This window comes from Phragmites australis, chromosome 10 (assembly GCF_958298935.1).
Source record: "Phragmites australis chromosome 10, lpPhrAust1.1, whole genome shotgun sequence".
Lineage (NCBI taxonomy): Eukaryota > Viridiplantae > Streptophyta > Magnoliopsida > Poales > Poaceae > Phragmites > Phragmites australis.
In genome coordinates, this window is record NC_084930.1 from 31,008,081 (window position 1) to 31,079,116 (window position 71,036).

Genomic DNA, 71,036 nt, shown 5'->3' on the forward strand with positions numbered 1-71,036 from the left:
GCACGTCATTTTCTTCATCTTCTAGGAATTGTGAATTTAAGATTCATAGATCTTCTAATACTTTATTCTATCAATTGAGAAAAGGTCATGGAGAGCCTAGAGCATGCAAGGAAACGTGATGCACCGATAATCGCGGAGTATTTAGGAGGTGCTGTGAACTGTGATGCTTACCATATGACTGACCCAAGATCCGATGGTCTTGGTGTTTCATCATGCATTAAGCAAAGTCTTGAAGATGCTGGTGTGGCGCCAGAGGAGGTAATACAAATTTTTAACTCTTTTCTGTATTTTGTAGTGTGGCAGTTATTTGTGATCCTTAAATAAGTTGTGATCTGGCTATTTTTGAATTGGCATTGACATCTTTTTAATGCAATTATAATTTTCACTCTCCACAGCTGCCGCCTATAACTGTACATTGTTAATGCCAATTCCTGACATATTTTCACAGTTTACTGTTTTACTTGATATAAGTTGTCTTTTTATGCTATAGGGTTATGTGATAGAATTAATCTTTTAACAGTAAGCTCAGATTGCATTTTCATTTTGGTGTACAAGTACAATTATGGCTTGTAAGTGCTGCTTTTGACTCCGCAAATGCTTTGAAGAAGATCCAAATGCACGAAAAAATCACATACTATCTGCAGGTCAATTACATCAATGCTCATGCCACGTCCACCCTTGCTGGTGATCTGGCAGAGGTGAATGCCATCAAGCAAGTCTTTAAGGACCCATCTGGGATAAAAATAAATGCAACCAAGGTACTTTATGCTAACTATTTTACTTCAGAGATTGATTCATGACCCTTCCTAATGTGATCTTCCATTTGCAGTCCATGATAGGACATTGCCTTGGTGCATCAGGCGGTTTGGAAGCCATTGCTACTATTAAAGCGATAACTACTGGATGGGTGCATCCGAGCATAAACCAATTTGTAAGTATTGGTTTACCATTAAACTAGTAGAATCGAGAGGTACATTGTCACTATAAAAACTGAGCTACATTATCTGTTAATTGCAGAACCCAGAAGAAGCGGTTGAATTTGACACAGTACCGAACGTAAAAAAACAGCATGAAGTGAATGTTGGTGGGTACCAATTTCTATTAGCATTTTTTCTTGTTTGGCAAACATTCTATTGAGCAATCAACCCCACTCCCCTTCTTTTTGTGTTCACCTCCAGCTCTTCCTGACCTTATATTGGTTTGCTGTTCTGCAGGTATCTCTAATTCCTTTGGATTCGGAGGACACAATTCGGTGGTAGTTTTTGCACCATTTAAGCCCTAATGTGTTACTTGCTTCACAAATCTTGGTCGGAACAGCGAAGGTCTTTCCAGAAATTTCTGCGTTCATTTTTCATGTGTTTTCTTCTGCGGGAGGCAACTTCTGATTTAGCCGGCGACGTCACAAATGAACTGAGAACTGAGATCCATTGCATTTTAGATAAATCCATGTTCAGTTAGATTCAAAGAGACCGTATAACGTTGTTTTGCATCATTTGTAATTGGTTGTACTTTTTTTATGTAATGAAAGAGGCGGGAATTTCTAGAATTGTTCTGTAGATGGACATTTGGACCAAGTTCAGTACCATGCAAATGCATTGGAGGCCTTGAATTGTCTGTACCACTGGATCTGGGAAATTCTATACTATCACAATTTTTTGTTGTTTCCAGTGCGCTGATGCTACAATAGCAAAAAATGATAATTGTTTTTGAGCTGTTAATTTCATGGATGCGTACATACATCAATTGAGAATTTGAGATAATATCCATTTGAATAACCTGTACATCCATTCAGACAGAGATGCGATCTGAGATGAGAACAATATTTAAGTCAGTTATGAAATCTGTGATTTGGTACAACCTTCAGCTAATCAGCCAATTAGGCTCGAGAGGAGCTGAAGGGACAACTTGACCTTGTGACCGAATTATTAATTTTTTATTGATCTGGAGCCATTTTGAATTTGATGTACAAGTATAGAAGAGGCAATTAAAACGTTCAGAGCAAGATTTAAAAAAAAACAGAATTGGATGTACAGACCTCAAATTCATTTACTACTCTGTTTTGTGCAGAGGAAGCCACTCAGCACATGTCCACACCAAAACAGAAACCAAAATTACGAGCAAATGACCAAACCAATTTGAGGCACCAAACTTTAATTCTTATACTGAAACACGGTAGTTCTGATGTATATAGGCAATATCCTATCATCACTGAAACACAGGAACTGATCATACCCTGTGCTTAGGATTGTGTACTTTAGTATTATTTCATGCTTAATTAGCTTTGAGAAATATGTGAAACTGGGTGTTTTGGTGTTGTGTGAGTATCAGGTTGGGAAGACTTATCGGATATTGATAACAATAGGGACACAGTTAGAGTTGGGGTAAATCAGGTTTCCCACAGGGAATACCTTAGAGTTTAAGTGATGCATATATAGCAGGCTTAGTGTGAAGATATTTATCTTGGCTCGGTTAAGGATCGAGATGGTGTGATATTCTACCTAGTCTTTATAGTACAACCACTCGATATTGTATGTGGCATGACTTTGTATGAACCCCGTCAGCTAGTCTACTGGTAGTCCGAAGACAGGAGTGCAACAGTAGGTCATAGAGTAGGTACAAGTAGGTGCAGACTTATCTACCCAGTTGGAGGCCTAGTACAGGTTAGAAACCCTTGTTTAGCTCCCGTAGGGGGCTAGAGGAATGATGCTGTGATGGGTTATGGCTTTATTGAGTCATATTGCCACGACGGTGGTTGTTTTCAAGCTTAACTTATAGATAAATGTACCACTTTATAGAGGTAAAACTATTCGAATAGCCGTGTCCACGGTTACAGACAAACTATAGCCCGGTCACAACAACTAGCATATGTTGTGTACGTTTTCTGGAAGTGTGAGTGGGTAGGGTGCGCCTATTTTCGAAAATAGATTTGCCATGGGTTGATGTGGGCTGAGTGTCCGATAACATTAAAACTTAGGCTCTGGCGACTTTCCACCAGGGTCGAACCCCCTTCATTTAATATGATGATATTGTGTTTTCACAAAACCCGCCTTATGAAAATGAACCCATGTATTTGTAAACTTAGCTTTTCCAAAAAAAAGTTAAACTTATAGTGTTACTCTTATTAATATTGTATGCATATATTTATACCTCTTAATGTAGGATAAAAGTTGGGACTTGATGAATACGTTTGTACTCACTATTCCTTATGATTTTAGAGAAAGATCCAAACTTTATCGATGCGGACGGTGAGACTGATGAATAAGTCTTGGTTGCGTCCGCACTCGAGTTGTCCGTGGATTGGTATGTTCTGCATGTTGGCCTTGCTGTGCTATTTGATATCGTGGACTGTGTTTCTCGTAGATCTTAGCATAATTCTTTATGTACTATTAGCTTGGTGGAATTATTTCACCACTCAATTTATTATATGATTATGAAATCAGCTATTGTAAGACTTATATTTACCAGGAACTGATTCAGAGATGATAAAAATAAAATATTACCATGTGACAGTAGCTACGTCATCTCTCCACATGGTAATTCTTCTGGCCTTTCTGGAAGTCACAGAAGCCTTGTGCATGTCAGAATATCAGGTTCAGATGCTATTTGTCTGAACAAGTGAACATCTTTGGACGGTAACTGAATAATTTCTGTGCTTAAACATCACTGAGTAACTGAATATAAGAATTACAAGTTTTAAAGAAGTTTTATTCTGTGCATCAATAAACATCCTAATCACCATGGCATATAAAACCAGCCTGTGATTTTTTCCTTTCCATTTTACAATCTTCTGCAACAAGAAACAAGGAATGCGGGTGTTTGTTTGAAACTAGGAACATGGAGATTGTGATGCTCCCATCTGTCAGCTTTGTGGTTACCAACATCAACATGCTTATGAATTGTGATGTGTGAAGTTCGGTCCTTGCAAAGCTTTGTGCCATCTTACCCTGCAAATCCTGAACTGAATGAAGCAGTTCCGCACGCCAAATCCCCAAGAGGTTCTGCTGACACCAAAAATCTGACATACATCAATCTTATGTTCGTGAACAGAGCCTGCACCTTCGTTCTTTTCAGCAGCGATTTCATTTATGCTCTGCTGTTTTGTGATTGCAGTACACCGATCGTTCTTCTCGTTCCCACCTGTTCAAGTCCAGAGCGAGCTGATGCAGAACACGCAGTTTCTGCGCGTTTCAGATTCGAGGGTCCGCTGCGGCACGTTTCGTGTTCTAAACTTCTTGATTCACCTGATACGACAGTTAGCGATGGACGGATTCGCTTGGATTATAGCGCTGCAAATGACAGAATATTTGGTCTTCTCCACTGAACTCCCGGACAACGCGAATATATATATATATATATATATATATATATATATATATATATATATATATATATATATATGACAAAACTCAGTCCATGCTTATGCTATTCAGAATGATAAAATACAATTTGAAATAGACCACGTCCAAACGGCTTATATTTTAGATGAGACGGAGTCCATGATGCACCTTGAATTTTGTTGCAGGGAAGTACTAGTAATCAAAGTGCCAATTAGTTTGGACGGCCGGCCGGGATTGACGCCACCTCGTCGACTCGTTTGGACGCGTACTCCCACGTAGAGCCCATCGCCGTGGCCGTCCTCCACTTCGTGATCTTGAAACCGTAGATTCTCATGTGGCCGTCGTCTCCCCGCCTCGGGCCGCGCAGCAATGACTCATCGCTTTGCACGAACCGCGTGGTGGTGACTCTGGGCGGCTCCGGCTCCGGCGGCTCCCCGAGGTACTCCCTGTCGCGAGCCCTTTCGTACTCCCTGGCGTGCTTCCTGGCGTCGGTTCCCAACGAGCTCCATTCTATTAGAAACGGAGTCGGCGAGTCCCACTCTGGCTCAGGCAACAGCGATCGATGCGTGGTACCTGGTCCCGACGAGGGGCAGCCAGATGCTCCCGGGCTCGGCGGCGGCGGCGGCGGCATCGGTGGGTTCAACGCGACCTTGATAAAACTCGGGATGAGGTATGAGATCTCGGGCCGGAGATCGAGAGGGGGAACCGCCTCGCAGTAGGGCCCGAATGGCCCCTCCGGCAGCGGCGCGCGGAGCGCGGCCGCGGCCGAGGCGGCAGACCGGAAGACGACCACCGCCTGGTCGCAGAGCGCGACCGCCTCGATGGCGCCGAAGCGCGAGAACGCGGCGCACACGTCCGCGGTCTCAGCCAACAGCGGGAGGCGGCTGACCAGGATGCAGCGGCGGTGGAGGCCGGCGCCGTCGTTGCGGAGCTGGTCCAGCACGGGGGCGAGGTGGTTGCGCGCCATGATGGCCCTGGCCGCGTCCTCGCCGAACAGGCGTGGCAGCAGCACCTCAGGCGGGCTCATGGCTGCTGATGATTTCTTTCTTCAGGATTTCCTTTTCTCTCTCTCAAGATGTGAAGCAGGAAAAGGCGATCAGAAGATCGGTGGCGAGAAGAGCGAGATGCGCGCGGATATATAGGATCTCGTACCTCTCATGCACCGATGCGGATTCAAGGTCTCGTACCAGTATCCAGGTACGTATCGATTCGGATACGGCTACGTCCTGAGTACGGCTCCGGTACGTATCGCAGATATTTGCAAATCCCCGCGTCTTCGGCCGCGCAGATCTATACCAGTATTCAGGACGGCACGCATTGTCGTCCGTTCATTTTTTAGATCGATGGCTCAGATCGACTGCCACAGTATTGCACAGTTCTCTATAGTAACCTGTCTGTGCGCCGGCGACCGCTTAGCGTGTAGTCGCTGTACAGAAACTCGGTCACAGTATTCACCGTCGGCTACCCCGCCCGGGATCCTCTACAGTTGCAACTGTTAAAAATATATTGGTAAAATGCATTAGGGTTCTTTCTTAACCGTCAGATAAAAATAATACTACAGTGCGCCCGGTTGACAGCCGTCGGGCATCCTAGTTCTTGCGTATTAGTTTGGGTATATGAACAGGGAATCTGCATTTGCTATTTTGCCATATGCCCGCATGCGTTTGATTTCGATTTGTGACTCATGCATACTCCAAATTAACCAGATTAGGCATTACCATTTTGGACATACTATTCTATCATGCGTAGATGGGTTTTAAGTACATTTGTCCCTAATTATTTTTATGGTTCAATGGTTAATATTGTTCCATGCTTCGTATAGCAGTACTTTAATGATGCGAAAAGCAGCCTTGAAAACTATGTTTTGAAACATGTAGCAGCTACAGTACTATGCAATATAATGAACGATTTTATATGGTATTTCTGCAACAGCAGGCATATAGAAAGTTCACTTTCATGTTTTTAATGATGTGGGCATGGACATTTAGTTGGTAAAGTATAAATTCATGAATTGTGACTTCTAGTCGCGCAATTGTACCTGCAATTTGGCTAGGTTAGTTAAAATGTGCGACATATGGTGACTGTAGTCTGTAACTTGAAGAGTGAAAACAACCCGTTTGCCTTGATTCTTGACTACTGAGAGTGGGAAGGGCTGAAGACATGTTTCATTCAACCTATATGATGTAGCACATAATTTACCTTCCACCTCTTACTATTATGTACCAGCACAGACACTGCATCAGCTGCATGCAGAATCACCTCTGACTTCTGATTTCTTCTAATTTCAGTTTCTGAGCAAGTGCAAGCTTTTTTTGGCAGCACAATGGTCTGCCGATCAAATACAGAGCATGTTTCAGAGGATTGTTACATTATTTTCTAGTACCAATGTTTCATCAATCTGTTATGAATAGCACTTGTATTCATCATAGAAAGGTACTAGAAAGAAACTGGTGAAGGGCTCTAGAAAGGTACTCCCCAGCAGAGTTAGCACGAAAAATCTTAATGGCAGTGTCAAACTGAGTACGAACCATGGTGGCAAATGTCTTATAGATCGATAAAGCCTCACTACGATGTGTCATGAAATAAACCCATGTGTGGCGAGAAAAATCATCTATAAAAAGTATATAGTACCGATGGCCCCCTTTCGAAACGAAGGGAGTCGAACCCCATACATCAGAATGAACAAGATCAAAAGGACACTTCGACACTGACTCACTAGAATGATAGGGAAGCTGAATCTGCTTACCTAACCTACATCCCTGACACTGATCCAACGATACATCACCAGAGACAGATCCCAAAAGACCACGATGAACTAATGTAGACAGACGCGAACCACAAAGATGGCCCAAACGATGATGCCACTGAGCAAAGGACGATGAAGATGAAATAGCAGAAGCAGAGCCCACGAGACTGGCAGAGGCAGCGGAAGGAAGACGAAGCCAGTCAAGCTCCCAAAGGCGCTGAGAATCACGTCGACGAGGGCCAGTACCAACCAGGAGATCCGTGCTGCGATCCTGAACACAACAAGAGTCAGAGTCGAGAATGACACAACAACCATGATCAGTGAGCTGGCCAGCTGAGATAAGCTGCATGGTCAGTTTGGGAACATAAGAAACAACAGGGACATGAAAAGAGTCAGACAAAAGAGTGCCTCGTCCTGCAACAGAAAGGGGTGATCCATCTGCGGTATGAACAGTGATAGGGATAGATGGAGTACTAATGGAAGAAAGATTGGTACAATCATGAGTCATATGAAAAGATGCACCAGAATCAAGAATCCATGGAAAAAATACCTGGAGCGGAAGTGGAAAGTGGTCCCTCAGTGGAAGACTGAGAAGCAGCAGCAGCATGATTTGACAGTGCAGAGGCCGGAGTAACAGAACCAGCAGCTCCAGGAGGTGCAGAGGTAGCAAGGCGACGAAGCAACATGAGGATCTCCTGTGTCTCAGAACCAGTAGAACCCCTCTGAGAACCTCCAGTACCAGGACTACTAGCACTACTGCCACCCTGTGAAGTACGACCACCACGACGACCCTGAGCCTTCTTCTTCCTGTAACAATAATCCTCCACATGTCCATCCTTATCACAATACTTGCAATGAAGACCGCCACTCCCTCCAGCCCTAGAAGAGGGCGCCACTGAAGAAGGCGCCGCGGGCGGAGGAGTAGGCAAACGAACAGCCAAGGCAGAAGGAGACTATAGCAGGCCTGCAGTACAAAGACGCGTCTCTTCATTACGAATAGCAGCAAGAGCATCCATCAGAGACACACAAGGCTGACGAGCAAGCAGCTGAGCACGAAGCGGCTCAAACTCAGCATGAAGATGGGTCAAGAAGTCATATGTACGCCGTACCAACAAAGCATTCTTTTGACCCCTGCAGGACTCACAAGTGGCAACTGACAACTGAGGACTAAGAGAATCAAGCTGACGCCACACAACAGACATCTGTGCATAGAACTCCTCAACTGTGGCATCACCCTGCTGTAACAGCTGCTCCTTGCGTAAAGCATCAATATACAATGACTGACCAGATGGCTCATAAAGATCACGAAGAGAAGTCCACATCTGATGTGAAAAATCAAAGTAAACAATGTCTGCAGCAAGACGCTCTTCCATACTGGCAACAAGAATAGAGGCAGCACGAGCATCCTCATCCAACCAAGTCCTGTATGCAACAAAATCTGTATCATAAGCTGACAGATTATCATCATAAGAGGCAAGCAGCCGCGCCTTATCATCCTCTGAAGCATTCTCGGGAATCACTGGCTAAATAGGGCATACAGGCTTGGGTGGACATGGCAGATCACCAGTAAGAAAATCCCAAAGACGAAGACCCTTCATGTGCCACGTCATCCGTGGCACCCAGTCACGATAATTAGTGCCATTGAAAAGCACCGGACATCGCGGAACCTGGAGACCACCTGACGAAGGAGCTGAGGACGACATCCTGAAGCAAAACACCTGTCGACGGCAAGAGCGCAAGTGAAAAGCGGCGGGCGACGGCAACAGTTTTTTTTTTACACTACCTTTCCAGAGCCAAGCAAGATAAGCTGGCGAAGACTGTAGCAGCAGAGAGCTACGTACAGCCAAAACAGGAGAGAAAGGTAGGTCCTTTTTTTTTTTTTGGCTCACGGCACTTCCCTTTTCTGGGTGCTCACGGCTCTGTTGAACAGAGCAAAGCAGAGGCACGGAGAGAGGCACCGAGAGAGAGAGCGGAGCAGAGGCACGGCGCGGTCCCGACGGCAGGGGAGGCGGGTCTCCGGCGCGGTCCCGACGGCGGTGGAGGTGGTTTCCGGCGTCCTAGCGGCGGGGGGCGAGACCCTGGCGGCGGACCCCGAAGTCCGACGGAGCCCGACGCGGTGGGTCCCAACGGGGGCGAGGCGAGGTCGGCGGCGGGGGACCACGTCGGCGGGGCGAGGTCCAGCAGCGTCGCGAATCCGGCGGCGGCAAGACTGTGGAGTCTGGCGGCGGCGCGAATGCGGTAGCGGCGGGACGGGGCGAGGCGAGGTCGGCGGCGGGACGGACAGCAACGCGAATCCGGCAGCGGCGGGACTCCAAGATCCAGCAGTGACGCGAATCCGGCGGCGGCGGGACAGTTGAGTCTGGCGGCGGCGCAAATTCGGTGGCAGCAGGACGGACTTCGACGGCGACGGCTCGGCGAGCGGATTCGGCGGAACAGTAACGGATCCCTCTGTTCAGAATGAAGAACAGACGGTGATGGTGGTGGGCACGCAAGTGCAACGTGCGGTGGAAAAAATCGGCCAGGGAGAGAGAGAATAAACCCTAACCTTAGTTTTTGGCTCTAATACCATGTTATGAATAACACTTGTATTCATCATAGGGGCTCTAGGCCCAAATATATACATGTATAGGTGGGGGGAAATATGCAGAAAACCCCTTATACAATGGGGAAAATACAAATACACATATACATCTAACACAATCAACGTCTGATACTCTGGTGGCACAGTCAGGATTTTTTGCTTTGCGATAATCCGTATGTCATCGACCCAAGTCAAGTGCTGAAGGATTCTCTGGTTTTCTGTTAGTTTTGTTGGTAGTGATGGTGTGGGATATGTCCTCCCTTGAAACTGTTGGCAGTGGGCTGCGTCCCCACGGTAATTTTGTTTTTCTGTTGTCTTGCATTGCAAGAGTGGTTGTGTAATTTGTTTTTGAGCTTTAAGGGAACAGGGCGGACGTAGTTTCTGCCTCCTCGCCCGAAAAAGTTGTACGCGCACAATCTTTTTCATGCTTATAATCAGATTTACGAATTATGCCTTGCAAGTTTGGCTTGGTCGTCATCTAAATGTCAGGGCCAGTTCCAGCTTATCACCTGGTCGCAGTCAATATCCTCTTTGTATGATTGCACCATTACAGTCAGATTTACGCAGCTACAATCTACACCAGAAAGCAAAAGAATGTGCAGAAACAAAAGAACATGACCAAAGGAGTAGAAATTATAGCCTAAACACAGGTGCACTCATAGTTTCAACTCGGGACTGTTCTTTACAAGAGTTTCAGAACTGTGAACGTGCAGTAATCTCATGGAAGATCGCTCACATCACCTTCAAGCAGCTCTAGAATCCTGACACAAGTTTCACGCTGCTCTTGCCCGTCCGCCCAGCGCCTGCTCAAGTATGCCCAATCTATGATCTGAAGGCGCCGACAAAGCACTTTTTCTGCAATCTCGCTGGCCTCCTCCGCTCCCGGTGCTGGCAGACACTCATTGAAGCCAGTTCCAACCCATCTCGCCATGGGCTCGCTAAGCACTCTTGCCGCCAAACTTGCATCCCTGAATATTACCAAAGCTACGCCTTTGTCGGGGTACAGACGACACTCATCAAATGGTCCAATGGGGAACATCGCAGCCCTCAATTGTGACTTGGTGATGGTACCAGCTACTCCCACCAGAAGAACAGCACGGTCAGCGAAGCCCCCAAACCTTGTCGCCCTGATTATGTGCGGCTTGGACATGGCAATCTCGGCGATCAGGCCGATCACAATGCCTTTGGTGTCGTCGGCAGCGGCGCACCTTCTGAGATAAGACTGTATCCACTTCCCCATAGTATCCTTAGCCTCGTTAAGAACGTCTGGGTGGGGTACGAACTCCGGCGCCAATGCCCTGAGCTTGGTGGGGAACTGTCCGGCATCGATCTGCCCGCAGGAAATCACCTGACCGAAGGCATGTACCCAGCTCTCTTCTGGCTCCTGGATAAGGGCCAGAGCCTCGTCTCTGCTCCCTAGTACAGCCACGACCAACCCGTCAGCACGATGAATCAATAGAGCCTGAAGCCGGTGGAAACTCTCCATGTATCGCTGCACTCCCTCGGTGATCACGCCGGCGTCACGGTGCCGGTCCATGGTGTCGAAACCTTTGAAGATCACCACGCGTCCCCTGTAGTCACCATGGTGGCAGAACGCCGGCAGCAGCCGCAACATAGGTCCTCCTCGATCAACACCTTCTGAGCCAGCGCAAATCGGAAATAACGATGAGTCGTAGACGCCAATCCCGCTCTGAAACAGGCGGGAGGACGTCCTGGACACGCACTCCGTGTCAGCTGCGTCGTCGAACACCACCGTCGCCACACCAGTGCGCTCACACATGATGACGGCGCTGACATCCCCAGTAGCAGACAGAACGTCGCGGACGACGTAGTAAGCATAGAGTGCACCGTCCTCCTGGATGCAAATCTCTTGACCATGTAGAGCGAAATGAGTCGCCGTTACCTTGAGGAATATGCATCTTAGGTGAAAGTCATCCTCAGCATGCCCATCGAAGTAGCTCGGCGGCAGCGTCGACTCAAGCCGCTTGGCGATCGGACGCCTCAAGTGAAGATCGCGGATAGATTGCTCCACTAAGTCTGGATCAAAACAAATAGAAGAAGCCTACAGAAGCAAGTTTCAAGAAATTGAGAGATGGCAAAGAAAAGTAGAAAGCCAAGAAACAAGAAAAAAAAGCATGTCCCAAGAAAGCAGAGTTCCGATGGAAAGAAGGCCAAGAGTGGCAAGATGAGCGAGAAACGAAGTCACGGGGTATTCTGGTACCTGAAGGAGCCTCCGGTAACATCCCGGAAGAGTCGGTGCGCTGGTGGCTGCGGAACAGCCGATGGAGTCGGAGAAGACGACCAGCCCAACGCGCTCACCGGTGCCGCCGTCACGGACATGAACGCCGGCCTCCATGTCTCCAAACGGACCAAAGAGATCCCTCAGATTAGGGGAGCTGAAGCAGAGGCCCTCTGCAATCATAGTCCTGTCCAAGAAACGCTCGCCGACGACGATGTCGGGGTGCTGCGCGAACAGGACTCCGAGAAGATTTCGGACGTTGCTGCTCGTCGCCATTGCAGCAGCGCCGGAGTTCTTTGATAGAGATAGGGGAGAGGAGGCAGAGGAGAGAAGAGGTTGGTGGGGGAATTTGGGGATGTTTTCTGGTGTTGGCGTTGTGAAGGATCGAGCGGGAGGAAGAAGACGACATCGTCGGCCACTGAATTTATGAATCGCAGGTAACTGGGCCTATAACCCGAACAAGGCCAGCGCGGCCCAGTTCTCTTTTGGGCTTCAATACAACTGCGATACAATTAGCTTTGCTGCTCATATGTATTACAATGAACCTTTTTACAAGCGAACGTGCCTTCGGCACGGTGGTAAGGCCAGAGGATTGAGCCGAGCCCACCCGGGCTTCAAGTCCCGTGACGCACGGGAGGACCTGATTTATTTCGGATTTCTCCGGTTTCTTCAGCGTGACGTTACAGAAGGGATTACGACGTGCTCGTCGTCTTCGGGATTCTCGCTGCGTCCTGGTGATCTTTGATGGACGCTTTCTTCAAGCTGTGTGTAGTTGTAGGGCTAGCATGTGCGTGTGTTAGGTGTGTGTGGAGTGAGTGCGTGTGTGTGGTGTGAGTGCGCGCGTTCATGTTCAGATACTGCAGCTGTATTCAGTGGTGAAGAGTAAAAAAAAAAGAACCTTTTTACAAACCAAAGTGACCAACGCTCAAGAGTTACTCATGCTTATTGGGTAATAGACATCTGTTCGAGAGGGATGCCTTCTGAACGGATATGAACACAATTATTCACCATGTGTAAATACCTACATCTATCAATAAGAAAACCAACCATTGAATCTATTCTTGTTCTCTCTACTTTACATTGCAATTCTAGTTTTAATACGCTATCAGCCACTTTTGTTCACTGCATCGCTAATCGGCCACACCACCGAAGGGAAACACACAACGCAGAAGAACACCAGAGGCACGAAGGCCTCTACATAAAAGGACGAGCGTGAGGAAGAACACGAAAGAATTCAGCACAACATAGGAGTCAACGAACAGAATAGAAGAACACCAAAGGTCCCAATATCTTGGTTTCTTCATCAATCGGTGATGTTTATACCTTTTTGATGAGGCTCGACGGTGCTATCCTCCATGTTCTTCCATCTCCCTGATCTCGTTTTCATGGACATATACGTTGTGGCGGCCGCCTCTGCGGACTACCAATTGCCACATGTGTTGTTTTCCACGATGGCAGCTCTTCCTATATCCAACGGCGGTTGACGTCACACCATTGCCCTCCGTTGGTGCTCCACCCTCCAGTGATGTGCTCCATTTGACGGCGACAGCCCTCGGTAGCCTGCCCACAGGCAGCCTGCCTAAGCTAGCTACGCTCGACAAAGAGATCCGCCCAAGCCAGTCACTGCCCGGCGATGGCGGCTTGGCCTCCTTTTTGCGGCCTGCCCACATCCAGCCATGACCCGGTGGCTACGGCTTGTTTGCATCCTACCAAAGGCCGGCGGCTCCTCACCCTCCCAACCGGGGCGCACCAAGCGGTCGGCGGCCTTTCGGATGTGCACTGCTGGTGGAGCTTCCCATCCATATGCTAGAGGCTTCTCACCCTCCTAATGGCGGCACCCATAGCGCCAAAGGCCGCATGCACCTCCCTCCGTCATCCACACCCTCAGGCATAAGGCGGTAGGCAGCTTGGCGTGTCGGTGGCCCCATGCGGGCCTGGCAACGGTGGCATGCCCGTGCCCGAGCCGACCTTTTGTGGTGCCCTTCGCTGGCTACAACCCGACGGCAGCCTGGCCTATAGGCGGTGGCGGCTGCCCTACAGGCAGTGCCTAAGCCCAGCTACGTCGGCATTGGCCTGTTAGGCGACAGCCTCGGCCTGCCCAGGAGGCGGCAGGTCAGGCAGCCGGACGGCCAATGCGGGCTTCACCAGCCAAACGCGATGGCGTCGCCCTGCCGGGCCTGCTCGACGGGGCAGCCATGCCCGATGATTGCTGCGGGGTGAGGGCGGCAGCCCTAACCCCTCATCGATTTTATATGGCTCGCTTCCCCTGCCAGGCCGAATGGGCCCAAAGAACGACCAGGCCTCAACCCAAGTTGGCTTGGCCCATTCGGCCAGGTGCATGAGGCAAATGCCAATTTTATAGAAAGACCCCAGTGTTTCTATTTATTCGCACCAATCCATATAGTGCATATTATTTTTTATATTTAAACCCTCGGGTTTTAAATGTACTACACTATATTATATTTGCATCATGTAAATATATATTCCATACCCTATTTTTTTTTCTGAAATATTGTGCAATGTTCATTGTGTTTGTCTCATGCATCTCTATAACATGCAATTATGTTAACGACCATGTTAATTTTGCAATTGAGATTATTTTCTTGCAAAATTATATATTAGTTCACCTTAATTAAGCCCAAATAGCTCTTATGCCCACAAGTGCTTAATTCAAGCAGTACAATGAAAATTAAATTAAGTGATTATCTCAAATTAATATTTGAGAAATATAAGGTAATGGAACTATGGAATCTACTGCGTATTTGCAGATTATCCATCATTACAGTGAGGTCTACATTTGTCACCTTGACTTAATGACTACCTTCAATGTGTTCTTCCAAATATTCTACTTAGCATAACATAAGGTAATACGAATATAGGAATCTACTGACAAATGTCAGATTATGCCTCCTCCTACTACGAGATCTACACCACATTTGGTGATTATCTTCAACGTTTTAGCTACATAATTTGAGGTCTACACTATGTACTTTAAGTATCAACTTGATTTTACAATTTTGCATCATTATTACAACATTACATGATGATTTTTAATTTACCTACAGTAAATTAATCAGATATATGGTTTAAATCCATGTAGGTTAAGATGGCCGGCAAAGGGTTTGATGCACTCGCACTCGATAATCACAACTACCCAACATGGGCTACGTACATTAAGGTTAGCCTTGCGTCCCGTGGAATTTTAGCGGTACTCCAACCTCCCCAAGAGGGAGATCCACCGCTACCAGATCAAGTTAAATATGGTGCATTATACATAATAAGACACCATATACATCCGGATCTCAAATCTGAGTGTCTGATGGAACAGAATCCAAGCACTCTATGGCTAGCTCTTAAAACTAGATATGAAAAACAGAAGACAAGTCATGAATAGACACATCTCCGACTCCAGGATTTCAAATACGTCAAAGATTACAATCATGATGTTCATCAAATATGGTTCAAGTTGCATTTTTGCGAAAAAGAACATACAAATGCGGAAAAGATATAGAAAACTTTATCTACTATGCTTCCTACATATAGGATCTTACAGTAATAATATCATGCAAAAGAATACCAAGTTTATTCTAACTTAATACATGCATTACTTCAGACCGAAAAGCATGATAAACTCATTCTAAAGAATCATCATCAACATCCAATCAATGCTGCTCCTTTACCTGGAGTACATGCTAATGTCCAGAATAACAACAAGTTCAATTGCTCTTTTAGACTCCAACCAACGAACTTTAAAGGTAAACACTAACACAACAGGAAGTAGAAGTCATGTGCACCGAAGTAGGGGAAAGATATTTCTAAACCCAAACTTGACAAATCCAATGTTTATCATAAGTGTGAACTACAAGCACACCATTAAGAAATGCCACACCCCAAGATATTTAATTGATCTGTATTTACAATACGTGGGACGTAACCGACCTGCTCAAGGACAAAGGTACGAAGTACACTTCAATATTTAAACTGACTCCGCCAAGGAGACTAGTTGTTCACAATAAGTTCCACAAGAACTAAGTAACAAACAGACTTTTCAGCAGACAGAAAATTCCATAAGCATGGAAAACATAATTGTTGAATTTGCTTCACACGACATGTTTGGAGACCTTATCTCGTCTTCAAATTCCTTAGATACCAAGTTATCGACGTCTATTAGTTGTCATCATTATATTTTATGTCACAATATTATATAAGCACTTATGATACTAAATAAAGTTCATATGCATTCTATATATCTGATAAAGAATTTCATATTAAATTCTTTATTTCTATATATAGATTTCTATGGGAGTCAATCCGATGGAGGAAGAAATATGCCTAGTGGACAGCTACACCACAAATTCTATACTTAGGGAAACAAAATATTTCCATACTCTTACTATGAGATAATAAAATGTTTTGACAATCGTTGGATGCGATACAGTAATTGTTGGCCCCAGTCGTGCTATAATTAATCTCACTATGGATACACAAGTCATAATCGATGATACTCTATTGTATCCCGATTGAACCCGTACTTTACTAAGTTATAGAGATATCCGTCAGAATGGTTTCCATATTGAAACCCATGATGACAACAAAGAGGAAAGAGGAATATCTTCTCTTAATCAAAATAACGGATATGATAAGCTTTCCTATATACAATCTGAATTATACTATACATACATTAAACCCGTATCACATATTACATACAAAATAATTTTTCTATCTTGATCAAATCAAGACTTGACATAATTGTCTTGACCATTCTATCTTAGGGATGATGAGAAAAATTATTAACAATTCTATTGTTCAAAACATCAATTCCCAAAATTCTCAGATTTAAGTGCACCGCATGTATCATAGCGAATTTAATTTTAAGGCACTCTTATCTTAAATTCATAATGTGCCACCTAATTTCTTGAACACATTCAAGAACATAAATGTGGCTCTATTCAGTAATTTTATCGACCATCTATGTACTCTACAATGCTGATTGATGCATCTACAAAATAGTCACAGATGTAATTTTATGAATCATCTAAATGCTCTACAATGACGTATGATTGTGTTCCTTATACATAAATCACCACACTTATGCTAAACTCATTGCTCAAATAATTAAACATTTGAGCAAATTATCCTGGACGTAGGATCAAATCCATTCATATGGATAATGCTGTTCCTTAACGTGGATTCAATTATTGTTTAACTTCGGACACTACTGCATTAAGTACCCTATATGCACATTCATAATAGTCTAGATGAATCTCTCATCAAGAGAATCAAATTATTTGCATGACCAACCATAGGATTTCAATTTTCCAACATTTTGTTGATGACATGCGTCTTTACGCACCGCATCATTAGACCAAATTTATCTAACTGCAATCATACGGCTCCCTCTGTAGCAGTTAGTATATGGAAATTTGGCCATAGCCAAGTATTTCCCACATGCGAATTGGTTACGTTTTGCACGTACTGATATCACCACCCTACACCATATATCAAAGAGCATTGGAGATCCATATGAAGTGTAATTATCTGTCAATCATATAATACCTCGAGTCCCTCACAAGGAACTTATTCATTGCCCGTATGCTCATAACATTTTGCGGACAATTTTCAGCATTAGGGGGAGATTAATACCACAAAAATGCTAGGAATCAGAAGAGAATGTTACACACATTCATATTTAGTCCTCATATCCACGCACCAGAGATCTGAACTCTTATTCAGAACATCTTGTATTTGCAATATATTACAAATAATCTACCAGATGCATTTACTCATCATAAAGGTGTCATCAAATCCGATTCTCGCTATTAATGTGCTAGAAAGAGTGGAGTTACCTAACAAAACCACTCAACTCACAAATCAAAAATAAGAAGGGTAGAAATATGGTCACAGGGGATACAACTTCTTGCAATCATTCTTAAAAACAGGGGGAGAACATCCTCCAAGACAGTAAATACAAATTAACATCAAGTTGATAGACACCTTATGGATATTTATTATTCAAATGCTTATGGATGTTCAGCATCCAAATGCCAAGCACAAATGCGAACACAAATTCAGGTGTTGGGTTATTAGAACACCCTAACTTCATTGTTTTGTGAAATACACGGAGTTAAACAGGATAATACTTTCACAAACTACGTTGATTCCATACAATCAATTAATACAAAGACTATAAAATATCGACATATATTTCTCCTCAAAATTGCCGTACACGTTCAACTAGATCCAGACCAAAAGTCCTAGGCAGAGTGTTTCAGCACTCAAATTTGGTCAAACTAAAGGTGGTAATTAAGGAGAATTGCTTTCGCTCAACAACACAATGTCTTTCCCATGGAAGAAAAATGGATTTTCATTTCATAAGGTGGTGAAATAGCGAGGCTTGTAGCACAAGGGTTCACACAGAGACTCGGCATCAATTACGATACTACATACCCCATGGTATGTGTGAAAATTACGTTCCCATATTCAATATCATTGACATATCAAATGAATTGGATAGATTCGGACATATAAGTCCCTATTAGACTTCGTATTCTGAATCTAAATACAAATGTCAATATATATTATGTACAACTTAAGTCACTACACAACTTCAAGCAATTAAATTAATTGTGGTACAACTGACTAAATGAATTCCTTCCATAGAAGAGTTACTCCAACAACGATTGCATATGTGTTCATAATGAAACCCTAATTGGATTTTGTATCATCTCCAAACCACACATGACAAATTATATAATCATCTTAAGATGGAATTTGAGATGAATGTAGTAAAACCAAATTTCGCTTAAGTCTACAACTTGAGCATATTCCTTCAAGAATATTTATCCATCAATCCACCAATATCCAAATGATATTGGATAATCATATCCATCATGGTAATTCAATCCCTAAATATGAATCAAGATCTATTCATATCTTGGGTTGACAATGAAAAGAGATTGAACCCAAAGTTCTATATCTTAGTGCCATCAAAGAACTCATATATCTTACAAATCGCAACATGCCTAATACTCCATTTGCAGATAACTTGCTAGCTCAAATAGCGCTTATGTATCTTACAAATCACAACAACCATGATATTGCATTTGCAGATAACTTACTAGCTCAATTAGCGCAACTCTAACAACGCCATTAGACGGGAGTTAAGGAGGATATCCACGGATATCTTTATGACACCAAATATCTAGGTTTATTCTATCGGAAAAATCAAGATATGATCATAGTGGGATATCCAGATTCTGGATATATAACTGATCCCCATAACGTCAAATCACAGACTGATTTCATAGTGATATAGCCTTCTCATATGGGTCATCAAAACAGATTCCAATGGCTACTTCCATCTATCATTCTGAAACATCACATACATGTGTATGGCTTCGCAGAATGATCAACCATATAAAAGTCATGTGATATTGGTTTCATTGAATCACCTACCATTATCTACGAAGATAATACTGCTTGTGTTGCTCAGATGCAAACAGATTACATAAAGAACAATATCACTAAGCATATTGCCTCGAAATTATTTTATCCTCGTAAGTTACAACAAAATGGAGAGATATTTAATATCTTGCAAACTAAATTTTGTGATAACCTCGCAGATTTATTCACAAAGTCCCTTACCAACTTCGACATTCTAAAAATATGTTCCTGGTATTGGTATGCGACGACTTCGAGATTTGCAAGGATCAGGTGGAGTTTCCTTCTGAATTTTTAACATGTATATACATCATATTGTACTCTTTTCCTTTATGAGTTTTACTTACGAAGTTTCTCATAAATAGTTTTTAATGAGACAATATCTACACAAGATTATATGTTGTATCTACTATTTTCCGTACTGGGGTTTTTAAAGGAGATATACAAGATATATCTATTGTTCTCTAAAGTCGATTATGGATTTTTCCTTTTAAAAGGTTTTTCTCGTATGAGTTAACGAGACAATAATCAATATATGATGTACCATTTTTTCTTTATTTTCTCACTGGATTTTAAAGAAGTTTTAATAACACATTATTACTATTCTCATCATATTTTTTCCATAGAATTTTTGAAGGAGTTCTCAAGATGATATATATATAGAATGATATTGATTAAGGGGGAGTGTTACAAACCAAAGTGACCAACGCCAGCAGTTACTCATACCCATTGGACACTAGACACCTGTTCGGGAGGGATGCCTCCCAAACGGACACGAACATAACTGTTCACCATGTATAAATACCTACATCTATCAATAAGAAAACCAACTATTAAATCTATTCTTGTTATCTCTACTTTACATTGCAATTCTAGTTTTAATAAACCTCTCCTAGTCCGAATCCCAAATCTTTTCTAATTTTCCCCCTTGATTTTTAATCACTGACAAGATGGCCCTACATCTGCAGTTGTGGCAAAAACACATGGGAACCATGCTTCAGATGATTAAGCAACTACTATCTACAGGAGGAAATACCCGATGACTGAACATGTTGTTACCCCGGTTTGGTGCATGCTGCATAAACAAATTGAAACGGCAACTATCTACGCGCTGCAGTCGTTTCCCGACTGCAGAATCCACTGCACACATCTTGCTGCGCTGTGATCTAGCATCTCAAGTTTGGGCCAAGCTCCATCTGCAACATAGGGCCAACCTTGCTACGTCCATCCTGCTATTTGTCGAGGAAGTGAGGCTGGAACTCGATGCGCTGCGCCATCACACCTGGCCGATTTGTTTTGCACCTTGCGCATATATAGGAGCTATGGCTCGCACGTAATCTGCGAGTGTTCGACGGCGGCTATCTGCCAAACTCTGAGATCTTCTTCAACATCAGAGGAACACTGACGCTACGGAAATGCAGAGCCAAGGACCAGGGCTGCACCGCTTTGCTTACGTGGGCGCAAAAACTAGCTTAACCAAGTCACCTCACGGCTCAGCCAGTTCCTGTTCTGTTTTCGGTTTTGCTGCAGTGCTTTGCCGCTGCTTGTTGTCCCTTTTCGTTTTTGGATCAGGCCTTCGTTTCGGATTGCTTCAATTTCTTTCGTTTCTTCTGTCTTTTTCTGTTTCGTGTTTTCCTTTTGCTTATTTGCCTTTTTTTTTGTGTAACGGCCTTCGATCGCTTTGCGATTATGAATGGAAATGTAAGGTAGAGAGTCCTATACCTTTTGCTTCAAAAAAAGATCGAACTCACAACGTGAGGTCCTAAATCTAATCCATTGCCACTAGGTATGTCAATGTCATTTTAAAATAATGACCAATTATTGACTTATCTTAAATTTTAAGTCTAAATTTATATATCCAATGCCTTTTCCGATGAACACTTTTTTCTTAAAAAAAAGAAGGGCATTCAAATCCCTAAAACTGTAGGTTGTTCGTACTCCGTTCTTCAATCTTCGTCTTGCACTTTCATATTTGCTTGTAGTTGCATGTAGAGCATCAAACAACCTTTTGGTAGCTCGCGCGCTTGCACGGGCAACTTCTGTACAATATATATTTTTTTCTGGAATCATTAGAAGCTATTTGGTTTTTATGTAAAGTAATACAAAATTCCTGCATCTTACAACGACGTAAATTGTTTCCAAAGCCCATCACTGATATGAACTTCTCTCTTTCCTAAATCGGTGATGGCCAACCTGATTATTTAGACTGATCATCAATTAATACTTCAAAAAAGAAAAGGGGGTGTCTAGCTATCTGGCGACATCTTTTTTTTTCCTAACCACTCGGAAGCTGCCACGTTGCTTTGACTTAATTTTTGGCAGAAACAGCCCAATGATATTTGTCAACAGATTTGTAACAAATTGGGTATGCAGAAAATTATCCAAAACCCGATAAAAAAAGTCCACTTATTATAAAACGAACATAACGTGAAAAGAACTAAAAAAGCCTAAACCAATAAGTTGGCCAATATGTAGCCCAATATGTTAACTTGTTAGCTGACAAACACAAACCAATATGGATCAACTTGGACAAGAAGATAGATCTAATAAAAAGACCAGGAAAAAATTAAGAAAGAAGAACATCTGCCGGCTGCGGAGAAATGGGAGAGGAGGCGAATGGGGGAGGCGGTGAAGAAATAACATCTGCTGGTGGCGTGATGGAGAATCGAGAGAGGAGGCGAATGGGGAAGCGGTGAAGAAATAACATCTGCTGGTGGCGTGATGGAGAAACATGGAATTCACTTACCGCCACCGGAGTAATTTTCCCTAGGCATAAAACAAACTTCTGCTTCCCCTCATGAATCTGATGCTTCTATCCTTGCTCACAAGCTGGAATTTCATATGAATTCTTGAATACTGGACATGACACAATGTCAATAATAAACAAAACTGCATTTTTTTTAACAAATGCATGTAGTTTAACATGACAATCCGCACATGCAAAAGCATTCACATATGTGCTCTTGCATTAAAACAATAAACTGTTCAATTCAAGAATCGAGATAAAAAAGGAGTGGAGCACAAACCGCATGACCATCCATCAGAAAACTAGTTCACACTGCACATGATTGCATTGGCGCATTCAGTGGGCGTGCAGAGAGCAGATTGGAAAAAAGTGATGCATACCATGTGTTTGATTCATATAAGTATTGATTCACGCTTAACTTCATAACAAAACCTACAATCTGCCATGATTGAAAAGATGATGCAAACGAAGATGAAAAATGGATGCAGAATGCAACTGAACATACAGGCATGCAGATACCGATTGTATCAAAATAGAAAATATCAACAACACATGTAAGGAATTTTAACACTTAAAATTTGGTTGAAGCACATAGTATTGATAGAAAAAAAATTAACATCAATATGTTTATTTTGCATGCACAACTAATCGGCTACAAAGCAACACAAGATAGCATCATGTTGCCAAAATAAAATTGCATGGTTGAGAATTTAGGAAGATGAATTAATTTTGCAGAATAGCATATTTGTGACCATAAGCAGAACAATGGAAGGCCCCGGCTCCTTGCCTCAACAAATTTATCAGGTAACATATATATTTTCATACTAAAAAAAACAAAAATATCCAGACAATATTAATGAATTTTGATACCATGCAGCAATCAAATTCAGAGCATGGCATTTACAATGAAGTAGTCAAGATATATTCATAAAATAACAACCGCCACGAGATATGGGTATATTACTCAACAACTTTGTAGCAAAAAACATATATCTAAGTTATTAGCTAACCATTATATGCACAGAATCAAACATCACAAGCAGAATCAGCACCAGAAGAAGAAGATGAACACTGCAACATCAACCTCTTCAGAGAAATTAATTAAAGTCATGTGAGTAGAAAATAAACCATACAAGGAAACATGCATGAGTGGGAAAAAACAGAGATAGAAAAAGAGAGGACACACGCACAGAGAGAGAATACAAATTCATATATATATATATATATATAGAAAGAAAGAAATCGAGACAGAAGAGAGAAAGAGAGAGAAGGAAAGTAGAGAAATAAATGCAAAGATAGAAATAAGCAGAGATAGAGATACAAAGAGAGAGAAACAAAGAGAGATAGTGGTAGAGACATAGAGGGGGATACATAGAGAGAGAGAGAGAGAGAGAGAGAGAGAGAGAGAGAGAGAAATACAGAGAGAGGGAGAGAGATCAATAGAGACCTACACATAAATAGTTAGTTAGAGACATAGATAGAGAAAGGTAGAGACAGAGAGATATAGAGAATATAGAGAAACGTAAAGAAAGAGGAAGAGAGAGAAATAAATGGAGAGCTACACATAAACAAAGAGTTAGAGATAGAGGCATAGATAGAGGTAGAGAGAGGACAGATGAAGAGAGATACATAGAGAAAGAGGGATGTAGAGAAAAAGATACAGAGAGAGCCTAAATATACATACATATATATGTAGAGAGAGAGAGATAGATAGAGAGAGAGAGAGAGAGAGAGAGAGAATGTACAGAAAGACAAAGAGGAATAAAGAGAGGCATGTCTTCTCTCTCGGTCTCTTAAAAATGATAGCCAAATGCAGCTATCTGCTCCAATCCTTAATTTTGAACTAGAGCAAGCATGACACCTTGTTGAGTCGCTGTGAGTTGTGATCATGTCAAGTGAATCTTCTCTCTTTATCCTATTTGTTGAGTTTTTCTCATCCTGATTTTGAAACAATATTTACTTAGAAATCTCAATCTCTCTCTCTCTCTAAAATAAGTTAGCGTGAGTATGACTTGAGGAGTGGTGGCCACTCAATAATCTATGAACAGTATTGAATACTAGTCGAGTGTCCCGCTACTTCAATCATAACATAAATAGTTGGATGCTCAAAATCAAAATGCAAGCCATCACTTGTATATGCACTTGCACTCTCGCTCGCTTGCACATACAGATGCATCATGGTGGTTGGGGTTGGATGTGTCCATGAATTGAGCTGTGCCACAAGTTCTCTCCCAATACCAATAGTCCTATGCACAAATTTCCCCTGTCCACCCCCTACTATTTCTTTCTTTGTTGCTTTTACTCGTCAAGCAGATTCCTCGGTTAACTCATGCAATTTCTCTCATCGAGAAATAGATCAAACAAAAAAACCAGGAATATATCACAAACTATATTAAATCGAACCAAACTCATCGGGCAATAAGTTCTGGAGGCTTATCTATTCCTGTAGCGGGCTCCCTGCTCCAACACGTCCCCCCTAAACCAACAACATAATCAACAAAAACGCAGCAAAAATCATCAATAGATCACACGAAAGAAGCATTTGTACATATCGGACTACAGAAAAACCAACCTTGATCCTTCTCCTCAAGGCCTTGATCCCCAATCGTAGTTCAAACCCTAACATAGAGGAACACCAAAAATAGACATCAGAAATGGATGCCTTGGTTCCACGTAATAGTGCAAGACAACGCGAATCGAATCAAACAAACCTTCAATCGCCGAAGAAAACTAGAGATCAGAAGGGGATCAGAGCGTGATGGGGGATATTGGGAGTGGGGACTGAAGGGATAGAGATGAGGAGTACGGGAGAGGAGGAGATAAATGTGTCAGTTACAGAGAGAGTGGGGAGAGAAATAAAAACTAAGAGAGCGGGTTGCAGACGCGGATATGGACACCCGTTTCTCGATAATGCAAACAGTCCATTAGATCTTAATCAAAGGTAGCACAAATTTCAATGCAGATGAGAGGGTCATAAATTAGACAGATATTGCGTCAAGAAATCTATCAACAGATAAATAACGAAATTCAAAAGAAAAACTAAAATTATAGAATGGGTATTGTGTTCCAGGAGATGTGACCCTAGTACATCAACACATTTCTTCTTAACACTGTGCATAATTTGTCCTGTTCCTTGAAAAGTTACATTATCACGCCACTCTACTATTTTTATGGGTGTCCCTTATCTCCACAATATCTCCTAGAAAATTCAAATAAATATTATAGTACTTTTCCTATGTTTTCAAATATAGTGCTCTCTTCCATCTAACTTAAATAATTGTTTATATTATAAAAAAACTATTAAAAAATAAGAAATAAAAACTGAGAAATAGCTCGGTTAGTAGAGTCTCCTACTAAGAGTCCACCCCTGAGCTCAAACCCGGATGCTCACATGTCGTATGAGTATTTCCCTAAAAGATTTGATACTCTCCTCTCGTAAGACAAAGGCAGGGGGCATCTTCTTCTCATGCTCGTGTTTTTTTCTCTAATAAATACGAAGTATCAAAGAATACATCATTATCTGAACTTTTTGTTTCTGCCACAACTTTTTTTTTTTTTGCTTTTCTGGCTAGCAACTTTTCTTGGTTTCCTCTTTGTTCCTTTGTCATAAGATCAGAGTAATACTCTTCCAGTAAAAACGAAAGCTAGTTAACAACATTCAAAACTATGACAGTTACAAAACAAAACTATTTCTTTGTTGCAAACTAATATGCATAGCAGTACATGCACATTAACTGTGAAAAAATTTTGTATGAGTATACCTCTTCGGCCTTTTCATCTAGACATATTCCGTCCCAAGCTTATCAATAGGTACAAAGGTGCACTTCACTTTCAAATTCGTTGAGTTCCTCCATTATTCTTACAGATTTATTATGCTTCAATCAACTGAAATCAGAGCTTTGTTTCACTCGACGCATTGTCAGTCAGATCATTCGATTGTGCATCTATCCTTTGATCTGTACTTAATCAGAGATTTTTATCTGTCGTACATCAGAAAATTGTATATATCTTTACTATAGAAAAATATTGTTCACTTGTGAATCAATTTTTTTTTGTCAACCGTTAGATCTTCATCCAACGGTTGTTGTTATGGAGTAAAATATACCCTTATTTTCACTCGATTGAAAATTAACAACTTCCTTATTCTTATTAAGCATACATGCTTGAGATAGACTTGCTACGTACTGAACAACTTTTCAGCTTCCATGTAGAATATGGTACATTACATCATATGAAAACCATCACTGCACAACTAATGAGAGCATGTTCACCATTGTTCTGGATATTGACCATGGATATCAATTTGATTGAAAATGGTCAATAAAGCTAAAACAACTCACCTTGGAATTCGCTGACCAGATTGAGGTGACTGTAACACCAGGGAAAAAAAGAGAGGATAAGGTCACAGGGGATCGGTCAACACCCGACACCATCCAGACCGCCCCTAACTCTTCACGTCTTCGATCGTCCAAACCCTAAACGCTGCCTCCGTGCTGTCACTGGTTGAGCACGCCACCACCCCATGCAACCTACGTCGTGCTGTCGCCCAGCCATCGCCAGAGCGTGAAAGAATGAAATGGTCCAAGAGGGAAGGTGAATTGGGTTATTACAAAATTTTCTTCTACTGAATTCTAGAACAAGTAGCAACATTAAACAGGATGAATTGAAATACGACTACATGATCAAACTCGATGGAAGCATGAAAAACTATAACTGTGCCAGCTGTCATTAGCCGCTACTGCTGATAATAGTCCAGTACAGCCATCCGATGAGCACACCTTTAGCACCGGACCATCCGATCAGTTAACCTACAATTTTAAACAGCTACAATCTTCTCTGCAAAAATTGCTCCGATGCTCATTTTGTCCGTCAGCAGACCATCCGGTGAACTGAGCAACTTTAAATTGTCCGAAGCAATTTCTCTGCAAAAATTAGTCGGTTGGTCTCTTTTTTTCATCACTAGATAATCTGGTGAGTTTAGCTTCAATTTCTCTGAAAAATTTCGCTTATGTTAAAATTAGTCTGGTGCTACCACCATACTATCACCGTACTATCAGGTGCAACACTTCTAAAAAATTTGCCCACGTGTCACTGAGAAAAGGTTCGGTGAATTCTATACTTATACACCGGATCATCATGTGCATTCAATGTCTTATGTTCTAGATCAAGGGACAACGATCCAGTGAGAACAGAAAAACGCAACATCGGACTATCCGGTGGGGCTAAATTCACTGAGCTCGTCCAATTCAGTCTTTTCTTGAGCTCTAACTTCATGACATCTCAACCATGAGCTTCTATGAGCTACCTAGTGCTAGAATTTTACAAGCGTGTATCAAACTAAATTTAGACTCAACTAGGTCAAGCTACTACTATTAGCCCATCTTTATAGTACGGTTAAAAAGACTAAAAAAGAAGACATATACTACTCTAAGTGGTATTCACCTCCTTTGTGATACCTAGAACTAGAAGATCATTAATCTTGATGCACACGTCCTTCAATCATCCATATAATCAACTTAGGGACCAAGAATACTCAATCATCATTGTGAACTAAATTTTTTAATACCCTTTAAAATAAATTTGTTAGTCACAATGATATGGTTGTCATTAATCACTGAAACAATTACCACTTATTTAGAGGCCTAGATGCTATAGAGCTATGCTAGCCGGCGATGGCAGAAGGGGCCAAGGCCAGGGGAGGCCAAACCAGGAAGAAGAAGAAAGAAAGAAAGAAAGAAAGAAAGGAGGAGGAGGAGGAGGAGGAAGAAGAAGAAGAAGAAGAAGAAGAAGAAGAAGAAGAAGAAGAAGAAGAAGAAGAGAAAAGGAAGAAGAGGAAGAAGAAAGGGAGAAGGGAGGAAGAAGAAGAAGAAGGAAAGAGATGGGGAATTGTGGGACTTTCACCGATTTGTCACAAAATCGCAATCCACCGTTCAAGGGTAATCCCTATGTAGCCTCTATGTTGGACCAAGAATGATGACTAGATAGGAGTGACTAGATGCATTACCAAAACTTTTTCGAATTGGATGGTCTTCTCCTTCATTTCACTCAACGTACCTCAAAAACTTAGGTGGAAGCAAAATCTGGAGAGAAACAAGTTGCAATCAAGAACACAAAGAAAATCATAGCTCTCATGGTTGTATGTGAACTCTAGGTTCCAATAAAACTCAATCAACAAGTCATCTCCACAAAAAGATTGCAACATGATGAGAAAACTCTTCGATCCAAAGAAGATCACTCGAAGAAGAAATTCTCCAATTTAATGATTTAGAGGCAACAGAATTCAAGACCCACTTGTATACATTTGTATGTGAATTTTATGCCTCTAGCAACAAGAAGAACAACTTCACATGGAGAAAAAGTTTCAGTCCAAAAACCAAAACAAAAATCTCATCCAAAAAGAAAAAACTCGCAACAAATCAACAGAGCCAATAGAAGGAGACTAGAAGGAGATGAACACTAGCATTGAAGGAAATATGAACTTCATTTCTTCAAGAGATCAGCCCTATTTTAGTCAGATTATAAAGTATTTTCCTCACAAAAACTCTCACCTATTACAAAGGCTAAGCTCTCATCTCTCCCTCTCCAAAAACTCAACCACACAACTCTCTAATGGCTGATTCAAGCCACCCATATAGCCCTATTTATAGGTCTAGGAAGGTAGCTTAGCCCTTAAGTTTCCTTATTCCCAAAATACCCATCATTTCCAATGCCCTCCTACCTACCACCGGGGCATTTTGGTCCATTTTTTGCTCCATCCATCAAACAATCATGGCGCCTTCATGACTTAGCTTCGCATCGACGCAAGCTTTGCGATGATGCCATGTGCACTCCTTTCTTCCACAATTTTGAGGCCAAATAGCGAAACCACCTCACACACTTCTCAAAGCATGACTCACTGCCACCTGCTTTCACCTCCAACAAACATCCCAATGTTGACACATGTACTCTGTCTTGTGATCTTAAACGCTGGTAAGTCTCTCCCGCTTTCGATCCCTCAGGCCACCTTGTCACTTGCACCGCCATCCTCTTCGTTTGACTTTGTCAACATGTCGTCTTTATCCATTTTTTCTTGATTTGCTTGACCTCCACGTGTATAGCTAGGATCACTCTTAACTCCTCTCAGCTCCCTCAATTGTCCGGTGTGATAGCCCAAATGGCTTGAGCATGTCATTAAGAATCATTAGCATCATGTTTAATTATTTTGAGCAATTATTAACTTGCAATTTCAATTAAACATAAATTGTAAAAATCAATGTTAATTGGTGCATTGTTAATCAACTCACAATATTGCTATGAAATATAAGGTTGGAAACAATTTTAGAAATTAGTCCATTTAAATGAGGAATATTAGTGATTTTTCCCAAATTTTTGGGGATGGTTTTGAAGGCATAAAAATTACCACAAGTTAGAAAATGTTGCATGTTTGGAGAATTTTAGTTTGAAATTGCCTCAGGTATTATGGGTCAAACAAGTTAAAATAGGTTGCACATGAATTATAGTTTTGCACAAAATTTGTCCTGTGAATTTTGGATCATGAAAAGATCTTCAATTGGATGGATAAAGTGGTGGGGATGAATTCGGCTGGTGGATCACTGTTCATGTGCCATTCCCCTTTTTCCCGCTCTCTACTGCTCTCTTGGCCGGCTTTGTTGACTTCCGCAGCCGGCCACATCGCTGGACAAGCCAATCACGGCACCGAGGCTTCCAGGGCGTTCGATCATCGCCCTTATCCTCCCCTTGCCCTCCTCCCTCACGTCTCACCGCTCTCTCTGCCTCACTCGCTTGGCTGGCCGTCCAAGCAGAGCACAGAGCGCAGCACAGGTGCGCCGTCGGCAAAAATCCGACGAGCTGAGCTCGATTTGACCAGGCCCAAGCCACGAGGATCTAAGGAAAGGGTCGTGCGACACTCCACGGACATAATCCTATCGGATTCCCCTTCTGCGACCGAAATCGGGCGCAGGCGCCTTCTTCCCCATTTCCGGTGGCCTTCGTCGCCACATCTCCGTCGAGCCACCGCACCGTTGCTTCTCTAGACGAATTGGTCCCGTGGTGAGCTTCCCCACGATCTTTTGAACCCTTTGCACATGTAGTTTTCCCTTTTGCCTATCGCCAGCGCGCTTCTCCGCGTGAGCCGCTCGCCGCCACCACCTCGGCACACGCTGCCGGCTGGGCCACCGTTGGGCCCGTCGGAAACTAGCCATGCCGTTGAATCCACATGCCTACATAGATGTTGTACGATGCTCGTCCGGCTTGATTGCGTCGTCGTTTAGCCGCCGGTGAGCCGAACCGACCCGTCGTCGTGTTGTTCCGCCGTGCGCCGTCGTTGCCATCCTCCGGTCATCGCCGTTGGCCACGTGTGTGTCAGTCAGGACCGCGTGCATGTGCTGGTGCCACTAGTGCCCTTAGCTGGTCATGCTACGCTGCCGCTCGCCACCGGCGATACCAGGCCGTGCCACCGGCACTGTGCTGCCCCGCCCTCGTCAATTTTGACCCGTGGTCAAACCAGCTGGGCCCGCGGTCAGCCTCTGTAGCTAACTAGAGCCTGGGTAGAAAAAGTTTTCGGCCCATTTAATATTCGGATTTAATTGGTAAATGCAAATTAGATTATTAGTTGCATTGTTAAATTGGCTGAAACCTTCTAAAATACATAGAAAATGGAATATTGCTCCAGAAATAGTGAAACCAATTTTGTTAGATCTGTATGAGCATAATATAAATGTTAAAAATACCGGGAGCTATGAAATATGTATTTAAATTTCATGGGTTAATAAAATGGGTTTGATCTTCATTAATCCATAATTAATTATTGGTAGCTCCAAAATTGATGAAATCAATTTTGTAAATCTTATTGATTGGTTCCTACTCATTAAAAATACACGCACTCATGCTAAGCATATTAATTTTCTAATTAGTGCTAAGCTTTGTTTTGAGCTTAATTAATCCAGAAAATATTAAATGTTTAACCATAAGTAAAGTTAAGGAAATCGTTAATGTTTTAAACTCATGTCATGAAGCATTGCACCTCCTTCATGCTCATCATTGCATGTGTTCTTCTTTAAGCGAGTGAAGGTCCGGAGCATGACGCGAGTGTGATCGAGGGTGACACCGAGGCAAACCACTTCTGCGAGTTCTGTTCGGGAAGTATCGGGCAAACCCCAGAGCAAAAAGGCAAACATCTAAGCATATTGCACCCTTTGTTCAAATTAAATGGAGTCTAAATTGATAAATTATGCTTTATGTATGTTTGCATGTGTTGAGTCCAGTGTCAGGCTGATATGGGTAGAACCTATGTTGATGCATTATCTCTACCTTGACTTACTGATGAATCCTTATCCTTGTAGCCTTGATGATATAGTTGTTGTCTGCTTTAAGGTTTATTCGAAATGCTTAGCAATGCTTAGGTCCTCGATAGAAGTTGAGCGACGGTGCTGCCGTTGTTCTCGAGCCTAGGGCTTAATCACTATTCATAGATACAAAGATGAGGTTGAGATGAATAGTTGAGATGTGAGATTGAGGCGAGATGTGGGCGGTGTTAGGGGTATCTTCTACCCAAGAGGAGTCCTCTGGGTGGTTCGGAAGAGGAGCTCGGATGCCATAGACCGCTTGCATCGTTTAAGACCGTCCGTCGGTACAGTTGGCTCTAGCACTTTTTGTACTAACCACATGCTGATCTAATGGTAAGGTAAGCCGATTATCATATGCCGTGCCAACATTTGCCTTGCGGCTCTATGACACGTAAGAGAAAAAGAAAAGGGGAAGCAAGGTGGCGGGGAGCCGAAGGTGTCTGGAATATGCTCGCGGTAACCTCGGTGCCATAGGGTATGAGAAAGGTTGACTCGAGTACCCTTGTGTGTACTTTCGTGACTAGCACAAGCCGAATGGTCCTCGAGTCATGTGGGTAAATTTGTACCCACTGCAAGGTGTAAGAACAATTCGAATTGCCGCGCTCTCAGTCATGAGCATGCTATTGTTTCATTTGTATCGGTCGTAGAGTTTACGAATATGGGATAAGGTTATGGTGTGATGGAATTGGTTGGTAGTTGTTGTTGTGATATTATGGTTCCTATATATACATGTTTAAGTTATGGTTTACAAGGTAGAAAGGTAGTTATTTTTTAGTTAAGTATATATGCTCACACATATGTGTCTAGGTTCTTACCGCATATGTTTTACTTAACCTTGTGGCCTACTCTTGCTAACAGCTCAATGCATAATCCTTGGAGTCGATCTATGTATATGTGCTCTATATGGTTTAAGTCTTGCGAGTACCTTCGTACTCATGCCTACACTTTCAGGTTCTACTGGTGAGGGTGAGATGGTGTTTGGCTACTTCGTGCCCGCCGATGCAAGTGGTGGGCAAGAGTAGTGCATCCTACTCTGGTGAGGCGTAGCTTTTGAGGTGGAGTCTAAGGGCATATGACTCCACTCTCCTTTTGTTGTTGTTAAGGTTTTAATCTTCCGCTGCGTAGTTTCTCTTCATGTAAACTGTTGCAAATGGTTGCATGCTTAAGAACTTGTAATATAACTTTAATTACTCGCTCTTTCTTAAGCTATGTTGTAATGTACATATTGGAAAGGCATGTGTTCCGATCTTAGGCACAAAACACGTGCCGAGACTACTGAGATGGTATTCTGGTTAATCATTAAGGTTGTATTTATGAATAATGATCCTCCTGATGATTAATTAGAATACTATTTGGACGGTTCCTCACATCCGGCACTAAGCTCCCCGCTTAGCACTGATCTTCCCACCGTCGACAACCAAGTTGCATCCATCACCTACACATCATGAGACAAGCGAACATATATCCCGAATCCATCTCTAGTTAGGTCGAAATTGAAATCCTCAGTTCAAAGCACATCTTAAAAAAATGTGCACGTCGGATGATATGGTGTACACCCCTCCTGAGTGTCGGACCATCCGGTGTGTGCAACTCAGCAGACCAGCCCGTCCTAAATCATCTCTGTAAGAAATAATTCGGTGTGCCTTCATGCCCATCGATGGACCATCCGGCGTGTTCACCTTTGCCAGAATCCATTTTGCACCCTCTCTGGAAAAATTCCTCCAGCGAAGCATCCGGTGTGTACATCTTCAATCGCCGGAACATCCGTGAATACAATTCCACTGAATCATCCTTCTGCAACCTCTCTGCAGCAAAAGGTCATTCAAAGCATCCGGTGTTCATCCCTTTAAACGCTGGACCATCTGGCGCATGTAAGTCCATCGAAGCTGATTTGCATCCGCTCTACAAGAAATGCTTCAGCGTTCGCTATGCCCAACGTTGGACCATCCGGCGTGTACTTCAATTTTTGCTTCTTCATTAAAATGCTTTGTCGTGTACTGCATATGAATGCCAAACCATCCGACGAGTTCATTTTCTTCAGCGCCAGATCATCCGGCATGTATAATTTTCTTGGACTCAGTCAAAAAATGCCAACTCTATTTTTTCTACAACTTTGGTTAGTCATGATCATAATTAAAGTACATATACATGCTCATTCAATCCAAAAATCATCAAACCAAATCAACACTCTTGTTAATCACTTATCACATATAAATCAATATACATTTCAATTTGGTTTCTCACCCTAGATGATTGTAGATTAAATTAGATGGAAGTTTTAGCGCCGAGGTTCGAGATTTGGTTGATCCAATTGGTGTGTAGCACCTTAAATTGAAGTTAAGTTTTAATAGGAGTTGAGTTCGTCCAAAAGCTTAAAATGAAAGTCATGGTCTCGTTGATATATTTTCGATGGTACTGGTCTTATTCGTGTTGGATGAGCGAATATGAGTAATTGATAATAGATTTTGATAATACATTTATATTTGTACATAAAATGTAATATATTCAAAAAAAAGTGCAAACCACCTAAAAAAGTATACATACCACTTAGATGATCTTATATACTCACATGCTTCATGTACATGCCATTTATCACATGAAGATACTCCCTATATTATGAGATACGTATGTGGGAGTACATAGTCCTGAGAGTACCAAATATGCTTTCTCGTGTTGCAATTATGTACTTTTGGTCGTGCGGTTGTACCTGGTCTACCTAGTTGATCGTAACTAACAGTTTTTTTAGTTGTAACTGTGGGTATGAGCGGTGATTAACTATAGTGCGCCTAGGCGCAGAATAGACTCGTCATATATATATATAGGCCAACCGCTAACTACTGATTGAGATAATATGCCTAATCGATAACTCCCAAAACCTAATAACAAGTATACAACATTAAGCCATTAACTATCCTAGCCAACTAAGTTAGTGTAGTAAAAAAAAACTATGTGACTTTCTTATGTTCCTTTCAAGTCGATCGTCATCATATTTGGCCGTTCCCCTCCCAAAACAATGATGTCACCTACTCCTCATGCTTCCCAAGAATCAAATCCAAAAACTTTGATGGAACTGATGACAGAAGAAGTTCTATTAGATAAGAATGATTTGAAAGTTAATGACATTTTAGTTATCTTTGACATGGCAAATACTTCATTGAAAAATAGATATAAGGAAGTCATAGTGTTCAAAAGTACAACTGAACTAAGCTTGAAGTAGTCACTGATAAAAAAAATGTCTTTGTTATGGATCTATAAATGCACTAAGCATTTACTTTATGCTCATGTTTAGCTGAGGGCCTCCACTTATATTTTGCACTAGGGCCTTCGATATGTTAGGACCGATCCTGTGTGAGGAAGGATGTGATTATCATAGGATGGAAGTCAGATCTGTGGGTTCAGGTCCCCACAGGTTCTGCACCCGACGGGCACGAGTTCGAGTTCTAAATCCCACCCACGGGTCTGGCGGGTCGAGTACCAGATTTATAACAGGTGCATGCGCGTGTTTGGTATTTTCCTGTGGGTGACCGTGGGCACCCGAGAGAATGCTATCTTAGCCCGACAACCCGTCAACCACTCAGGCCGTCAGCCCAGCCCACCAGACATCAACTTAGCCTACTACCTTGTCCATTCGCCCAATCGGCAATCGCCCTCGCCCATTCTCCTCTCTGGTGCTCTCTCACCACACGCCAGAACATCACGCTGGCACACTGTTCGGCCTTGCCCCTTATGGCCTCGACTCGGCAACCCGGCCATTCGCCCTCGTGCCGCGCCCGGCCGTCCACGGCCTCGTCTGCGCAGTACAACACCCTGGGGCCGACCAGGTCGACCATGAACCACCTCAACTACTCCAGTGCCACCCTGAGGTCCTTGTTGGAAATAAAAGCACTTTCAGATTTAATTTAATTCCTAATATAGCATAAACAAGAACATATGCAAAAAGTCAATATTGACTATGTTCCAACTAGCCCTGACTGAATTCGACTCACCTCGAGTAGGATTCGGCAAGTCCCAACAAGCCTCGACTAGAGCATGTGCTCAACAAGATATTTGACTAGGTACTCGTCCAGCAGATGTACTCGACTAGGTACTTGAGTAGGATTTACGTACGTACCTGATAGTGACGTGAGACACAGATGCCCCCGTGATGTCGATGCACGATGCAATAGACGATGACGAAGATGAAGTAGTCTATGCGGAGGCCACTATGATATCAATCTAGTAGGCGATGACAAAGACGAAGTAGTCGAAGTGGATCACGATAATGTAGAGGAAGCAGATCGTGAGCAATTATGACGAGCGCTTCCCAAAAACCTTATTCATTCTCTCCGGATGAAGGATCCCAAGGGCGACGAATTCTGGAGACATGCTCTTCCGTTCATTGGTGCACGTCGGTATAGTGGGATGGAGTAGACTACGCGTGATAACACAACAGAGAAAAATTGGCCAAACCCTAATTGCGTGTGTGCAACTCGTGTCTCTTCTTTGTGCGGTGGCTGGCAGATATATAGAGGGAGAGTCACGCGGTTGAGACGCACCACTGTCGAAGACGGTTATGCCACCATAATTGGAGTCTTGACCGACATGATTTCCATATATTTATCAGTTTGCCCACGTAGCAAAAGGAATAAAATAGTAAAAGAAAGTCGGACCTGCGCAAGTAACTAGACCCGATTTCGGTGGACCATTCACGCAGGTGTCGTGGGCCCGTGTCCCCACCCCGGCCACAGCCAGACCTGACAAGGCGAGCGAGTGCGCGCGTATGTTCTTTTAGTTCTCTCATCTACACATGCTAAGTAGGTGGAGGAGATAAACTCTTTTAAGTTGATATCCATTCACATCCATTAACAAGGTGGGACTAAAGAAACACACCTCCCTCACATAGCTAGACCTTTAAGATTTATTTGGAATTATAGAAATATAATAGGCTATGCCTATATATTCTAACAGTCTCGACCTCGGAGTAGATGCTGCGGCAGTGGAGATCGACGAAGATGGCGGTGGGATCGTCCGCCATGCTCGACGCCGCGCCAGCCGACTGGTCTCATCATCCAAGACGTGCCGCCCGGCACGGTCATCCGGCCTCGCACCTTGCTGCCGCGCCGGCCGTCCAGCCTCATCGTCCCGACTGTCCGATCTCCTCCACGTCCGTGGTCCGCGCCGCGTCGCCGCCGCCTGGTCCCTCCAGCCTCGGTGCCACGCTGTCTGAGCCGGAGTCCCCATCTGCCCCTCCAGCAAGATCTAGGTTCAAACCCCAACCCCAGATGGCCAGATCTGAGCATCGGTGAGAAACACCCGACGGTGCCACTTTTCGTCCATTTGATATTTCAGATTCAAGTCCGATTGAAGCTGACAGATTTCACTTCGGTTGTGGTTTTGCTCCATTCAAACCCAATCCGACCCGTTGCCACCAGCCCGCCAAAGCTTCCTGCACCAAAGCACGATTCTAGAACGATGCCATGTCTTAGAAAACGTAACCAAAAGTTCACGGGTGAACTATCAACAGCAAAGGGCAGCAAGGTGTGCCACGTATGCACAAAACTCCCTCCCATCTCATCCTGATATCCCCTACCAGCCAACCATCACAGCAGGTTTCTCCACAGAAACAAAACGAAAGAGGAGAAGAGGAGGCCACAGCTTTGAAGCAGCAACAGAGAGAGGCCTCTGTCCTCAAGCTCCATCCACGATGGCATTCACGTCCTCGACTGCCTGCTGCAAGCCTTCGCTGCTGCCGCCGCCCCGGGCATCGTTGCGCGGCTCGGCGGCCCGCGCGCAGGCGCTCCTCTGCACGCCCTCCACCTCCGCGTTCCACGGCCTCCGGGTGCCAGCATCCACCGCGCCGGCGCCACGCCGACGCGCGGCGGCCTCCACCGGCATCGTCTGCGGCAAGGTAGCTATACATCTCTCTCGCGCGTGCGCGCAGCAGTGGCGTCGCACGACTGTACGTGCGCAGAGTGGCAGTGGTAAATCCTTTGCTCACCGGTTCGTTCGGGTTTGTGTGCTGCTGCGCGTAGGTGACCAAGGGCAGCGTGCCACCCAACTTCACTCTGAATGACCAGAACGGCAGGGCCGTGTCGCTGTCCAAGTTCAAGGGCAAGCCGGTCGTGCTCTACTTCTACCCCGCCGATGAAACGCCCGGATGCACCAAACAGGTCAGTTCTTATGCAAATGCCTGTCTATATTTTACTGAAACTCTGAAACGATTCGTTTTGTCCCCTCAAAAAAAGTCTGAAACGATTCCACTGTGGCGACTTATGCAGTATGAATATGGAATGATACAGATCTCTGTTCTTGCAAATACTAGAGCCTTTTTAATTTGTAGCAGCACCGACAAGCGACAGCAGTCTAAATGGAAAACTGAAATTAATGTTTGCAAAATCGCAATGAGCCGCGCCATTGTTCTGCCTTCTGCGTACACTTCTTGCATGTATGCATACTCATGACTCCTGACTCCTGAGAACTGATTAGCCTTGCTTCGATAATATGCATGCATGGTTTGTATCTGATGGCAAATCCATAGCTACTCCGGGCCTTATGTCATTGCCCCAACCTCCAATCTGCATTGCCGTCGTGCAGGCCTGCGCATTCAGGGATTCCTACGAGAAGTTCAAGAAGGCCGGAGCCGAGGTGATCGGCATCAGCGGCGACGACGCCGCGTCCCACAAGGCGTTCGCGCAGAAGTACCGTCTGCCATTCACGTTGCTGAGCGACGAGGGGAACCGGATTCGCAAGGAGTGGGGTGTCCCGTCGGACCTGTTCGGGACGCTGCCGGGCCGGCAGACGTACGTGCTGGACAAGAAGGGCGTCGTGCAGTACATCTACAACAACCAGTTCCAGCCCGAGAAGCACATCGGCGAGACGCTCAAGATCCTTCAGGGCCTCTGAGCCTGCTGTCACCGCGTGATTCGGCTTCGGTTTTGTAGCTTCGCTTCCGGCAGCCCGATCCTCCGGCCCTGCTCTCGGACATCGATCCGTCGTTGTAAACGTACTGATGACGATATGTATGAAGAGCTGAATAGTTCTTCAGTCTATCTGACTGTGACTCGTTTGATCGACCAGCCCCGTTCTTGTTTGTCTTGGTCAGTAGACTCAGTACTCAGATGCGTAATCCAGTGAATCAAAATATATCTGTATATTGAGCATATAAAATGCTATTTTCCCCTCGCGAAAAGTAACAGAATAGTTCTTTTCTCAGCGGAGAAGAATGGAACGGCTTCTGGTGGTCTGAGTTCAGTTCACCAACGTGCGCACACTTTCTGAACTCTGATACCCCTGTGAGAACCGGAGACACTGACGATCACGACACGGCGCCAATTCCCCGAATATAAATCCTGACCGACACGCTACATTAACAGGTACACAAGCCACGTCTAAGATTTACATTTGCTGCTGCTGTTTTTATCATCACGTCCCTTGGAAAATGGCCGAAGCTGGCATCATCAAGCAGTCAGAATCGTGCACGGCACATCCATCTTCCGCGGTAAAGCGATGCTTATATGGATTTTTACCTTTGTTCGTACGTGCGTATGTTCCAGTTGCCCCGTCAATTGCCAGTAGTCGCCGCCGACATCCTTGTTTGTGCCTCATCTCACCACAATAGCAACGAGTCTGAATTGCCGAAAGCCATCACCATCCGGACCGGACCGACCTGGGGCTTGCAAAATTGATAGGGCACCAGCACCATGCACTCAAACGCGGTGCATCATGCAGTGCTCTACCGCCACCGGCGTCTTTAATTTAGCTTTGCCGCAGCCGTCGGCACCAAACGTGATAACAGTGCCCTCATCATCAGTGGCGGGCTCAAGATTTTTAGCGCGAATGCATATACTCGTCGCGCTCGTGCCAGCGTCGCAGCCACGCTCCGCCTTGCTCGTGCCCACATCGCCACCTCCATACCATTTGAGTAAAATATTTGACTAGGTAAAAAACAATACAACAAATAAAAAAAACATATGAGCATATGGCAATGTTAAGCATACGAGCATAATTGAACATGTGAGCATATGAACAAGTAACAAAAATAGTACAACAAAAATATAACATAAATTATTAGAGTATTGAGTAAGGGGCATTATGGCTATTGGACTCTATGAGAGATGTGGCGATCAGTTGGGATATTTTCTTAACCATGCTCATGGCGTGACCATCCTTTGGATCGCACGACCAGTGCGAGACATGCGTGACCAACATCCTTGCAATATAATATAGTCTCGCGACCAGCACCTAACCCCTTGGATCTACTCAAGTGTTTTCCTTCTCGAAACACCTCCTCTAGTGAACAAAGTCGTGGCCAACTCAGATGGGCAATGCCCTGTCCCGTAGCATTAATTGCTACGGAGTGAGGTGTTGCAGACCGACTTGCACGACACGACGGATGGGACAGGATCTGTAGAACTATCAGGCAAGTGGATGATTTTATAGGTAGACTCGCGTAACGTAGGGACAAGATGGCTTGGCAGATGAACTTGCGGCGCACAGCGATGTGACAGGTCGGACGACCGAGGGAGGCACGTGCGGCGGCGTTCCACGGAAGGACGGACATGCAGAGCTCTCAGGGTAAGTTGAGTTCACCTGGTTCTCGATGATGATGATCCAAGAGTAAAATATTTAGCTTGTCATGGGTCTGCTAAACATGGCTCACTTGTCAGTTCTCCTGCTCTCTAGTATATAAAGAGAGGAGGACCCGGTTTGTAAAGGGACAGAGAAGCAGAGGTCGAGAAAACTCATCTGTAACCAGTTCACAAACTCTGATAACAAAATACACAGGACGTAGAGATGTTGTCCTTCGAGAGTCCCGAACCTAGATAACCCCGTGTTCTTTAGTTCATCACAAGCACACGCACACCACAAGTGTTGTTCACGTGCCCACCGACCGGTACACTCCAGAATCATTGTCAGGGATTAACCCTCGACAATTGGCACCAGGTAGGGGGTGCGTTTCTGCGATTCAGTAAGTGTTGAAGATTAGATAGGGCTACCCATAGCCGGATCCACGGTAACCGCTAAGTCCCGTTCTGAGGACCCCGGTCACCACGAGGTGTTCATCATGGGATACGACTCAGATGAGCCCGGTGTGCTCCAAAAATGGGATACAAAATTAGAGTTCGAAGGCTCTGAGGCTCAACGGGAAGTTCACATGACAGTTCATGCAACCGGGGGGGGGGGCAGCGGAGGCTCCCGTATTTCGGGTGCTAGCGATGATCCTCGAGACACGCGTCTAGAGGGGAACTAGACCGGAGCTGGACACGGGGACACTCTGGCATAGAGGACTCGATCTTTGGCGACGGCATCACCAAGGCCGTCACGCCGCACGAATGGCGGGGGCTCCCCCCCCCCCCTCGCGATATGTTGCCACTTCGCGCTTGGCAGCTCAACTATGAGGCTATGACACCTGCATAGAATCTGCAAACCTTGTGAATGCTTCTTGGCCACCCACTAGTAGCAGTGCCGGAGGGTTCGCCAGTTGCGCCATGGTTGAGGGACCTCGCTCTCCTGGTTGAGATCGTCCGACACCAAACTACGACGGGAAACACCACGTCCATCACTAGGACTGGTGAAGGTCACGATCACCAAGAATCATGGTAGACCCTATGGCAGGAAAGATCTCGTCTTCCCTCGGTAACAGGGAGCACTCGGAGACCCCGCCGTGTTAGGACAGCCAACCCACTGACTTGCGCGACTCTCTGCGCCAACGCGACCTCCGTGGCATGATCCAGAGCCAGTGGCCACACGAGTGTAGGAGGAACATGCCCGGCGAGAGAAGAAAAAGGGAAAGCAACCCTACCACTCGCCTCCCCCACACAAGGAGGCGTCAAATTCCTCCGTTCCATCCCTAGGACTATGTGATTATCGTCTCTCTCCTAGAGCACACGATGTCACCCATCAGCGAGTGACTCCCCGTTACAGAATAGGGTGCAACGCACTATCAGCCGGGTTGCGAGAGGTGCGCTGGCCGGAAAAGTTTTGGCCTGTCCTAGCCGAAAAGTATGATGGCTCGACCAACTCTGAGAAGTTCCTGCAGATCTACACCATCATGGTGCAGGCCGCGAGAGGCCATGGGAAAGTCATGGCCAACTACTTCCCAACCGCCTTGACCGGTTCAGCCGGTCCTGTTTTATGAACCTCCCTCCACGAGTCGGTTCGCTCCTGGGAGGATATATGCGACCAGTTCGTCACCAACTTCTAGGGGACCTATGCCCGACCCGAGGTCAAGGACGACATGTACCAAGTCAGGCAGCGACAAGGTGAGTCGTTGCAAGACTTTGTTCGACACTTCACTGAGCGCTGAAACACCATTATAAGGATCACGAGTGAATCTGTAGTCATAACATTCAAGAGAGGGGTCAAAGACCAAAAAATAGTCGAGAAGCTGGCCACCAAGGAAATCAGAAGCACTACCAAGCTCTTCAAGCTCGCAGATAAGTGCGCACAGGCCATCGAGGCCCAAGAGCATCAGATTGACACCAGGTCGTGGTCGACCTCCGACCAGCCCACCTTCTACAAAGGGGTCGACCGAAAGGAGAAAAAGAAGAACAAATGCAAGGATGGACCGTTAGACGTCATGGTGAACGAGCAGACTGGCCAACCGTGCTAGCGCTTCGAGAAGAGGGAGGGGAAGAAGGGTCATGGCTACTGCCCGATCCATTGCAGAGATGCCCACGACCTGATCGAGTGTAAGGTTGTCCGGGGTATCATCGACAAGGAGCTTAGAGAGCGTAGATCCAGGCACGACGAGGATGGTGAGAATGGGGCTGACCCCGATAAGTCAGCACTAGGGTATCAGTAGGCCGATTACATGGTCCACCACATCTTCGGAGGTGCCATGACATATCCTCGAACAGGGAATACAAGTTAGTGGTCCGAGAAGTCTGGGCGACCACGTCGAGCCCAAGCCCGAGTTTGAAGTGTTTGGAAGTGCCCCTTACCTTTAGTCAGGTCGACCACCCCACGAGTCTCAAGCGACCTGGTCGCTACCCTATTGTGGTCAAACCCACCGTTCAGAACATCCGACTGCGTCGCGTGCTGATCGATGGAGGGAGCATCCATCAACCTCCTCTTCATCGACACGCTAGACACCCTGCAAATCCCAAGGAGCGCGTTGAAACCATCTCTCCCCTTCTTTGGGATTACCCTAGGCTCTTCGGATAAGTCCTTGGGACGGGTCGAGCTTCCTGTCACTTTCGGCTCGCCAAGTAACTTCATACCAAAAACGTTTTGTTTGATGCGGCAAACTTCGGGACCGCTTATAACGTGATCCTAGGGTGACTAGCGATGGTCCAGTTCATGATCGTCACCCACTACACATATCAGGCGATCAAGATCCCTGGTCCGACTGGGGCCATCACCATCTTTGGCAACGCAAATATGACCCTGCACTACGATAAGAGGAGCCTCGACATGGTCGAGCTAACTTTCGAGTCGCATCCGGAGAATACTATGCCTAGTCACCACCCGGTGAAGGTTCATATCACTGCCAGCCAAGACGAGCGACTGAAGGCAGTATGCCTTCACGACTCTGACCTGACCAAGAGGGCCCAGATAGGGGCCTGTCTGGATCCCAAATAGGAACTCACGCTCATCACTTTCCTCTGGGTGAACGCGAACATCTTTTCATGGAGTCTATCTGATATGCCTGGAGTCCCTAGGGACGTGATCGAGCACAAGTTTTCCATGCGACCAGTTAAACAAAAAGCGTGTCTATTCGCAGTCGACCGAAAGGAAGCACTTCGTAAGGAGATCGACAAGCTCCTGGAAGCAAGCTTCATCCGAGAAATATAGTACCTAGAGTGGCTGGCTAACCCAATCATGGTCCGAAAATATAATGGTAAGTGGAGAATGTGCGTTGACTTTACCGACCTCAACAAGGCGTTCCCGAAAGATCTCTTCTCTCTACCCTAGATTGACTAGTTTGTTGACTCAACCGCTGACAGAGATCTTCTAAGCTTCTTAGATGCTTATTTAGGGTACCATCAGATTAGCATGTATAGGGAAGATGAGGAGAAGACTACTTTTATGACACCCTTTGGGGTCTTTTGTTATGTAAAAATGCATTTTGGTTTGAAAAGCATCAATGCCACTTACCAGCGGTGTATTAAGCTCATTCTTCAACCACGGCTCAATAGAAATGTCGAGGCGTATGTTGATGATGTGGTTGTAAAGAGTAGAACCAAGGATGACCTGGTCGCAGACCACTAGGAAACGTTTGACAACCTTCAGAAGTACCACATGAAAATTGAACCCTGAGAAGTGCATGTTTGGAGTCCCATCAAGGAAGTTGCTCGGGTTCCTCATTTCCAGTCAAGGAATTGAGGAAAACGCTAACAAGATCAGAGCCATCGACCAGATGAAAATCCCCCACCAGGCTAAAGGAAGTCCAAAACTAACAGGATTTGTGGCAGCTTTGAGCAGGTTCATCTCAAGGCTAGGAGAGAAGGGGTTGCCGTTCTTCAAGCTCATGAAGAAAAGTGACCACTTTCGGTGGACCTTAGAAGTAGAAACGGCCCTTCAAGATCTAAAAATCTCCCTCTCCTCCCCTCCTGTACTGACCGCACCTCAACCAGACAAGGCGCTCTTGCTCTATGTTGCAGCTACCCCACAAGTCGCGAGCGCGATACTGGTCGTCGAGCGAGAAGGTCTTTAGCGACCAGTATACTATGTCAGTGAGGTCCTACATATCACGAAGGCTCGGTACCCACAGGCTCAGAAGCTACTATACGCCATTCTGATTGCCTCTCGTAAGCTCAGACACTACTTCCAGGCCCACAAAATCAGTGTAATCTCCTCACTCCCAATTAGAAAATTTTCCATAATAGGGATGCGACAGGAAGAACAGCAAAGTGGACAGTAGAGCTCGGGGAGTTCGATCTCCAGTTCATCCCCCGAATGGCTATCAAGTCTCAGACGCTTGTCAATTTTATGGCCGAGTGATCGTCCTTTGACCCGAGCAGGTGCAATGACCAGAGGCGGACGAGCACTGGACCATGAACTTCGACAGATCGTTCACGCTGAAGGGAGCGGAGGCTGGAGTGGTCTTGACCTTACCAACCGGTGACTTTCTCAGGTAGTAGGTCAATTATATTTCCAGCCACGAACAATATTGCGGAATACAAGGGCCTCTCGTATGGAATGCAAGCAGACTCCGCACTTGGGATTAAACGTCTATTAGCGATAGGGGACTCGCCATTGGTTGTTAACCAAGTGCAAAAGGAGTTTTAGTGCTCTGATCCAACAATGGCGGCATACCTCGCCGAAGTGAGAAGACTGGAGCGATGTTTTTTCAGTTTTGAAGTCAAGCACGTCCCTCGCAAGGACAACTTCCTAGCCGATGAGCTGGCTCGTCTAGCTTCTTCCCGTGAACATGTCTTGGTCAAAATCTTTGAAGAAAGACTCACATGACCATCTACCGCGGTCTCGTGCTAAGGTGAAGGGGATGTTCCGCTTGAAAATGGAACACTGGAGGCAACGCCTCCTTTGGTACCATCGACCACAGGTGGCCATCATGTGGTTGTCCTGCTTGATCCATGTACGATCTAGATGGATTAGATCTCAGACTACCTTCAAAATTGAGCAATCCCTGACGATGATGCATCAACAGAAAAGGTCTCGCAGTAAGCTCGCAGATACTCCCTGGTAGAGGGACGTCTTTACCGTCAGGAGAGCAATGGTCTTTTACTGAAATGCATCACTCAAGAAATAGTCCTCTCTGATATCCACAGAGGCATATGTGGTAGCCACGCTTCATATCGCGCTCTGGTCAGAAAAACATTTCGGTAAGGATTTTATTGGCCCACTACCCTTCAGGATGCTTGCGAGCTGGTGAAATGCGAGTCATGTTAGTATCATGACCGACATACCAACCTACTAGCCCAAGCACTGCTAACCCAATCATGGTCTCGGAAACAACCAAGCTTTGGATCTCATGGGGGGAAAGAAAGGGGAGGCCACAAAAGATAGAAAAATGAGGGGCAAATGAGAACTGAAGACAACTTCGGCTCCGCCGCTGGACGTCGCCCACCGACGACGGTAGCCAAAGATGGTTGGTCGGTGGGGTGCTTTGGTGGATGTCAGGGTCGCCCCTCATGTCGCCTTTAGAGACGACACGGAGGGGATGACACGCACATGTGTTTTTGTTCTTCCATTGCATGTTTATAATTAGGTCGAGGGTTGCAATATTCAAATAAAGAAAAAAGATTTAACATCCTACTCAAAATCTCTGAATTCAATATGAAAGTTTTGTTAAATTCTGATTATAAGTTTTCAAGGTTTTAGGTAACAATAATTTTTTTCTTCAAAAGAGGGTGATAGGCGAGCGATGCCATGATGGCATACTCATCGCTTGCAATGGTGGATCTCATAGGGGGTGGGGGATGTAAATGGGTGTGATTGATGGTCTAGACGGTGCCGGAAACAGTTTGAGATGAACATGTAAGTCAACATTGAATGTCCACTGAGAAAAGGGATATGATCGTCGATTCCGTAAATGGTGATAACGGAACCCACTCAGGAGCGGACCTAGGAGAGGCTTAGGGATGGCACATGCCCCTGTTTAAATTCTTTTTCAATGGACTTAGACTTTTTAATGAAATTTCAAATGCCTAATCACTAGTGTGCTCCCACTCAATTTTTAAGCTAGGTTTGTGCATGAACCCACATGTGTCAATCCAGGTTCATGTAGCATATTTCTCATGGAAGACCATAAAACTAAGATCGAATTAAGAAAACAAAATGGAAAATCCGGCATCAATAGCACTCCGATACCTAGAATCTTCCCATATCGATCCCCTCGCGATCTCAGCATCCAACGGCCCAGATTTAATTGTCGCTTCCCCCTCCTCCTCCCAGCCATTAAATACCTCGCCTTTCTCCTCCCACTCCACTCACCAAACTCAACCAGAGAAAGCAGAGAAGCGTTCAAGCAACCGCGCGCGACGCCAAGAACCAACCGCACACCTCGCCGGCGAGATCGATGGACCTCCTCGAGCACCCCCTCGATGCCGTAGCCTTCCGCCTCTACTCCCTCCAGGAGGCCTCCGCCGCCACCGGCGCCGCCGCCTGGACCTGTCTCGCCGCGGTCCTTGCCGCTGCCGCGGCTGCAGGCCTCTGGCGCCTCCGCTCCTCCACGCCCACCGCTGATACCGGAGCCCTGAAGCCCTTGGAGTTGGATCCGTCCCCCGCGGAGAAGATTTCAACGAAGCCAGCGAGCTCATCGGACAGGTCGCGGGAGTCGGCTCCGTCGGAGACGACCGATAGGTCGCCGGCGCCCTCGCCGAAGGAGAGGTACACTGCCTACTACCACGACGGTGGCTGTGTAGGGTGCTGCGACGTGGACGAAGAAGAAGGCGACGATTACGACGAGGATGAGGAGGAGCAAGAAGACGAGTACAACGGCGTGTATCAGACTTCAGAGACGACGGATCCTTTCGGATGGGAGGTGGTGAGATCGCTGCCGCTCAGCCCGACGGCGGCGGAAATGGAGCGGTACCGGAGCCCGACGGCGCTCAGCGGTAGCGTCGTGCGGCTGTGGGATCAGGGCACCGACGGCGGCGTAACTCCGTCGGCGAGCCCGCGGCGGAGGAGCAGAGTAGTCGGCACCATCTTGGCCTTCTGAACACCCAAAAAGATCAATAAATTTGGCATTTTGGGGGGGGGGGGGGAAATGATTTTGCAGCTGTTAACTGCTCCAGACCTGTACCAATATGTAAATAAGATTTCGCGTTCGCCAAAAGTTTCATCCCCCCATTGTGCCACCACGTACTTGTCGGTCGCATCAATTTCTAGCTGCTTAAAATGCTATCGATCTCTTCTTCTTTTTCTTTTTCTTTTTACAAAACGAGCAGAAGAGTTATTCGTTATATTGATTAGAAAAAATCCGGCGGACCAAAGTTACGAAAGAACAAGAAGATCAAAAACCCAAAAGAGGCCAAAAAAAGACCGACCAAAGGCTAGGGGAAAAAACTATTCTCTCTAAATGAGACGGCAAAGAGATCGCACATGAGCGAAAGCCCAAAAACTGCATCGTTTTTAATTTTTTTGTATATTCCCACTTGTTAGGCGCTCAACGCATCAAACTTTCTGGTGTTCCACTTTTTATAAATTTCTCAGCAAACAAGTATGAGGAAAAACCCGAGACCCTTAGTTGGAGTGTTTGGCCTGTGGTTTCTGCTTGGCTAAATTAATGGTGCAGGAGTAGATTACGAGATTAGCATGGAACCGATGAGTACTTTCAACAAGACGATTCCTTGATGACCACTCGATCCTACAACCACAACATGATCGACAAGCTCCTGCTGAACTCGCTTTCACACGCCAGCACCAGCGCTCTGCTGAATGTGCTTCACCTACCTTTGAAAACAGGGTTCCAGAAGGCCCTTTTTCTGTCACTCCATCGGTGCATTAAGGGCGTATTTGGTTGGAGCCCTGTCAAACACCTCCAACGCCAAACAGCGTATCCAACAGTCCAAAATCGAACGCCTAAAGCTGTTGTCTGGCCAGACAGCTCCAACCAAGAAAGCAACCAAACAGGCCCTAAACTACTCCTTGTCCTAGTCACTGACTCACTATGGCGGCATGTCCTGTCTGCCATGAACTATGAAGTGCCACATGTCGCATGCGGTTGACTGGCCATTGTCTAGCCATTCCTGTGCTTGGTGCACATGTGAGCTACGAATGGCGGTTAATTGACAGATTGTGGTAGTAGCTCAGCCGCTTCAGACTTTGAGATGCGTGAGGGATAGTTCGGTTCACCAACTACGCACGGCGCTGTTAGTAATTTCGGCGTCATCTAGAGAACGCAGTGAAGTGACCAAGGGGACTGATCTTCCGCATCTCTCTTGTTCTCTTGTAAAAAAATTGAGTTCGGCTTACAAGTTAGAATTCATAATCTTTTTATGAAGAGATTTTTTTCTCTTTAACGCTTTAACAGTTTTATTTTACGGTTATCGTCACAAAGAATTCTCAAAGTCTTTTCCTTTAAAATAAGATTCTATCTCCTTTCATTTTATAAATCCCTTCAAAATAAACTGTTGAAGATGAGAAAAAATAAAAGAATAAAAACGAGAAAAAAAAATCAAAAATAAAATAAAATAAAATAAATATGATTAAAAATGATCTTATATGAAAGTGGCAGCAGGTAAGGGAGCTCCTTCTCCCGCCCCCTAGATCCGCCCTGGCGCCATCGACAAGGATACTACTACTAGTGTGCATTTTACTAGCCTTTGGAATGCATGCTGCTCGAGGTTGTCTACTAGGTTTGGCTCCTAGTGCCATGGCGGTGCAGGGGACAAGACGTGCGCGGCGGAGACGATCGGACAGTGACAAGACGTTTGGTTAGTCCTCTGCTTTATGTGGTCGGTCTTCGTTTTTCTCTGGCGAAACTGTACTCAGCGGGCGGATGGGATCGCTCCTCCGGCGAACAGTACATATGCACAGCAGCAACCCGACATGTGAATCAGTGTGACTTGTTCCTAGAATCATAAACGAGGACATGAGGTTTTGGGTCGTTGAGACCACAATTTTCAGGCAAGTGTCTCCAATTGTCCATCAACCAAGCACCTCTCTTCAACGGAGCACGAACTCCCGGGAGGCCAGAGCCTCACTCTGACAGTGGAAACATTTTTGGCCTAGCTTCCTTCTGTGTTTGGTCCTCGCCACGACACTGAAACCATGCAACCCTCGGTGTCATTCAGGGCTAGCTATTTGGTCAGGCTGCTGATCATCATTAAGATTTTGTTTTACATATCTCTACCTTTCAGCTTCACGTTAATTTTGAGATTATATGTTAAAATAAAATGGGTTAAATACCCAACTTCAAAAGAATTTAGAGCTGTAGCTCTACCAGTCATGCCGCATGTTGTTGTTGTTAGACCACATGATTACTGTGGGCTGCTAGATCCTTTTAATATGCCGATGAGATCTCCCGGACGGAAAGGAATCATGCTGCCGGAGGGAAGCATCAGGCGTGAGAGATGCCAAGGAACCGAAAGGATCGATGTACCCAATCTTTTTCTGTGGTCGGCGGCGTCTGCTCAGGCTGTGTCATCGGCTAGATCGTAGTACCCCGCTTGACACACCTTGTCCGACTTCTGACCAGTGACCAGTAGGCTCTAGATTACAGGTACGTACAGTAGCTATCAATATTGGCCACTAGCACCAAGTGTTTGAAATGAGCTCCAGTACATGACTCTCGCGTGGCCCAGGAGGCCAGGATGGATGCATGGCCGGGCGGTGGATCTCCGGGGATCGATCCGCCGCCGTACGTGCCCCTCTAGCTTGTGGCTCTCGACTCTCGTGCGGCCGTAAGTTCCTCGTGGTGGGGGCAGGTCGTCGCCGATAGCCTCTTGTCGCGTCCGCCTCACCGTGGAGCTTAAAAGACAAAGACAACGTCGCTGTCGTGCCGGTGGTGCTGCTACTACACTTTGCATCGAGAAAACAATGCGTGGTCTCACGGTCAGATTGCAACGTGTGACGGCAGAATAATCTGCCGGCATTGTTGCCGGGCTAGGCCTGCCTGTGGCTCAGACGCGACGTACGAGAACGAAGCCATCTCGGAATGTGCGGTTGCGTTGCGTGTGGCCGGACCTTGCAGGGCAGGTGGTCTGGTCGCGTATGCCCAAGCCCGCGCGCGCGAGAAGGCAATCGATCCCGACTTCATCTCGCGGCGCCCTGCGCGAGCGCGGGCGGTGGCGCCGTCGTTGGTAGGTGCGCGCGAGGGACTTCGCGGCCGGCTGTGCTGTGCAGTTGAGCCGAGGGTGGGATGGAAAAGTAAATTCTACGAGACTCGATTTTTTTTAAAAAAATTCTTTTATTTATATTAATGTCTTTTTTTTAGTTACACGTGTTAATTATTGGAGCTAATTACTGGATCAGGGAAGGACAGTATAACCAAACGCGAAAAAAATTCTTTTATTTATATTAATGTTTTTTTTTTAGTTACACGTGTTAATTATTGGATCAGGGAAGGACAGTATAACCAAACGCGGGCACGGGCCACACACGAGTGTGCAACCCTTTGATGCTCAAAATCGCTCTCAACGGAGAAGTGCCTGCAAAGCGTGGGTGTATCACAAATCGCGTGCAAGACGAATATCACTCCTTTCAACCATTTCAAGTACCTGAATGTACCTAGATTTGCAGGCACTCAGTTGTCGACGTAGCCTTTTGCGGAAACTGAATATACATCTGTTCTTTACGAACAAAGGTCCATGCTGCAGACGACCAACATGGAGAAATAATATGATGGAAATGTTTCTGTGTACACAACCATACAGAAGGATGTTTATTCAACCGGTGAAACAATGGTCTCCGTAAGTAACCGAGGAGCTCATCAATGAACAAATCATCCCTGAACAAAAAATCAGGAGCCATTGGGACTTCGAGTAAAAAGGCTATAGTTAAGTTACACGTCATGAGCTACAAAATTGACGCTCTGCTGGAATCCGTGTTCTCCGACCAAGATGACAGTCTTCAGTGTGGTTTTGGTACATAGCCATCTACTGCAAAGTTTCGTGTCGCTGCAGGTAATGCCAGTCGCATGCCATCAAGTTCAGGCTTCGCTATCACTTGGCAGCCAAGACGTGATCTGAATGCAATTCCAAAATTTGATGTCAAATTAGGAAGATAAAATTTCTACGGTCCACATTTAAATGTCACCGATGGTTTGTACGTTTTACATAACTTTTGAGATTTGATTCATGTATTACACCTAGAATCCACATTTTGTTGTTGTGAGAAAAATAGAAAGTTAGCATGCTATTTGTACATATATATAACATGTATGGTAATAGCCCAATTATTTATCATGCTAGTTACGCTGTCTTTAATTTCAATTCTTCATCAACACACATACCGATCCTAGTTGCCACTGTAACAGCTTCTAGTCTGTAAAGGCTACATATAAGATTTGGAAACTTACTGTAGACTGCTAGCAAAACAAATGAGTCCCCATGTACTCTCGAAGGCCCACAATTTGTTGCTCTCTTCCTCACCTCACCACCCTTGGTTATTAACTACAGGACGGATGTCGACAAATCCTCCAGGGCATAACTCATTAGTCGATCTAAATATTTAATATGCTTGTTTCCACAATCAAACAGTGGGCATCAAGGGATCATAGAATAAGAGGAATAAACCAAAATGAATGCTTTACTTACGTTTCTGTGAGCCCAAATGCAAGATCAAGCATATCATTTTCTTCATCTGCTGGATCTTCTAACTTGTTATAATAATTTACATCCTGGACACGATTTAAATTTCTAGTTAGCAGATATGATTGGATGTTCTAGTCAGCAATGGTGCTTCAACATCTAAAAAAACAATTCAGTGAATTGGCATAGATTATATCTAAAGCATACCATAACTATGACATGACAAGTAGAACAGGCAAGTGAACCTTCACACGCTCCTGCAATAACCAAAAGGATGTAAAGGCTACAGAATCATACAAGCATCAAAAGGAATTACACATTGGTAGGAAGAAGACATTTTGAGTAATTAAAAAAATACCTTCAAGTTCTATGTCATTTTCATGAGCAGCTTCCAGCATGGACATTCCAATAGGAACACGGATGGTCTGCTCTGTGCCATCCTTGTTGACAAATGTTACAGATATTCTGTGCAACACAGAGAAAAATGCTCTCATCAGAGGACTGCTTCCTTACCTCACAGTTAAATAATTGCTCCAAGCTGAATGCTAACATTAAGATAAACTGGTTAAACTATTGTTTCAGGGGAGCTATTCATCTATATGTGGAAGGAGCAGACCCTCAAAACAAGAGATAATGTTAACAAAAGAATTTCATGTTACAAAAGGATCTGCACTAAGCTACTACCTAGTTCCAAAATAAAAACATAGCTAGGTGTTCAAATTTCATGTCATGTTATATAAAAAGACGAAATAAGAGAGATACACTTACTTCTCCTTGTCCTGACTCTTTTCATCATGATCACCACTAGCTGCCGTTGAAAAGAGGGTGTTCCTCTGAAAATTAAACAAGTGCTCAAATAGAAGTAAAATTGACAGAATGTTTTTAAGAAAAATAAACCTGACAGATAAATCGTCATAACTTCTGAGAGGTATGAAGGGGTTTTCACCGAAAGGCAAAGCATTTGCACATATAATTGGTCGTGGAAAAGTAATTTCCAGATTTAGAAAATTTTATTTTCAAATAACCATTTTTTTAGGACATTCAAATAACCATTTCAGAATGCTTGCACAGACTAATAAAATGGAGGAGTAAACCCTGAAACAGAATGAATCATTCTGCATATAGCATATACAGTCAAAATCAGTTTTGATAGATTACACAGACGATAGATAAATAAGTAGTTGTATTTTCAGTAACAGAGTAGCAGAAACAAAGGGTAACAGTAGACAGGTTCATCTAAATTAAATTCTTTACTAGCATTAGTAAGCTCTTAACAACGATAGTACAGTAGAACTAACCACTGGGGTCGAATGCCGGCTGGCCTGACCTCGATATAAACTGCTGAACTGACCTTGATATAAACTATTTCCACTGCTAGAAAAGTTTCCTGCCAGAAAAAGATAGTAACAACAATCAGAGGAGGCGCCGAGTCTGCACTTTTGCTACATTAGCAATACATAGATTCTGGAGCATTCCAAAAATCGGAACGCAAGAAACATGACTCAACCTAGCAGGAGGCATTTGAAGCATATCATAACGCCAGCCAAAAATCATAACTTTTCATCTTATTCGGGGAAAAGAGCTGGAGAGGAAGTGAAGATACCAACCAGCTCTAGTCTCGCGCAGAAGCCGCGCCCCGAGCTGGGAGATCCTGGAGAACATCGTGGCAGCCGAACCTGCCCTCCTCCGAACCCTAGAACAACCCACGAAACCACGAGTCAGCGCAACAACCACCGCGCTGGGTGAGCAATCAGCGCGGAGAAGCGAGGGCTCGGTGAACACTTAAATGAATCTAGTGAAACTCACGGCGAAAACCGAGGGGCCGAACCTTCCGGAAGCGGCGGGAACTAGCAGCGGGCCGCCGCCTCTCCACAACGGCGGGAAGGGGGGAAGACGACGAGTGGGGTGAGGCCCTGAGGCGCCGTGCGGTGGAGTCTGGAGACTTTTTTAATAACATTATTTTAATAGAAAATTATAAAAATATAATTTAAAATTAAAAAATTGCACATATAAATATCAATCAGTAAATTAATTATTAACTAACCACCTATCCGTAATCGAAGTACTAACATCCTATTTAATATACATATAGACGTGAGAGCTAGAATATGTGATACATAAGAGCCGATATGACCTATACCAACAGATCTCGCTGCTCAATCATAGCTCATCTTCGTAGTTTATTGTAAAGTAGGATTTAAACTATCGTATCAATAGGATCTGTCGATAAATAGAATACCAATTGTCGGTGTATTTAGAACCAGGGGTCCCTAAGTCCCGAGGCCAGACCGGCCGTCCACCACATATCACCACCCTGCAAGATAGGTAGAAACAGAGTGCTCGGAGGACTCGGTGCCCCGAAGGTCCCGCTGAAGTGCTCGGGAGAGAGTGCTCGGGGCTGCACGTGGCAGCCCCCGAGGACTCGGTGCCCCGAAGGTCCCGCTGAAGTGCTCGGGAGAGAGTGCTCGGGGCTGCACGTGGCAGCCCCCGAGGACTCGGTGCCCCGAAGGTCCCGCTGAAGTGCTCGGGAGAGAGTGCTCGGGGCTGCACGTGGCAGCCCCCGAGGACTCGGTGCCCCGAAGGTCCCGCTGAAGTGCTCGGGATAGAGTGCTCGGGGCTGCACGTGGCAGCCCCCGAGGACTCGGTGCCCCGAAGGTCCCGCTGAAGTGCTCGGGAGAGAGTGCTCGGGGCTGCACGTGGCAGCCCCCGAGGACTCGGTCCCCCGAAGGTTCGCGCAAGCTCGTTCAAAGACTCGAAGGGCCCCGTCGTCAGGGTGTCATCCAGTCAAGGGCCCGATGCCGCATTTAATAGGCGCGCGTGGCCTGACATTCTGACATCCTGACATTCTCGGCTGCCCACGCCCCAGTGTCAGACCCTGCCATGCAATGGCAGGGGGGCGTGGGTCCATTAAATGCACGGGTCCCGTCCCGTTTTCGCCTGCGCGCCTCGGGATAACGTCGCCAGAATCGAAGCGCTCGGCCTGCCACCCTGCCCTGGCAGGAGAACAAGACAGGGTGGGCGCACCGGGCACCTCTGAGGCTGTCCGGTGGGCCCTTTTCAGAGCACCCCGAAGCTTCCGCAGCGGCTGGTGGTCGAATGCACGCCGCCTTCCTCCACCGCCCCTGTCACTTCGCCAAAATGAAATGATTACGCCTTTCTCCGTGGCACCTGGGCATTCGCGTCCCCTCTTTCCCATTCAGGATATGTCGAGGTCGGCGCATCTATAAAAGGAAAGGATGGAGGACACCGAAAAGAGGAGGAGAAAAAAGAAGAAGAGAGTCAGTCGAAGAACAAGAAAACAACAGCCCCCGATCGCAAGACGATCAAGAGACCAGCTAGCTAGAACATAAGAGCCTCCAGCTCTTTGTAAACAGCTCTCCTTGGAGAACCAGATATATCCTTGAAGGATCCCCTTCAAGGATAGATATAACACTCATACAGGAGTAGGGTGTTACGCCCCCGCGCGGCCCGAACCTGTTCAAAAACCCGGTGTACCCGCAAGCCAGCGCATTTACTTCCGCTCCCGCTTTTTTCCCGTACAAGCTTTTCTAGGATCATCCCCCCGGCCGAATCTCTAAAGAGGGGTCTCTCGGGATCCCTGCGACAGGAGTTCACTCTCCGACAGCTGGCGCGCCAGGTAGGGGGGAATATCCCTAGATTGTTTGTTTCCCTTTTTTCTCCACAGGAAAAGATGGCCGGTGGGCACCGTCTCCAGCGTTCCGGCTCCACTTCCAGTAACGGAACGCCGCCCCACGACCAAGAGGTTTTTCCCGCCCAAGGGGATCAGGGCGCTGGGCCCATCAGCGCCGCCGCTGCCGGCGTGCTCTCCGACCCCCAGCAGATGGTCGGGGCCCCGGCCGCTAGGTCCGCCTCTGGATCCCGTCGAGCGCCGCCCCGGCGCAGGCTAGCTTTTAGTGAGGCCAGCCCAGGGAGCGCCTTGCTTGCAGCGCAAGCCCTCCTCAGGCACCCTCCCATTCGGGCCACGCCAAACACTCCGGAAGGCCGGTGGATGCAAGATATCGCCGCTTTGGTCGGCACCGCTCGTCGCCAGGTGCAGGTCGAGAGCCCTCGCGCCACTTTTCAGCGCGGTGCCGCCAGAGTCGGCTCCTCAGCGGGCAACACCCGCACGGGCCGAGGGGCCTCCAGGCGGAGCGCCATCCCCCAGGACGTATCCGAGGCCCGGGACCTCCGTTTGCGTCTCGACGAGCGAAGGGGCCACGAGGATGCCCGGGTCACTCTCGAGCGCCAGCGGGAGACACGGCAGGGGGTTGGGGCAGAGGACCAAGCTTCCTCTCTCCCGGTCCACGACCACCGGGGATCCCCGGCTCGCCGTTCCTCTCCACCAAGAACCCCCGCTCGTGCTGCGGGGTACGGCACCGGTTGCCGTGCCTTTACCACCGAGCTCCGTCGGGTGAGGTGGCCTTCCAAGTTCCGCCCCGAGCTGCCGGAGAAGTACGACGGGTCCATCGACCCCGTCGAGTTCCTCCAGATCTACACGACGGCCGTCCAAGCGGCCGGAGGCAGCGAAAAGGTGATGGTAAATTATTTTCATGTTGCCTTGAGGGGTTCCGCCCGCTCCTGGCTTATGAACTTACCCCCGGGATCTATCAGCTCCTGGGACGACTTGTGCCACCAATTTGTGGCCAACTTTCAGGGTACGTTCGCACGTCCCGGGCTGGAGTGCGACCTCCACGCCGTCCAACAGCAGGAAGGGGAGACGCTGCGTCGATTCATACAGCGTTTCAGCCAGGTTCGCAACACTATTCCGCGAGTGGCCCCCCATGCTGTTATTGTTGCTTTTCGGCAGGGCGTACGTGATGAGCGGATGCTCGAGAAGCTAGGTACGCACGAGATCGAGACCCCTGCGGAACTTTTCGCACTGGCCGATAAGTGCGCCAAAGCTGCGGAGGCCAGGGCATGGCATGCTCCTCGCCCCGCTTCCGATCGACCAAGTTCTTCCCGCTCTGATAAGCGGGAAAAGAAAAAGAGGAGGAAGCGCGAGGCTGCTCCCGTTGAGCTAGCCCAAATCCCCGCTCACGGGGAGCCACAAGAGCCCGATCGCCGGCAAGAGCGTCGGCCGGATGCCGATCGGCGCCCCGTCAGGGCCCCTGCTCGGGCTCCTTCTCGGGCCTCTGCGCCCGCGAGGGCCCCAGCGCCGGCTAGGACGTCAGCTCCAGCAAGAGCCCCGGCCCCTGGCCGGGCTCCTATTCCAGCGAGGGTCCCCGCTCCCGCGGGGCCCGAGCCAGGTAAATGGTGTCCCATACACCTGACCAGATGGCACGACCTCACAGAGTGTCGTACGGTCAAGGGACTCGTGGAGCAGCGCCAGAGGGAGCGCGACGAGTCTCGCGGGGGAGGCAATACCGAGGTCATTCCCAACAATGCCGAGCTCGGCTTCCAGGAGCCCGAGCATGCGGTTGCCTTCATCGACGGAGGCGCCTACACACCCTGCTCGCGCCGTGGCATCAAGGTCATGCGGCGCGAAGTATGCTCGGCAACCCCGAGCGAGGAGGCCGCAAGACCCCTGAGGTGGTCGGATGCTCCGATCACGTTCAGCATGGCCGACCACCCCGTCAGTACTGCAGCTGTGGGGCGGCTACCTCTGGTCGTATCTCCCACTGTCTGCAATGTCAAAGTTGACAGAGTGCTGATCGACGGTGGTGCCGGCCTCAACCTCCTTTCCAAAGAGGCTTTTGAGAAGCTGCAAGTACCCTCCCGACGCCTAAAGCCGTCGCTCCCCTTCTGTGGAGTAACGCCCGGACACTCCCTGCCCCTCGGGCAGGTTGAGTTGCCTGTCACGTTCGGGAGCCGGGACAACTTTCGTACGGAGTGCGTCCTCTTCGATGTCGCGGAGCTCCCTCTCCCCTACAACGCCATCCTCGGGCGTCCGGCGCTCGCCAAGTTCATGATGGCCGTGCATTATGCATACCTTACGGTTAAGATGCCCGGCCCCGCAGGCTCTATCTCCGTGATCGCTGACTCCGGTGGCGCTGTCTCCTGCGCCGAACAAACCTACATGGCCCTAGTCTCAGCGCAAGCCGAGGCTGATGGCTCTTCAGGGGGCCCGGGACCCTCTTCATCCAGACCCCGACTCGCCGCCGACACGACTGTTCCAACGAAGGAGGTCAAGGTGGGCGAAGACGCTACCCAGGTTGTCCGTATCGGCAGCGACCTGGGCAGCAAATAGGAAAGCGCGCTCGTCGCCTTCCTCCGGGCTAACGTAGACGTGTTTGCCTGGCAACCGTCTGATATGCCCGGGATCCCTAGGGAGGTGATCGAGCATCACTTGGCCGTGCGTCCGGACGCCCGCCCAGTGAAGCAGAAGGTCCGGCGGCAGGCGCCAGAACGCCAGGAGTTTATCCGCGAGCAAGTCCGCAAGCTCCTCGACGCCGGATTTATCCGAGAAGTTCTCCACCCCGACTGGCTAGCAAATCCAGTCATCGTCCCGAAGGCCAACGGCAAGCTTCGCATGTGCGTGGACTACACCGACCTTAACAAGGCTTGTCCTAAAGATCCTTTCCCCTTACCTCGCATCGATCAAATCATAGATTCAACTGCGGGATGTGATCTTTTATGCTTCCTAGATGCAAATTCTGGGTATCACCAGATTCGCATGGCCGTAGGGGACGAGGAAAAAACTGCTTTTACTACCCCGGTGGGGACTTATTGCTACATGTCAATGCCTTTCGGCCTGCGCAACGCTGGATCATCCTTCCAGCGCGCCATTCGTATCACACTTAACTCGCAGGTTGGCCGCAACGTCGAGGCTTACATCGACGATCTCGTGGTCAAAACCCGAGACCGCGCCACCCTGCTCGAGGACCTTGCCGAGACTTTCAACAGTCTCCGCTCTACCCGCCTCAAGCTCAACCCGGAGAAATGTGTCTTCGGGGTCCCGGCGGGCAAGCTCCTTGGTTTCTTGGTCTCTGGCCGAGGAATCGAGGTCAATCCGGAGAAGATCCGGGCCATCGAGCAAATGCGACCCCCGGTTCGACTCAAGGAGGTCCAGCGCCTCGCCGGCTGCATGGCCGCCCTCGGGCGCTTCATCTCTAAGCTCGGGGAGCGGGGGCTCCCCCTCTTCAAGCTTCTGAAGAAATCCGGTCGTTTCGACTGGACGCCGGAGGCCGAGCAGGCCTTCCGCGACTTAAAGAAATACCTTACCTCGCCACCCGTTTTGATGGCTCCTTCTCAAGGTGAGCCCCTGCTGCTTTACGTTTCGGCCACTCCTCAGGTTGTGAGCGTAGTATTGGTGGTGGAGCGAGACGAGTGTTCAGGGCCGGGTGCTGGGTCCCAGCTCCCAGAGGCCCCCGATCACTCACCTGTCCTCGTGGCTCCCCCGGAGCGAGGGGTCGAGCCCGAGCACACTGCTCTTCCTAGCCAAGGAATCGAGCTCGAATGCCCGGCCAACCCCGACCATACCGCCGACCCTGGGAGCTGTAGCAGCCCCCCGGGTGGGGCCACCGTCCGGACCCGCCGGGCACAGCGACCGGTGTACTTCGTCAGCGAGGTCCTCCGGGAAGCTAAGACAAGGTATCCTCAGGCTCAGAAGCTGCTCTATGCCGTGCTCGTCGCCTCCCGGAAGCTGCGCCACTACTTCCAGGCGCACAAAATCTTAGTGGTTACCACTTATCCACTGGGACCCATTCTCCGGAACCGGGAGGGCACCGGGCGCGTTGTCAAATGGGCAGTAGAGCTGGCGGAGTTCGATCTACACTTCGTTAGTCGCCAGGCAATTAAAAGCCAGGCGCTCTCCGACTTCTTGGCAGAGTGGACGCCCGTCCCCTGCGTCGACCCAGAAGAGTTTTCTGCCTATCCCGGGCGCGACGCGCCCGGGTACTGGGTCATGCACTTCGACGGCTCCCTCTCGCTGAAAGGCGCAGGGGCCGGAGTGGTTCTCACCTCCCCAACGGGTGAAGAGCTCCGGTACGTCGTACAGTTGCATTTCCGCGCATCCAACAACATGGCGGAGTATGAAGGTCTCATCGCCGGCCTCCGGGCTGCGGTGGGGCTCGGGATTCGTCGCCTCCTGGTCAAGGGGGACTCCCAGCTGGTCGTCAACCAGGTCTCCAAGGAGTACCAGTGCACGGATCCTCAAATGGCGGCGTACGTGGCCGCAGTCAGGAAGCTCGAGAAACGCTTCGATGGCCTCGAATTACGGCATATCCCTCGCCGCGACAACGCTCCGGCCGACGAGCTCTCTCGCCTGGCCTCATCACGTGCGCACGTCCCTGCCGGAGTCTTTGAAGAAAGACTCGCACGGCCTTCCGTCCTGCCTGCCGAACAGGATGAAGGGGAAACCTCGAACTCAATTCAGGGGACCCCGGCGGTGCCCTCAGTGGGAAACCCCGTCAGGGCGCCGCCATCCGGCGAGTGCGCTGTGCTCACCGAATGTTCTCAAGATGCCTCGTGGATGTCTGACATCCGAGGGTACTTGAAAGAAAGGTTCCTACCCGAGGATGAGGCGACTGCCGAAAGGGTTGCTCGGCAGTCCAAACGCTATGCCATAGTAGACGGGGATCTCTACCGACGTAGCGCAGGAGGTGTCCTCCTAAAATGCATCTCTCGGGCAGAAGGCGGCGATCTTCTCGCTGAGATCCACGAGGGCGAGTGCGGTGGCCATTCATCGTTCCGCACGCTGGTCGGGAAAGCCTTCCGGCAAGGTTTCTACTGGCCCACAGCTCTCCAGGATGCTTCCGAGCTGGTTCGGCGCTGCAGGGCATGCCAGTTCCATGCAAAGCAGATTCACCAGCCAGCTCAGGCTCTCCATACCATTCCCCTGTCATGGCCTTTCGCGGTCTGGGGTTTGGACATTTTGGGTCCATTCCCCCGAGCAGTCGGGGGCTATGCGTATCTATATGTCGCTATCGACAAATTCACCAAGTGGCCGGAGGCAGTCCCAGTCATCAAGGTGACCAAAAGCACGGCGCTCCAGTTTGTCCGCGGCATCACTAGCCGTTTTGGTGTCCCCAATCGGATCATCACCGACAACGGCACCCAGTTCACTAGTGCCTTGTTCGGGGACTATTGCGAGGATCTTGGCATCAAGCTTTGCTTCGCTTCCGTCGCTCATCCTCGGAGTAACGGGCAGGTCGAGCGTGCCAACGCGGAGATACTAAAGGGCCTCAAGACCCGGACCTATGACGTGCTCGCTAAGCACGGGAAGGGATGGGTGGATGAGCTGCCAGCCGTGCTATGGGCCAACCGGACTACGCCAAGCCGCGCTACCGGGGAAACTCCTTTCTTCCTCGTCTACGGCGCCGAGGCGGTCCTCCCCTCCGAGCTTACTCTAGGCTCCCCTCGAGTGCACGCATACTCTGAGGGCGAGCAGGAGCATCAAAGGCGCGACGACGTAGACTACCTGGAAGAGCGCCGGCGGCGTTCTGCTGTCCGGGCGGCTCGGTACCAGCAGAGTCTGCGTCGTTATCATCTGCGTCACGTCCGGGCCCGGTCTCTCGAGGTGGGGGACCTAGTTCTCCGGCGCATCCAGTCGCGCGAAGGAATGAATAAGTTGTCCCCTGTGTGGGAAGGTCCTTTCACCGTAATTGCAGTCCCCCGAGCAGGTTCTTTCAGGTTGGCGACGGAGGAAGGGCAGCCACTCCCGAATCCGTGGAACATCGAGCATCTTCGACGCTTCTACCCGTAGACGGTCAAGCTCGCGGTTCAGGTTGATAAGGCCGGGGGCTTCTCCCCGCCCGAGCAGTCTGGAGGCTTCGCCCCGTGTGGTAAATTGCTGTCACGCAACCTTGTAAATATCGTACATTCAGTATTTTAATAAGCAATCACTATGTCAAATTATATCTCTGGATTCCCTATGTTTAATCTGTCTGGTGAGGTGCTCGGTTGTGCGAGAAAAAGTTCGCTCTCTCATTTTTTCCCGTTGACAAAAGAATCCCAATCGGTATACATGCGAGCAGTCGCCGCTGACTTACGTCCGACATGGTAGGCTGTGGTGTTCGGTGTCGTGACGGGCTCCCGGGCACTAACCGAGTTTCGGGGCGCTCTGAGTAATCCCATCACTCGAGCTGCTCGAGTAGGCCGGAGCTCAGGCCCTCGGAGCGGGCTGTCGGTACTCGGTCTGGCCTGTCATACCCGGGCGCCACCGAACCATAGGACCTCTAGGTTATGCCTCTGTCCGCCTTTGTCTGCCGGTTCGGGTATTCGAGAGGTCTCGGGTCGAAAAAACGAGAGCAGTCTATGGCAAGTACCGCACTAACAGAGCGCACCAGACAAAGAAATTCTATATTCTCTCTCTTAAGTCACAGGTCGGCAATCACAAGCAGTTCGGCCGCGAGGGCTTCAATGCCCCGGTCTCTGGTCGGCCCCAAGGGTCTTCGGGTGGTCCTACCGCCTAGGCTTGGGTGGTCGAGATCACCCGACCCTAGGAGCCTCGTATGACTCTGGGCGCTCGGGCGCTCCGTTGAAAGGATCAAGTCCCCGGGCCCCCGAGCTCGGAATCAACCCCTTCTGGGTCGGCTGGCCGGAAGGCCGACGGCTGTCCGGTGAGTGGTTATGTTCAGACAAGTCTGCTTTCAGTAAATTTATGTTCCCGAGTCATTCTCGGGGGCTCTTGCGCTTTAATCTGCTCGGTGAGGTGGTCTCTTGGCACGCAAAAACCCTGCCGCGTGTCGGCTTTTTTCCAGAACGACAGAGCGGCTCGTAGAAAGGAGTACCGTGCGTGCGGTAACGTCTGACCGAAGCCCTTCGTGGTGGTCGTGGTGTTCGGTCCGCTCTTAAGGACCCCGAGCACTACCGGGTCCTCAGGTGCCCTGGGTAATCCTATCACTCGAGCTGCTCGAGTAGTCCGGAGCTCAGGCCTTGGGGGCAGGCTGTCAGTGCTCGGTCCGGCCCTTTTTGAGCCCGGGCACCACCGGACCGCGAGGACTCTTGGTCACATTCTCGCTCACACGCGTCTCCCTTCTACCGGCTGAGTGGTCGCAAAGTGAAAAGGTGTCCGCTGGGCACGGCGTGTTCCGGGCAGGGCCGTTCCATCTCCCGAGCAAGGGAGTCTGTGTCTTTGTTTCTTAAACTAGGCAGTACGGACTCGCGAGAGCTTGAAGGCTGGCTGCGCCAACGCCAGCAACCAGAACAACTTCATTTCTCGGGGATGGGAAGGTCGGGAGCGGCCCGACTGAGTACTCCTCGGGACTTCCAGGCGGAGCGCCAGAGGAAACATCAAGCATACAGAGAAATTGGAGTTGCGAGCCCAAGGAAAAGCTGCCATTATATTCACAAGACATAGACAAAGCATTTTTCTAAGGGTTCACTCCTAATATTCACTCCTGCATCTACAACAAAAGAAAAAAGGGTGCCGAAGGCCTAGTCAGCGGCAGAGGCGTCGGCTGATTCCTCTGAGTCGTCCCCGGGGGCTGGCGGTGGCGGCACCTCTCGCCTGAAGCCGGCCGCCACCGCAGAGGCGGTACTCCTAACCGCTGCTCGGGCGACCTCCTCCTCAGCCTCGACCACTCCCTCCCGCGCCGGCTCCAATGGGAAGTCCGGGTCCCTGCTTCGGTAGCAGGCCAGGACATGCTCGGCCACGGCTTGGGCCAAGCCACGTCCCTCCCGGGCGGCAAGTTCCTGAACTGCCCAGGGCAGGGTCTCGAGGCGCTCGCAGACCTGCTGCAGCTCCAACACTTGTCGTGCGGGGCCGTCGCCCTTCGTGTCGCCGACAAGCCGCCCAAGACCACCTTTCTCCATGGCCCGTCGCATCCGCCGGAGTATATCCTCCAGCATCTGCACGAGGTTGACCCGCGAAACAAAGGCTGCCTCGAGCTTCTCCCTGGCGGCCCGCAGCTGTGCCTCGAGTCCCTGGTCCTCGGCCGGACCGGAAGAACCGCCAGCTGCGGCGGGGACGGCATCCAGCTTCGCCTTAGCCACCACCTCGGACAGGGCTTGTTCACGGGCGGTCAGTTCCGCCTCGTGTTTCGCATTTTCTTCCGCCCTGGTAGCCGCGGTGGCCGCCGCGGCAGCGGCTTCGCCTTCCCGGCGACTCAGTTCGCCCTCTCGGCGATTCAGTTCGCCTTCCCGGCGACTCAGCTCATTCTCCCGTCGGGCCAGCACCTCCTCCTGCTGGACCACCGAATCCTCCCGGGCTCCGAGATCAGACGCTAATAGCTCGTTATCCACTTCCCGGATGGAGACGTCCTCTTCCCAGCGCTTGACTTCTCCTCTGATCTTCTGGAGGTCGTCTTCCCAGCGCTGGAGGTCGGCGCGCGTCGTCTCGACCGCGCCCTCTCGGCGGGCCAGCTCGGCCTGCCGCTCCTCTGCAAGCCGTTCCCGGGCCGTGACTGCCGCCTCCCTCACCTGCGCCTGCCCCATCCTGGCAAGGGCCTCGGCAGCCTGCTGCCTCGACGCCTCAGCCAGGCGGGCGGCGTCCTCTCGTTCCCGCGCGGCCTCTGCCCGCGCGGTCCTCAGGCCTTCTCGTTCCCGCGTGGCTTCCGCACGGATGTCCTCCAGGAGCGTCTGCTCCCGCGCGGCTGCCGCACGGGCCTCCTCTCGGGCGCCCGCCAGCTGCGCCTTCTCCAGTACCAGGCGGGCGTGCTCGGCCTCGAGCTCCCCCTCCTTGGCCTCCACCGCCGCGCCCAACTGCCCGACTGCGGCTCGGACGCCTTCAATGGCGGCCAAGAGGGGATCGGCAGGCCGGCCAGGCACTGCGAGCGCCGGTGGGTCCCAGGCTTCTCCGCCGGATGCCTCCAGGGGGGCCGAGCTCTCCACAGGGCCCTGTGCCGCCATCCGCCCCGGGCTCTGCCTGCCCGGGGTAGGCTCCTCCGGAGCCAAGGCCTCGGACGGCAGCTGCGTTCCCGCATCAGCCGCCTTGCCCACCGGCCCCGGCGAGGCATCCGCCTCCACCGTTCTCCGCCCCGGGCTCTCCGCGCCCGGGGTAGGCTCCGCCGGCGCCCTTCCGGTAGTCGCCGCCACCGCCTCTCTCCCTATGGCCGCCACGTCGATTGGCGCCTCCACGTCGATTGGCGCCTCCGCCGTTCCTACACTGGCCTCCGCTGGCGCAGCGGGCAGGTTCGGCTCTGGCCTTGGCGCCTGCTCCCTCTCCGTCGCCCCAACGCCTGCGGCCGGCCTACGGGAGACAAGTAAAAGTTGTCAAAACTTAGTTCGGGCCGAAAGGACCCATGGAAAAGCAAGAAAAATGACTCACCGATACCGCCATTTGGCCGCTGGGAGCCTAATGTCCGGGTCCGGTGCCGTCGGTCCGGACCCCTCCCGCCGCCTCTTCCGCTGAGGGCTCGGCTGGGCCACTGCGCGGGCCTCGGGTGCCGCCGCACGAGTCTCGGTCTCCGCCGCGCAGGTCGCAGGCGTCGGCGCGGGCCCCATCCGCACCAGGCGCGGCTCCAGCACCGGAAACGCCGCCGCTGCCGTCGGCGACGGCGGAGACTCCGGCAGCAGGATCAAGGCCCGGGGTCGTTTTCCCCGGTCTCCCGACGTCAACTCTTCAGCAGCTTCAGGGGCGCCCTCTTCTCTGGCGCGGCGGCTACTGCTTGTGGCGGCCCCGTCGCCAGCCTGCGCCGAGCTGCCAACAACCTCCTCACCCAGGAGTTCTTCCAGCCCGGGGAGTTCAGAGGCCTCGGGACTCCGGCTTCTTGGCCGGTCCACGGGCCCTTGGGCGTCAAACTCCGGCAGCCGCCTCATGATAGCCACCCGGTCGGGATGGGCGCAGAGCGCCATCTCCGGCCACGGGAGCTCCGCCCGGCTCATGTCCTCCAACCCGGTGATCACTCGGGTCATCCCTCGCAGCTCCGCCTGCCCCAGATCCCAACTCGCGCCGATCTGGGTCCTAGTGATGTCCTCCGGCCCGGTATAGAACCAGCTTGGTCGGGCCCGCTCCCGCAAGGGCGCCAGTCGTCGACGCAGGAAGTCCACGACCACCATAACAGAGGTCAGCCCGGACTCGCGCAGCTCCAAGATGCGCTCCAGCACCGGCTTTAGCCTCGCATCTTCTGGCGGCGGCGCCTCCCACGTCGATCGCCGAGGTTCCGCCGCCTTCTCTGGCAACTCGAGCCGCTCGTGGGGGTCGATGTCGACGAAGAACCAGTCCCGTCGCCATTCCTCCCACTTGCTGCGCACCACCTGGGGAATATAATGGTCCCCCAGGCCTTCCCGGAGCCGAAGGTTGCAGCACCCCGCGACGTCCGCCGTGGAGTGCCCCCTCTTCTTCCCCACCGGCCGAAGGACGAAGAAGTGGCGAAGCAGCGTCGCCGACGGCATCACCCCCACGAACATTTCGCAGAGATGTGCGAAGACCGCCAACGCCACGACGGAATTGGGGCTTAGGTGCGCCATTTGGATGCCGTACGTCTCCAGCACTTGCAGGAAGAAGGCGGAGAACGGCGGCACTAGCCCCGCCGCCACGAAGGAGGTGAAGAGGACGGTTCGTCCAGGAACGGTCGTCGTCGGCGTCAGAGTCGCCGGCCTCACCACCACAGCACCCTCCTGACCTTCCGGCACCAGCAGCTTCTTGATTTTATCCGCCGCCTCCTCATTCCTCAGGCGAGATTCCGGCAAGATGCTGTCCGGAGTCCTATCCCGGCGTCCTCCTCCAACCCTCGTCATCTCAGCGGAGTGGAAGGCGTTTTTTGGTGGTGAAGAGAGAGAGAAGGAAGAACGCTCCGGTCGCCTGGGAATTTCCTAGGGGCTTCGAAGCGCAAAGGAAGCAGGAGCACGGGTGCGAGAGAGCGTGAAAAAGGGGAACGGACCGATCCATTCCCCCTTTTATATCTCAAAATTCAAAAACTGCCGCCCCGGACGGTTCGCTCGGCGAAGCGTCGCCTCGGTCGACGCAACTGTCAGGCGAATCTCCCGCCGATCGCGCGATGTCAGCGGTTGCCAGGCGTATTTTCCTCGATCTGCGCGGCGACCGCGCGGGCCGCCCGTATGATTATCGTGCCCCTCGGAAGTTGTATGGACACGCGACCACTCATTTTCCCGTTGGGGCATACTTGATGTCTAAAATCCGCAGGGGCCACCTCTCGAAAGCTTGCCACATGGCATCCGGCCAGCCTTGGCCTCGGTCGCGACGAAGGGCCCATTCGCAGTCTCCGTCCCATCGACTGCCAGCGGGCCCGGGGGCTACTGTCGGTGTATTTAGAACCAGGGGTCCCTAAGTCCCGAGGCCAGACCGGCCGTCCACCACATATCACCACCCTGCAAGATAGGTAGAAACAGAGTGCTCGGGAGAGAGTGCTCGGGGCTGCACGTGGCAGCCCCCGAGGACTCGGTGCCCCGAAGGTCCCGCTGAAGTGCTCGGGAGAGAGTGCTCGGGGCTGCACGTGGCAGCCCCCGAGGACTCGGTGCCCCGAAGGTCCCGCTGAAGTGCTCGGGAGAGAGTGCTCGGGGCTGCACGTGGCAGCCCCCGAGGACTCGGTGCCCCGAAGGTCCCGCTGAAGTGCTCGGGAGAGAGTGCTCGGGGCTGCACGTGGCAGCCCCCGAGGACTCGGTGCCCCGAAGGTCCCGCTGAAGTGCTCGGGAGAGAGTGCTCGGGGCTGCACGTGGCAGCCCCCGAGGACTCGGTGCCCCGAAGGTCCCGCTGAAGTGCTCGGGAGAGAGTGCTCGGGGCTGCACGTGGCAGCCCCCGAGGACTCGGTCCCCCGAAGGTTCGCGCAAGCTCGTTCAAAGACTCGAAGGGCCCCGTCGTCAGGGTGTCATCCAGTCAAGGGCCCGATGCCGCATTTAATAGGCGCGCGTGGCCTGACATTCTGACATCCTGACATTCTCGGCTGCCCACGCCCCAGTGTCAGACCCTGCCATGCAATGGCAGGGGGGCGTGGGTCCATTAAATGCACGGGTCCCGTCCCGTTTTCGCCTGCGCGCCTCGGGATAACGTCGCCAGAATCGAAGCGCTCGGCCTGCCACCCTGCCCTGGCAGGAGAACAAGACAGGGTGGGCGCACCGGGCACCTCTGAGGCTGTCCGGTGGGCCCTTTTCAGAGCACCCCGAAGCTTCCGCAGCGGCTGGTGGTCGAATGCACGCCGCCTTCCTCCACCGCCCCTGTCACTTCGCCAAAATGAAATGATTACGCCTTTCTCCGTGGCACCTGGGCATTCGCGTCCCCTCTTTCCCATTCAGGATATGTCGAGGTCGGCGCATCTATAAAAGGAAAGGATGGAGGACACCGAAAAGAGGAGGAGAAAAAAGAAGAAGAGAGTCAGTCGAAGAACAAGAAAACAACAGCCCCCGATCGCAAGACGATCAAGAGACCAGCTAGCTAGAACATAAGAGCCTCCAGCTCTTTGTAAACAGCTCTCCTTGGAGAACCAGATATATCCTTGAAGGATCCCCTTCAAGGATAGATATAACACTCATACAGGAGTAGGGTGTTACGCCCCCGCGCGGCCCGAACCTGTTCAAAAACCCGGTGTACCCGCAAGCCAGCGCATTTACTTCCGCTCCCGCTTTTTTCCCGTACAAGCTTTTCTAGGATCATCCCCCGGCCGAATCTCTAAAGAGGGGTCTCTCGGGATCCCTGCGACAGGAGTTCACTCTCCGACACCAATATATCCTATTAGTGAGACATGACACACGACCCGGAGTGTCTAATAGAATACCTCCGATTACTGACATCTATATCTTTAATTTTTAATATTTAATTATATTTTTACATTTTTTTAATAAAATAATATTATTAAAAAACGAGTCGGGAGACGTACGCACCACCGCCGCCTCAAGCAGTGGGCTGATTCTGGAAATGGAAATATCTAAATGGGCCCAAGGAAGCCCAGCCCGTCACCGCCTAGGCTATAAGAACCTCGGAGAAACCACACCCTAACCCTTCTCCCCGTCCGCCGCCAGAGGGGGACGCCTGCGCCGCCTTCACCAGTCACCAGTTCACCACCACCCTCCCGGCGAGGATTCGCCCTCTCCGGCTGTAGACACCGCTGCCTCGGCGAGCACTCATCCTCCGGCAGCCTCGCGAGGTGAGTAGCAGTAGAATCTGTTTTCCTTTGCTCTCCGCTTGTGCGCGTGGCTGTCTATGGTGGTCTCGATCGAAGCTGGCCAGAATTTTGTCGAGAAAGACGGTGCTTTTCCTGCTTTATGATGATTATCCCCTATTTCGCGTGATCCATAGCGAACCGCCTGCTTAAGGTTTCTTGGTTTGCGCACGAGGTATTCGATCCTTGAATTTTTTAGCGACCGATCACCTGCTGCTTAGGTGTGAAATGTGAGCATTAACAGTGAGAATTGGTGTAGGCATGCAATTGTGCTTCTATTGCTGTTGTGATGCTGTTTCTGTGTAGATTTTATACCGCCAATCAAGATTGTCGTATTCTTAACGATGCAAAGGATGCTTATAATATCTTACTCTCATCTTGCTTTTCTTGTGTTAACCTTAAAGGAAAAATCAAGCTTACGTGTTGAAAGCGTTCTCGAATGCTTTCAATAGGTTCATGAAATAGGATTTGTACTTGCCTGTGAGAGGCTGCTGCTGATGCCTAGGTTCGCTTTTGCTTTCTGAATGTATTTTTGCTGGGCGTCATGGGAAAGTGCTGAAGTACTAGTTTATATCGATTCATTGACAGGGAGCGTTCTAGAACTGTAGTTGTGACTTTGTGCTGAAAGCATGTTCCAGTTTTATTGTAAACTGGTTTGTTTCCCTTTGATCTGATTTCATATGGTCAAGTTAATCAATACTGTCTTATGAAAGTGCAGATTGATGCTTTGTGATTACCATTTCAAGCGAATGGTTGTTAGATTGTTTCTCGTTCATGTTATACTAGGAACTTATATTATTCCTTGTTATTATGCTGTGTACGATTCACATTCATTCTTGTTCCATATTACAGGAATAGGTAGGCTGAGGGCTTTGTATCAACAAGATGGTGCAATACAATTTCAAGAAGATCACTGTTGTCCCACCTGGGAAGGACTTCATTGACATAATATTGTCCCGCACTCAGAGGCAGACACCTACTGTTGTCCACAAGGGTTATGCTATCTCCCGTATTCGCCAGTTCTATATGCGCAAGGTTAGGTATTCCCAACAGAACTTTTATGAAAAGCTGTCCACCATCATTGATGAGTTCCCTCGACTGGATGACATCCACCCTTTCTATGGTGATCTCCTCCATGTGCTTTATAACAAGGATCACTACAAACTTGCCTTGGGCCAGATCAACACAGCTAGGAACATCATTGCAAAGATATCCAAGGACTACTTGAGGCTGCTCAAGTATGGAGACTCCCTGTACCGTTGCAAGTGTCTGAAGGTAGCTGCACTAGGTCGCATGTGTACTGTTGTAAAGAGGATCAGTCCTAGTTTGGCATACTTGGAGCAGATCAGGCAGCACATGGCCAGGCTTCCATCCATAGACCCGAACACCCGTACTGTTCTGATTTGTGGCTATCCAAATGTAGGGAAGAGCTCTTTCATGAATAAGATTACAAGGGCAGATGTGGACGTCCAGCCTTATGCTTTTACAACAAAATCCCTGTTTGTTGGTCATACAGATTACAAGTACCTGCGCTACCAAGTGATTGACACTCCAGGGATTCTTGATCGGCCTTTTGAGGATAGAAACATCATAGAAATGTGCAGCATCACTGCTCTGGCACACTTGAGGGCTGCGGTGCTGTTCTTTCTGGACATTTCTGGATCTTGTGGGTACTCCATCGCTCAGCAAGCTGCACTCTTCCACAGTATAAAGTCTCTGTTCATGAATAAGCCTCTGGTCATTGTGTGCAACAAGACTGACTTGCAGCCTCTTGAAGGGCTTTCTGAGGCGGACATGAAGCTAGTAATGGAGATGAAGGCAGAGGCTATGAAGACTATAGCTCAAGCTGGAGATCCCAATGAAGAAGGTGTTTTGTTGACTATGAGCACTTTGACAGATGATGGTGTGATGGCTGTTAAAAATGCTGCATGCGAGAGGCTTCTTGAACAGAGGGTGGATATAAAGATGAAATCAAAGAAGATGGTTGACTGTTTGAATAGGTTTCATGTTGCTGTGCCAAAGCCTCGTGACAACAAGGAGAGGCCTGTTTGCATTCCTCCTTCTGTTCTAGAAGCTCGGGCAAATGCTGCTGCGAAGGAAAAGAAGAAACTTGAGAAAGACCTTGAGATGGAGAATGGAGGTGCTGGGGTCTATTCTGCAAGTCTCAAGAAGCATTATATGTTGGCCAATGCTGAATGGAAGGATGATATTCTTCCTGAGATATTGGATGGGCATAATGTTGCCGATTTTCTGGATCCGGATATCCTGGAAAGGTGTGAAGAGTTGGAAAGAGAGGAGGGGCTTCGTCTTGAAGAGCAAGCTGCACAAGATGCTTTCCAGATTGATGGCCATGAATTAACTGAGGAACAGAAGGAGATTTTGGCTCAGATCAGGAAGAAGAAGTCATTACTCATCCAAGAGCATAGAATGAAGAAGAGAACTGCGGAAAGCCGTCCTATTGTTCCTAGGAAGTTTGACAAAGATAGGAAATTCACAACTGATAGAATGGGGCGGCAGCTTTCCTCTATGGG

The 71,036-nt window shown here is 48.3% G+C and overlaps 5 protein-coding genes across 6 annotated transcripts in view; 4 read left to right on the plus strand and 1 right to left on the minus strand.

Annotated features, from left to right (window-relative positions):
- LOC133930698 (3-oxoacyl-[acyl-carrier-protein] synthase I, chloroplastic-like) overlaps positions 1-1,667 on the plus strand; it is a 10,655-nt gene extending 8,988 nt beyond the window's left edge. Inside the window, exons 3-7 of the mRNA XM_062377409.1 lie at positions 85-258; positions 645-758; positions 830-931; positions 1,018-1,084; positions 1,215-1,667. Coding sequence (XP_062233393.1) covers positions 85-258; positions 645-758; positions 830-931; positions 1,018-1,084; positions 1,215-1,282 — 525 coding nt within the window. The 3' untranslated portion in view covers positions 1,283-1,667. The remainder of the gene's footprint in view (positions 1-84; positions 259-644; positions 759-829; positions 932-1,017; positions 1,085-1,214) is intronic.
- A 35,338-nt stretch (positions 1,668-37,005) lies between these two features.
- LOC133930699 (peroxiredoxin Q, chloroplastic) lies at positions 37,006-38,502 on the plus strand. Its single transcript, XM_062377411.1, has 3 exons — positions 37,006-37,320; positions 37,445-37,582; positions 38,007-38,502. The coding sequence occupies exons 1-3, from the start codon at positions 37,117-37,119 to the stop codon at positions 38,313-38,315; spliced, it is 651 nt and encodes a 216-aa protein (XP_062233395.1). The 5' UTR covers positions 37,006-37,116; the 3' UTR covers positions 38,316-38,502.
- A 7,628-nt stretch (positions 38,503-46,130) lies between these two features.
- Positions 46,131-47,241, plus strand: LOC133931211 (uncharacterized). The gene has a single exon (XM_062378048.1). The coding sequence runs from the start codon at positions 46,396-46,398 to the stop codon at positions 47,035-47,037; it is 642 nt and encodes a 213-aa protein (XP_062234032.1). The 5' UTR covers positions 46,131-46,395; the 3' UTR covers positions 47,038-47,241.
- Positions 47,242-50,690: 3,449 nt separating this feature from the next.
- Positions 50,691-53,511, minus strand: LOC133930700 (uncharacterized). 2 transcript variants are annotated; one of them, XM_062377412.1, is made up of 8 exons: positions 53,378-53,511; positions 53,179-53,264; positions 52,870-52,958; positions 52,340-52,404; positions 51,930-52,036; positions 51,779-51,828; positions 51,578-51,660; positions 50,691-51,006 (listed from the first exon to the last, which is right to left on the minus strand). In XM_062377412.1, the coding sequence occupies exons 2-8, from the start codon at positions 53,231-53,233 to the stop codon at positions 50,892-50,894; spliced, it is 564 nt and encodes a 187-aa protein (XP_062233396.1). In that variant the 5' UTR covers positions 53,234-53,264; positions 53,378-53,511; the 3' UTR covers positions 50,691-50,891. The 2 variants fall into 2 exon arrangements, with proteins under 2 accessions (XP_062233396.1, XP_062233397.1); XM_062377413.1 differs by having other exon boundaries at positions 53,400-53,506.
- Positions 53,512-68,332: 14,821 nt separating this feature from the next.
- LOC133930701 (nucleolar GTP-binding protein 1-like) overlaps positions 68,333-71,036 on the plus strand; it is a 3,508-nt gene continuing 804 nt past the window's right edge. The window contains exons 1-2 of the mRNA XM_062377414.1: positions 68,333-68,490; positions 69,358-71,036. The exon at positions 69,358-71,036 is cut by the window's right edge and continues 400 nt beyond it. Of these exons, the coding sequence (XP_062233398.1) occupies positions 69,391-71,036 (1,646 nt within the window). The 5' untranslated portion in view covers positions 68,333-68,490; positions 69,358-69,390. The remainder of the gene's footprint in view (positions 68,491-69,357) is intronic.

Bases quoted from the DNA above. Each gene is read 5' to 3' on its own strand.
- LOC133930699 (XM_062377411.1), top strand. From the start codon at position 37,117: ATGGCATTCACGTCCTCGACTGCCTGCTGCAAGCCTTCGCTGCTGCCG. The intron at 37,321-37,444 runs GTAGCTATACAT...TGCTGCGCGTAG, and splicing joins CCGGCATCGTCTGCGGCAAG to GTGACCAAGGGCAGCGTGCC. The intron at 37,583-38,006 runs GTCAGTTCTTAT...GCCGTCGTGCAG, and splicing joins CGCCCGGATGCACCAAACAG to GCCTGCGCATTCAGGGATTC.
- LOC133931211 (XM_062378048.1), top strand. From the start codon at position 46,396: ATGGACCTCCTCGAGCACCCCCTCGATGCCGTAGCCTTCCGCCTCTAC.
- LOC133930700 (XM_062377412.1), bottom strand. From the start codon at position 53,233: ATGTTCTCCAGGATCTCCCAGCTCGGGGCGCGGCTTCTGCGCGAGACT. The intron at 52,405-52,869 runs GTTAGTTCTACT...TTTAATTTTCAG, and splicing joins GCCGGCATTCGACCCCAGTG to AGGAACACCCTCTTTTCAAC. The intron at 52,037-52,339 runs GTAAGTGTATCT...TGTGTTGCACAG, and splicing joins AAGAGTCAGGACAAGGAGAA to AATATCTGTAACATTTGTCA.